This window comes from Aplidium turbinatum, chromosome 6 (assembly GCF_918807975.1).
Source record: "Aplidium turbinatum chromosome 6, kaAplTurb1.1, whole genome shotgun sequence".
In the NCBI taxonomy this organism is placed as follows: Eukaryota; Metazoa; Chordata; class Ascidiacea; order Aplousobranchia; family Polyclinidae; genus Aplidium; species Aplidium turbinatum.
In genome coordinates this window covers 17,424,197-17,496,285 of record NC_137477.1, presented here as the reverse complement: position 1 = coordinate 17,496,285, position 72,089 = coordinate 17,424,197, and the positions used below count along the sequence as shown (strand labels likewise).

At 38.6% G+C, this 72,089-nt stretch overlaps 2 protein-coding genes and 2 long non-coding RNA genes across 5 annotated transcripts; 2 read left to right on the top strand and 2 right to left on the bottom strand.

The window, feature by feature from the left end:
- The first annotated feature begins 5,484 nt into the window (after positions 1-5,484).
- On the top strand, positions 5,485-7,828 carry LOC145771587 (uncharacterized). Its single transcript, XR_014289246.1, has 3 exons — positions 5,485-5,547; positions 6,913-6,990; positions 7,597-7,828. It is a non-coding gene; the product is annotated as an uncharacterized LOC145771587 (long non-coding RNA).
- Positions 7,829-20,898: 13,070 nt separating this feature from the next.
- Positions 20,899-26,104, top strand: LOC145771647 (NXPE family member 3-like). 2 transcript variants are annotated; one of them, XM_082583374.1, is made up of 2 exons: positions 20,899-21,766; positions 25,255-26,104. In XM_082583374.1, exons 1-2 carry the CDS (start codon positions 20,940-20,942, stop codon positions 25,526-25,528), a joined length of 1,101 nt encoding a protein of 366 aa, XP_082439500.1. In that variant the 5' UTR covers positions 20,899-20,939; the 3' UTR covers positions 25,529-26,104. The 2 variants fall into 2 exon arrangements, with proteins under 2 accessions (XP_082439500.1, XP_082439498.1); XM_082583372.1 differs by having other exon boundaries at positions 24,541-26,104.
- On the bottom strand, positions 25,673-49,910 carry LOC145771648 (protein unc-119 homolog B-A-like). The gene is made up of 6 exons (XM_082583375.1): positions 49,890-49,910; positions 44,955-45,193; positions 38,388-38,498; positions 34,980-35,079; positions 31,674-31,846; positions 25,673-27,605 (listed from the first exon to the last, which is right to left on the bottom strand). The coding sequence occupies exons 2-6, from the start codon at positions 45,139-45,141 to the stop codon at positions 27,487-27,489; spliced, it is 690 nt and encodes a 229-aa protein (XP_082439501.1). The 5' UTR covers positions 45,142-45,193; positions 49,890-49,910; the 3' UTR covers positions 25,673-27,486.
- Positions 49,911-65,009: 15,099 nt separating this feature from the next.
- LOC145771498 (uncharacterized) lies at positions 65,010-66,730 on the bottom strand. The gene is made up of 4 exons (XR_014289239.1): positions 66,557-66,730; positions 65,756-65,941; positions 65,412-65,530; positions 65,010-65,119 (listed from the first exon to the last, which is right to left on the bottom strand). It is a non-coding gene; the product is annotated as an uncharacterized LOC145771498 (long non-coding RNA).
- Positions 66,731-72,089: the final 5,359 nt, after the last annotated feature.

Genomic DNA, 72,089 nt, shown 5'->3' with positions numbered 1-72,089 from the left:
CAAACCAAAATCTTGTGCTGCATTTCACTGCGCTGTTGCGAAAGCGACTCCGTTTAGATTCCGATTACATTCCGTTGTTCACAAAAAATATACGTCTTAGGAGACCAAAAATAAAAAAAAATCTCTAGCTTTGCTTAACAAGATATTTCGTTGCCGGTATATTATAGAAAAGTAAAAACATAGATGAAATGGTGTCATATGACACCATATAATGGTGTCATAGATGAAAAGGTGTCATATAATAATATAACAATAAGTCATAGAACAACTCTTCAAATTGAATCAGTTCTAATCATCTGAAGAATTGTGCTGGGTACAACATTTAGGTGATAAATTTGGAATGTTTGACTGTCCGTTCTCAAAGAATATCATTAAATTTCCTAGGAAGGAAGTTGTCTTTTGACAATTTGGTCTTATTTTCTTCGCTTTTATGGTTTGAAAATAAATCAGTGGTGTATATTTCTAATTTGCTTTCATCAGGGTGTGATTTGGATGTCCACGAAAAATGCAGAGAACTTTTACAAATACCTTGCATTGAGCTGGTGAGTTGCATTGAGTTGGCAATTTCATGACATTCCTGCAAATATCGTTTGTTTGCTGAACATATCGTAACATTATAAGATGGTATTTCGAGCTTTCCGATTTATCGCCAGGTTTCTTCATCTCGAACTTTGGAAGCAATGAAACGCCAAGTATTTTTTGTTTAGAGATATTTTAATTGCAGTTTTATAGTCAAATCTTGTCCAGTCTTTATTGTTATTTGCCCAAATTCTTGGTGGTCTGCCCCTTTCCTGTTTTCTATAAAATAGTGTAAGTTAAATAATTTCTTTCTTTTTGACCTCAACTACTACAGGCTGTACACAAAACACGTGGAGTTCTTTTTTACATATCAATTGCAAACGTTTTTTAAATATTGCTTAACATAATTGTGAAACGTAAAATGGGTCAAAGTAGAAGATTGAGCAAGAATAGAGTTCGTGATTACACTTGCAATACTGTACAAAAGAACCGCATACGAAAACTTTTCCCTGTCGTGGGAATGTGATTACGATAAAATGTAGGCTACTTGTAATTTCAAAGTAAAGAATGATAACACTGGTCAACAAAATGAGAAAAAAATTTTTTGGCAGGACATCTAAGAGTGTTTTCTGGGGTTTTCAAGGTCGCTGATTACGAATATGACATTGGTTTTGCCAGATTGACTCTAGTTTAGAAGATACCTATACCCCTAGATTAGCCCAAATTAGTGTATTTACCTGTATTTACCCCCTAAAAATCTCACCAAGAAGTACGTAAATCTTATCAATTTTGTTTGATATGGCATAATAATTAGTAACGAAAGCTAATTTAAAAATTACTGTAAAGTCCTACGTTCCGTCCTACAGTTTGCTCCTGTACCAATTGGACATTCTCCCAAGACGAAAGAGGAGTATGATGCCATCAAACTTGTCCTTGAAAAGCTTGACTACAATACCCATAAGTGGCTCATCTGTGTTGACATAAAAATGGTCAGTTTTCTAATTGGTCAACAAAGTGTAGCCTATATACCAAGTATCCTTGCTCCCAGTGTTTGTGGAACAGCAGGACGAGAACCCAGCACTGGCGCAAGAAAAACTGGCCAGAACGCACCAGTCTTCAAGTTGTGACAGCTAATGTAATGAATGAACCTTTAGTTCCCAAGGATAGAATTGTATTTCCTCCTCTGCACATTAAATTAGGGTTAATGAAGCAGTTCGTCAAAGCATTGGAGAGGAATTGCTTCAAGTACATTTGCAGTTATAATTTCCAGGACTCTCCGATGAAAAGCTTAAAGCTGGTGTCTTTGATGGACCTCAGATTTGAACGTGGGTGAAAGATTCGGATTTCACCAGTCACATGAACAGCAATGAACTCACTGCATGGAACTCCTTCAAGGATGTAGTACAAAACTTCTTGGGGAATCACAAAGCACCTAATTACAGAGAATTAGTTCGGAAGATGTTATCTGCAATTGGAAAACTTGGAGCTAACATGAGCATTAAAGTTCACTTCCTATTCAGCCACCTTGACAGATTTCCTGATAATCTTGGTGATTACAGTGAAGAGCGGGGGGAAAGGTTCCACCAAGACATCAAGACAATGGAAGAAAGATATCAGAGCAGATGGAATGAGCACATGATGGCAGACTATTGCTGGAACTTGTTGAGAAACTGCCCAAAAGTTTCTCACAAGCGAAAATCTTACAAGAGACATTTTTTCGGGGCAAATTTAGTTAATAGTTTTAATCTTATTGTATTTCATACCATTATTTTCAATTTACAATGAAAAAGATAATGTGATTCCTTTTATCTAAATTTTATATTATACAAGGTTGATTGACTGATTTAATGCAGCATTTTTTAGTGTTTTATGTACTTACACTACTTAGGGACAGTAACACTACTGCACGGTAGGGTAGGCTATACGATTGTGTATTTTGTGTATATGACATGGGTAACATCAAGTTTTCAAGTATGACAAATCTAATATAAAATCCTTAAAAATCTCGTGATGTTGCTGTATTTAAACTTAAAACTGTCTTTACTGTTCACAATTGACCATTAAATTGCATTTCTGAAATATCTAATATGGTTAAACTGTTTTTTTAATCTTGCGCATAAGGCTCAAATATGGGATTTTGGTCAAAATGACCCTATGCGATATCTCCAAAGCTAGAGCCAATTCGGGAAAACTAAGGCCATATTCGGAATCAGTGCCCTTCAAAACCCCCAAAAACACTCTAACTTTGTCTGCCAAAAAATTCGTGTTGACCAGTGTAATCATTTGTTTGTAGCCTACTTACCATACGATTACATAACATTTCAAAATATTGATCATCATTAGAAAATTTGAAGAAAAATGCAGCAAGGTTGCTATGCAATGATCTCAAATAGACTACGCCAATGGGACAAGCAATTATTACTCAATTTAGATCATGTGTGTTTTAAGTGACATATCAGCATTTTAATGAAGTATAAAGCGTACATGATATATAAGCAATAGGCTACGGTGATGTGATAAATGGTAAATAAAAAGCAAACATTGTTTGACTAATGTCAGTGTTAGGAATCTTATCGTTCATGATATCTGTTGCACTCAGAACATACTTTTGAAAAGGAAACGGGTCTGGTTACCAATTTTGATTGTTCAGATTTACGACAGACATCACTTTCGCAATAAAACCCACAAGCATGTGGTGCATTGTGACCATTGCCAGAAGATGATTGTTGGACTCGTCAACCAAGGGCTGCAATGCACAGGTAGGCTTAGTCAACTGAGCGGCTTATCTTTGAGGTAAGTCTAAAAACTATATTATGTAATGTTAAATGGAGAGATGTTGTCAGGAAAGTTCCTCAATGGCAATCTACACAATATTGCATTAACTAAGCGTTTCACTAATAAGCTGCAAAGCTTTTCATCTCATTCCAATTTCTAAAGAAGCCTTAAATTACATAGCACGACTAGACACAACCGTTGATTAATTACAAGACAAAATTATTTTGCTTATTTCTATTTGAAATTGCCTTCTCCTATTTTTTCCACAGTCGACTGCAAGAGTGAAGTAGGCTATCATAAAAATGTGTGCAGGTTTCATCAAACATAGAGACATAGCCTACCCGCAAATTAGGTGAATTCATTTTAATCGATGTTTTAGAATGTGGCGCCAATGTCCACAACAAATGTCAAGAAAAATTGGAAATAAGCTGCAAAAACGTGAAATGTCGTTTGCAGTCGCGAAGTTCGCCTTGTCGAAGTCAGAAAAGGTCAGTTATTTAGGCTCATCAGCTCTTGAATACCAATTCGATCTTACTCGCACTGAAAATGAAAACAATGTTTTGGAAATGTTTGCTGAACATGAGTTTTGCATCTGCAATACTTGTAAAATTTGTAGCCGATACACTAGGAACTAGGCAGTGATTAAAGTAAATTAACGTGAATGTGATTCTTTAACTATTCTAAGAATTTTTTCAGTGAAAAATACAGATAAAGTGTTTTAAATCAAAATATAGTTATTAATATCTGAATTCTTACTTATTACTTAGTTATTACTATCAAGAATTCAGATAGTAATAACTATATTTTGATTTAATTCGCTCTACTTTGCTTTTTTGCTTAGCATTGAGCACTTTTTGTAGTATTAATAGTTTTCATTGTTTTGATAAAGTGTTTTATGTTATTTTTTAAAAAAGATTTTTTCATTTTATTACTTTATCTATTTATCGTTTTAGTCTGTAGGAATGAAAATAAAGATGATGGAATTTACATTGTAGAAACACAAATACGATAAAATTTGGATTGCGCTAGACTTAATTGATTTGTAGCGTACATAGCTTTGTTTATCAAACCCAGGGGATATCTAAACAAGTCTGGTATTCCTGTTCAAACCATCGATTAAATCTATAGCAATGACAACACCACTGTTCAATACTTGCATTGTTAGCAGAATGTTTGACTTTGAAAATGGCAATTAAAAGTTGCTGATCACTGCTTTAGGAAGTCTTTGAAAGTGAAGAAGGGTTCTATACAGATCTGGGTTCTATACAGATCTATTGGGTTCTATACAGATCTATTGGGTTCTATACAGACCTGAGCTAGATGAAAAGCTTGTCTAAACTTGAAGATTCTTTTTGCAATTGAGCATTTTTCAACGAAGCAATGAAAACACGTGTTTTTTCTGGCTTACTAGTGCAAAGGAGCAGCGTAGAGCATCTCATGCGGGGTTGAAAACTAGAAAGTTAACAGAAAAATCTCTGCTCGCGAAACCGAAGAATCGAATTCTTTCTGCAAGAGAGAATGGATGTGCATCGGAGCCTGAAACTTATGGTTTGTTTATTCATTTCACTCCGCAGTAATTAAAGTAAAGTTTGTTGGCTTAGCTGTGAAAATGGTTTCATGGTTATACTGTACTTGACAATTAAGGAAAATTTTGTTTTGGATCTGAAAAAGTTTTTTTTGAAGCTTATCCTAGTTTTTGTTTCTTTAACCGAAAATATCTGTTTCTTTGAAAGAACACTAACTTTAAAGATCAATGCAGCAGAAAAATAAAAAAATATATACACAACATCAACGTTTTCAGGCATTTTATGGATTAACGATATCTGAATAAACAAGAAACTACTAATAAGATTCAGATTGAGAAGTTTAGTTTCATTTTCTTTTGATCAAACAAGTTTGAAATTGTTTGAAAAAAGCGTATTGGCTTGAAAAAAAGTAGGCTACCTGTAGCAGAAAACTAACCCATTTATAAACTATAAACACCCAACCACTAACATACCTAGCTAGCAGCTGATGAAAAGTTAGCTTATTCTTGTTAGGTTTATTTGACGTATGGAAATGTAAAGCCATGTCAAAAGTATACCGCATCTTAGCTGTCAACCTCTTCTTGTTGCAGATTCTGTTCCCTCGCATTACAGGTCTACATTTACTGTTACGCAATCATCATTACCACCAAGTCCAGTCCACAAGCGAAAACGCAAAGATTACAGGCGCCAGTCTTTTCATGCCTCACAATTAGCTTTGGAACAACAGGTCAGCTGCTGTCTACAGCACATAGTTTGGATAAAGTAACGCTTCTGATTGTATCTTCTGTACCAATTAAATCGTCAAAAATGATGTGTTTTTTTATTTTGTTTGTTACTTAGCAAGGCAAACATACGCTACGTTTTTATTTAATTAAGAGCCTACTATCTTCGTAACCTATTAGATTCAATTTAAATAAGGACCTTCTGTCTGATGATCCCAAGACAGGGTAAAACAAGCTGTAGATCAGTGGTTCCCAACCTGGGGGTCGCGATCCCCAAAGGGGTTGCAGAGCATTTTATAGGGGGTCGCGAAGCCGTTGCTCATGCAACAACAAAAGTGAATGTAAGTAGGACGAGGTACCGGTTCGCTAGCCATTTCATTCGGATTGCTTGTAGCACAACATTATTGCATCAGTATGCGTCCACTGTGATGTAATTAGTGTGACTGTAGGTCCTACAGTCACGTTTATTACATCACAGTGGACGCATACTGTGTAGAACTATTCGCTGTAAAAGTGTAAATTGAAACTCTATTAACGAAGTAGCCTTGCTTGTATATTAGACAACAGAGATCAGTCAAAACTCGAGATTGCTAAAAAATAGTTAAAGGGAGCATCGTTCTACGGAAAATGGTGTTGAGAAGCCACAGTGTGTTCTCTGCAACGTTTTTCTTACTTAGAATCATTGAAACCATCAAAACTGAAACGCCATTCATTTAGAAAGCAAATATGAAATAAATATAAATATGCATATGAAAACGAAGGAAAGAAATAGAAAGGATGTGGAAGACGACATGAGATTGGCTCTGTCTAGCCAGCAACATCGAATTTCACGATTAACTGCAGACCTACAAGGTCAACCATCGCATTGATTTGTCAATAAATGCAAGAAAAACAATTTTAGTGCTGCCTTTTGATGTCTTATTTGCTAATAGTATAGGCCTACTTGCATTTAGGAAAGAATATAAATGGGGGTCGCGGTATTTACGAAAAATTTTAAAGGGGGTCACCAAGACAAAAAGGTTGGGAACCACTGCTGTAGATGCTTCTAGCTGAATATGATATAATAAGGTACGGTACACCGATATTAAGTGCAAGTAATTAAGCATGATAATGTGGCTCCCAAAGTGTTGTTTCTATTTCGTTTCACAAACCTTTTCAAAATTTAAGTTATTTTGGCAGCCGATTGTAGCATCGAATAGACAGCGATAGACACGTGTTTCGCCCATGAGGCTGGGCTCATCAGTATCGCACCGTATTCTTGCCTTTTCAAAATATTATAAAAAAAAGAAATGCAACTAAGTTACAAAATCACTTTCATCAGGCTAGCATTCCTGATAGGTTAGGAAGCCTTATACATACAGTAATTGCAGGTTGATGAAGCAAAATTTACAATGGCAGAAAATGTTTCCAAAATGCTGGAAACATCTGAAAATTTGGAAAGACTACAGGTTTGACAGAAACTGAATTTTGCTTTATAAATATTTTCTTCACGGAGGGTTAGTGATAGCCTACATAAGAAAGCCTATTTGAATGTGTGTTCAACAAGGTTTGGCTTATGTACGTCCGACATTTTTTTTTATCAACAGGTCTCATCAGATATAATTCATGACCCTATACGGCCACCGGTTTAATGCTTGTTAAATTTGAAACACCCCAATGAACTTGACTGGAGGGCTTTGTAAACTACAAAGCACTTATCAGATGGAGTTTTTACAAAGTTTATTTGAAATCATTCTAAACTCTATTATTCATAAGAAATTTTATGTTAGGCAAAAACTGTTATCTAGAAACAAGTGCACCAGTTCAAGTAATAAACTATTGTCACACAAGGACATAGGCAGCCGAAAAGTATTTGGGAGTAGGCCTACACATGTGACGCCGGTCACGTATCCTACATCAGGCTAATACTGTACATGTTTTGAATTCAATAACTACTGTATTTGAAACGATTTCATCTGTTTACGCCCTTGAGGAATGCCAATGTAAATTCGAAAGTTACATAATTTTGCATACAATATCGTTTTATAAATTCATAAAAAAACTCCTTTTTCCAGGAAAAATCGCAAGAATTGGAAGAAAAATCACAAGAAATGAAAATTCTTGCAGGAGATATTAAAAAATCTGAACGCTGGAAAAAAAGACGGATTTGGATTGCAATCGGCATTGCAGTATTAATTGCATTAGTCATAATAATCATTATTGTTGTGGATATTGTTGCGAATCAATAACTTTCATGATAATGACAACAATATTGAATTAGTAAAAGATCCACACTTCCACAGTTGAAGGGCCTGGAGCAAAAACGAGATATGTCAAAAATAGCACTTTTGAGAAAATGAAGGTTAAAGTATATCGTTGTACCCTGCTCTTTTCTTGGCATTATACCAAATTTAATGGTTATGTGTCAGTCCCTAATGGTTGTTGAAGTGTGCCAGTACAATTTATTGTCGTTTAAAAACAAGTTGTGTGTCTTTATTTTGCGCAAGAAATAACATACCACCTTTTTGCACAACAATTTATTCACATGAAAGGAGATATGTCACACTCAAGAACAGAATTTCAAAAACTAAGTAAAGAGACAATCTATTTCTTGCTTAGACTGTTTTAAAAAATTTATTTAAGTTGTTTGGATCTTTACGGCCATCCTACTCTTCAAATTTTTCTGCATCACGTTGTACGAGACGCTGGTAAATTTCTCCGTAAAACCAGTGATGTTGGTGAGGAACAAAAGGCATTTGCTTCTGGATATCTTCAAACTTTTTACTGGAAGTTCCACGTGAGTAGTTTTGGTGCAACCTATAGGAATCAATGTTGAAATCAGCAATTTTTCTTTTATGCTTAATATCCAGAGATTTCCATTCTTCATCTTCAAAATCGTTTTTACAGCAAGTTGTGGTGAATTCCTTGATAAACATCACACTAACTTTCTGAATAGAGAATTCTTCCTTACAGGTATTCTTGCTCCTTTTAAGTATAGTCCAAGTTGTTCAGGCAGCAGTTTAAAGTCATAAAAACAGTTTGCCATGTCATAGACACGGAATTTTTTTGGATGTTTTGTGTTCCGCATGGTAGTTCTATAATGCTCTGGCAAGTACATGTGCTGATGTTTTCTTAGCTGTTTCTCAATGAGACCAAAGTCGCAGTCCATGTAGCTATGCCCAACAATCGGAAATTTATGAAAAACTTTTTTGAATCTCTCCGTTTGAACAAGAAAGTACCAGAAAGCCATCATAGGAGTTTTTGTTCTGACCTCCACAGGAATCCGACCAAGCTATTAGCGTGTCACCGTGTACCTCAGCTTCTAACATAAAAGCATGGAAAGATGAGATGATCTCGTTCGACCCTCTGCCTCCTTCATTTTCTACCCAAGAGTGCATGAATCCGTTTTCTTCCACATTACTCGAATCATCATTTTTTCGGATCAAATGAACTCCGAAGTTCCTATACATCCAACCAAAGTTGTCTCAAATAAAATGCAACAGATGTAGATATTTTTGGGAGAGACATTGCTTGTTGTAGGTCAAAACTTATAAAAACGATTCCGGGATTGGTTGTTGCTTCCTCTCTATCCTTTTTCATTTCTTCTGCTGCATTTTTCTCACGCACTTTGTGTTGTTCCAGATCTTTTCCATCAAAATTATCACAGGTGCTGCAGGTATCTGATTTTGGAGATCCGAAGCCCAGATTAAATTCTGTATTGAAAATATGCCTGTAATTTTCTTCTTTAACAAACATATGTCATCGTTTTCTTTCTTCGGTAACTTATCAAGGTATTCCTGGTACATCCTGGTTATGCTCAACTGAGGCGGTAAATATTTTAGAAATGGGTTTTGCATTCGACTGTAGTGTGATTCGTCAGTTGGAAATGATGCTATATGATTTTTAACATTATCCACTACTACTTTTGGCATCCTGCTGCTGTGCATAATAACTTTTTCAATAAAAGTCTGTGAGAAGTTGATGCCTTGCCTAAGAATCGATCTTTGAGGAGCACTTCAATCTAAATTTCTCACGGCAAAGCTGATCTTCACATACTTGCTTCAACTCCCCAGTATTGCTCCGCCTCTTTTTGATGTTTCTAATCCATGACAATGGGTTTCTTCACTTCTATCAAGAGCCTATAGCCTCACGTGCTGGAAAATGAGCTGCTTGCAACACTTCATTGAACACGAGATAGTGTTTCCAATAAAAAAAAATCATTTCGAAAATGCTTTGCTTGGATAAGCCAGGGTTTGCAGGTTATATGTTCAATTATTGCAAAAATTGCAAATAATTGCAAAAAAATTATGTGACATATTCCCTTTTTCCTTTGCCTATCTCCTTCATTTCTCAAAATACACATACGGCCTTTTTACACAAGACGCGCAACAGGCTCATGAACTTCCTGACGTGCTTAACTCAAATTTGGTAAAATTTGACATACCTCTCTTTTGCACTAGGCCCTTCAGTGGCAATTGGTCACACCTCCGCAAACCGAGAAAAAAAAGTATAGCAAAGTTTGGTCTATTTTTGAAAAGTTTTTTCACTTGCTTGCTCAATCTCATTTTATTGTGTTTACCGTGGTCATTGGGCACACATAATTTCAGTAATGGATTTAACAAGGCAGGAGTTTTTTACGTGTCCTTCAAAAACTAAGAAAATCATGCAATGAAAGTATTGCAAAGAAGGCCTAAACGTCTTGCTCACTTAACTAATTTAAAAAAAATTGAGTTATGAGAAGAAATGCCTTGTATAGCCTACTATAATGAAAAGGTGAGGAGCTAGTTCAGATAGATTTTCGAAATTTACTGAAAGATTGTACAATATTCAGCTTGTTAAATTTTCGATAACAAACAATTAAAATCTTTCTGTGAAACGGTAGTAAAGGGCAAAAATTTAAAACGGAGCCCAACTTTAATTTTTAATTAAACCTTGTCGGCTAACTGAAACTTCTAAAAAATTCTAGTTTTAATTTTGATAAATTTGGTCAAATAGACTACAAAGCATGTGTTTTGATCAAAAACTATTATCGAGTCTAAATATGAACAAAAGACCACCAAAACAAGACGAAAGTTGTCAATTATTTTTGGAGGGTAAGTTCCTCGACCCGTTAGGCTACCAAACTTTTTTGAAACCCTATAACTTTATACACTGTCCACTGTCCAGTGTCTATTATATCTTACAACTTTGCAGCGTTCTTACTTTCGTGTCCCCCAATTTTGTCCTACTGTACAGTAGATACACTCTGGATAGGCTACACTACTGTATAACATTAGTCTACCGGTAGCCTACTATAGTATTTTAGAATTAATACATTAGAAACAGGATTGTTCAAAACAAAACCATTTCCAAGTTTTGCAATACCGGTACTAAAAAAGTGTTTTGAATCGACTAAAATTAAAGTCATTTTAAATTTTGTTTTGCTTACAAATGTTCACTGAAAATAAACAAACGTTTTGTAGCCTACCGTACATATACCTCTGGTACATAAGTGATGAAGTCTACCAGTGCCGGTCTTTGAGGTGTGCGAACCGTGCGATCGCACAGGGCCCGCAAATTAGGGGGCCCGCAATCTACTCAGAAAATGCAGTATTTTTTGTCATTTCCAATGGAAAATGCAACAAATGAATTCAACGAAGGAATTAGCAACAAGAAAACATAGAAAAACAACCTATTTCGTCCCCTGAACATTTCGTACCCTGAAAAGATCGAGAAAAAAAACAACTTTTAGCCGAAATCGTTGATCGGAGTTGCCGCAAACATTTCAAAATTTCTCTCGATCTTTTCAGGGGACGAAATAGGTCAAAATTCGATTTTGTTGACAGCGGACAAACTTGTCCAGCCTGAGCAGCTATCTCGGCAGACAAATTAAGTCTCACGGCGGACTCACGAGATTTAACTTCGATCGTCATGCTTAATCACTTTATGTTGATAATTCTTCACTCTGAAAGGCCTTCATCAGACCAGACCATTGAAGAGTCAAACCGCCCTGTAGCTGCCCAATACATAACTGATTAACTTCCACAGAACGAGGTCGTGTGGTTTCTTGCGTCACAATGTTCTGGGCAGGAGTAGGAAAACTTCTGCACTAACGTTACTGTTTTCTGCTGTGCAAAGTTTCACTAGGCTTTTATCTTTAGGTTTATTTTTGTGTGTCATGTGAGCGAAAGTGATGGAGAGCAAGTACTGTAGGTTCATCGCATTCATTCTCACTTATAAAATTTTTCCTGGGCCTTTTTTTTCTTACTGTAATACCAAAACTTAGCCTACTCGTATAATTTAATTTTGTAACCAACCTTGCTTTATCAATATTACTCGGAGATCAAAGCCAGACATTGTGATATTACACTTGAACTAAATTGCGCTGATTAGTGTAGAATAGAAGGAGGCTAGGTAGGCTACTCCCATCCATTCTTAGCGAAGAATTAACCGTTATAATGCTGATTCCATGTCATCAAACGTTGAAGCAACCTAAAAATCTAAAGCTTTTCTGCTTAAATGGAAGCTAAGGGATAGAGTAACTTATTAACATTTTCTAGATGCGCCCTAGAATGTGCTGGAAATTATATTCTCTCAACAATTGTTCGTGCAATGCAATCACATCAGGGTTAAAAATGTTTAAGGATTCAACCTATTTCGTACCAGGGCTAGGGTACGAAATCGAGGTGCGAATTGTTCAGGGGACGAAATAGGTTGCATCCAGACTCAACAAAGAGACATAGCTTTATTTCCGAAAAATGCCAAAGAAAACATGATCTTATCCTTTTGCTATGCCACCAGACAGCACCATTTTACAGTAATATTCATACCTAAATTTTTGTTGAACATGCTCTCAGAATGCCCAAAATTCAAAGTAATTTTTCAAAATTTTCTGGGGGAGGCCCCCCAGACCCTCCGCCGTTAAGTGTAGCCTTCGGCAAACACACCGCCAGTCAAACTACCCCCCTTTCGGCTTCGCTCGCCGACAGTCAAACTATCCCCCTTTCAAAATACCTAGCTACGTTACTGAATTGGATCATTGTCATTGGGGCCCGCAAAGTATATTCTGCACAGGGCCCGAAATACCCTAAGACCGGTACTGAGTCTACAACTAATATTTGTTAATGCTGTGAAAGATCACAACTATTTCGAATCCTTTTCTTCAACTATCACAAAATAATTTATTATCAAAGGTCACATTGGCTACCAGATACTGAACTGATTATATGATGACATTTAAACCCTTTATCTTTGTGGAAATATAAAGACTGGAAATATATTAATATAGAGACTGTGAATGTACTGCAACACTGTCTTATCGATGTATAAACCTTTAGGTTTTGCCATCTTACCTTTTTGTTGGTGTCAAATTCGCATGTTTACTTTGCCATTCTTTACATGTTTGCGCCAGCAGCAAAAAATAAAATAAGAAATAAATTGAAACAAATGACGTATTTTTTCAAGGGATACATTTTTTCTTAAGATTTGCACAAAAAGACAGGAATTTACTTAAGTAGGCTATCATTACAGCAACAATTTGTTGTTTCTTACTCTTCATTTTTATTAAACATCAGTCTATTTGATTTCTATTGATCATCAGACATGATCAATTGATCATTGATCATCATGTCAATAACTTCCAGGAAAACTTAGAAACAGCTCTAAAAAAACAAGAAGCAACAAACACCAGTCAACCCAACTACACAGAGTCATAGAGGAACTTTACAATAACATAACAATCCCCTTACATGAAACTGCCTCGGCATACCAAGAAGAAAAAGTAATGAAGAAAAGTAAGTTATCTGAGAACACAATGCAGCTACTGAAAAAACGTAAAGCATGGAAAACCATGGACAATAATCGAAACAAAAGCAGAGATAAAACTAAACAAAAAGAACCAAAGAATGGACATTCGATCCCATAACATGAAAATGATTGATGAAACTATTAAACAAGGTAGAGGATTCAATTTTGCAAAGAAAAAACTAAGTCAAGGGAAAAGCCAAATAACAGCTATAAAAGAAGAAGACGGAAAAATCACGAACAATCAAGATCGAATTGTTGAAAGATCAAAAGAATTCTATGAAAAACTTTACAGCAGTAACAACAATCAGCAGAATCTCTCCAAAATACCAAAGCCAAAAATAGCAACGGACCACCAATAACTGTTTCTGAAGTGAAACATGCTATTGATGCTCTAAAAACACAAAAAGCTCCAGGACCAGACAACATCACTAATGATCTTCTAAAAGATACTGGAGAGACCATACTGAAAAGGCTAGCTAACCTCTTCACTGAATGCCTTCAGCAGGGAAAGACTCCGGCAGCCTGGAATACTGCTATCATGATCTTGCTTCACAAAAAAGGAGATCACAAAGATCTGAACAATTACCGACCAATCAGTCTACTTGGCAGTGTCTACAAACTTTTCAGCAAAATCCTTTCCTATAGGCTAGCTAATCAACTAATACTAGATGAATGTCAACCAAGAGAACAAGCTGGATTTAGAAACGGCTACTCCACCATAGATCATCTACAAACAATCAACCAAATAATCGAAAAAACAAATGAATAGGCTACAACTTGCCTCTCTGCCTTGCCTTTGTTGACAACAGTAAAGCGTTTGATTCAATACAGATCCCTGCAGTGCTACAAGCCATCAGAAACCAAGCAATTGACCAGACATATATCACTATCCTTCAACACATCTATCAAAATTGCTTTTCCTTCATCAGACTACACAGAGACTCAGCCAAATTTCAACTTAAATGAGGTGTTAGGCAAGGAGACACCATCTCTCCTAAGCTTTTCACAGCATGCTTAGAAGAAATTTTCAAAAAGTTAAACTGGGAAGAAAAAGGTATCAAAGTTGATGGCGAATACCAATCCAATCTCAGGTTTGCTGATGACATCATTTTGATATCTTCAACACCCAATGAACTCCAAACAATGTTGACTGAACTCGACGAGACGAGCAAAGAGGCCGGTCTCAAAATGAATTTGACTAAAACACAAGTTATGTTCAATCATCATGTCAAAGGAAACCAAAACACTACATTAGATGGAGCCAATCTCCAAAACGTAAACAAATACACATACCTTGGCCAAATAGTAACCACATCACCTGATAAAGAAAAATAAATTAAAAAAAGAGTTACACTTGGTTGGCAGGCATTTGGAAGAGCGAGCTCAATACTTAAAAGTAAATTACCGATCTCAATGAAAAGAAAAGTATATACGGTTGGTCACAACGGTAAACCATAATCTCTTCGTGGGAAAATTGTAACATAAGATTTCCGCATCCGTTCGTCTGTATGCAATCACCGAAAAGAAACACTCTTCTGAAAACGTCTATTCAAGAATTTTATTTCTGTAAAATTAGCCTCAAGGCTGTCGAAATTGGGACGCAACACCGTACACCACTAAAACTTGTTACTACAATACAAATTACTGAGATAAAAACGGAAATTTCGTCCAGGTGGCAAGCACTAAGCAAAACAGTTAAATATGCGACCAACCTTTCAAGCAACAATTTTAAAATGACGAGAATAGATTGCAATATTTCAAACGCACGTAGGCAGCTACTGTGACGTAATAATGATAAGCATTATGAAGCTATTCCAACACCTGTTGGCTTTGGCTTACACCATATCTCGTAATTCAAGATTTAACGATGACGTAATGTTTCAACAGGTGTGACCAGTGATGCAATCTTTGCTAATTTCTAGCAATAGTTCATTACGTCAGACGCCAAGATTCATTAGACCTGAACGGTTTTATGTGACGTTTGATTTAAAAATTGTCCGGAACAACGGTAATCAATGCATTCTCCCAACAATGACATACGGAGCAGAAACATGGAACTTAACGAAAACACCAACACTCAAACTACGCACTGTGCAAAGATCACATGAAAAAGTACTCTTAGGCATTACATGGAAAGACAGAAAACCAGCCAAATGGATACGACAACAAACACAAATCGAAGATATCATTCAAACAATAAAAAGTTTAAAGTGGAATTGGGCAAGACATATCATGCGAACAACTGACAACAGATGTACAAGAAGAGCTACTGACTGGATACCGCTTGACAATAAACGCAAAAGAGGGAAACAGAAAACAAGATGGCGAGACGAACTCTACCAATTCGACAAACACTGGACACAAACGTGCAAAGACAGATAAAATCATAAAGATATGGGAAAGGCCTTCGTCCTGCAGTGGAACATCAATGGCTGACAATGATGATGATGTTCATCATCAGACTCTAAGTTCATACCGGCAACTGGTAGCCTATATATTTTCCTATACGAGGAATGAAACAAAAGCATCTCAATTCTCAGGTAAAACAGCGGAACTGGCAACTCTGGAAAAAGTCAACTTGCTGCATGGTTATGGTTGTAACCGTTTTTTATGGTTATGACATATACTATATAGCCTTCGAAATTGATTGGTTTGCACTTTTTGCTGACTTGGCAGTTTTTTTTAGGTTTCTTAGGCAGTAATTTTTTTAAAGTCTGGCAACCTTCCTGTAGGGTGAGCATGTAATGGAGTGGAGCCGGAGTTTGCATGATTTTTTCAGTCTGCCCCGTTAGCTCAGTGGTTACGCGCCCGGCTCAAGATCACGCGGCGCAACCGCGCAAGCTCGACTCTCGGGGTGTGCGCTTGAGCAACGCATTTTCAGGGCTGCTCTCCATTCAGCGACACCTAGTGAATGGAATAATTCCCCGGCAACAATCGGAAAACTTCACTCTGCCAATCTCGGTAACCGGCCTTGCGTCAAGAGCCTCTACAAGTATGCGAAACTACCAGGAATAACCAATCAAGGCTTTGTCAGTCCGAGGATAAAGATTCAAAACCAACCAACCCAACCATTTTTAGAAAATGGAATGAATTCGGAGTTTCAATTTTCACAAAATTTCGGAGGGGATTCGGAGTTTAGCAACTTTGCATTTTAGTTTAATCAAACAAGTCCCGAATAGTTCTGTTTGTAGTTAGCCTACGGCAGAAAGTTGACAAAGATTTTTGCACCCGATATTTCGTGTTATACGCATTGGCTAAGACAGTAGGCCTATCAAGTTTAATCAGAATTAGATTTTAGAGTGAAGTGGATTCGGAATATGAAAATGATGAGATTCTCGGAGTCGTATTGGAGTCTGGTTTCATGGAGTCGGAGTCTCAAAAATCACACTCCACTCAATGTACTGTTAGGCAGGGCTTTCCAGTGTTGCCAACCGTGCAGTTTTTCCGCAAGCTTTTTTTTCGTGTTAGCCTATTTTTTGGAGTTTGTGAGTTGCTTGTTTTTCTTTGCCAGTCTATGTTTTGTAAACTTGTTTCTGATCGTATTGGTTCAAATGGTTTTAATTGTAGTTGCTAAATTTTGGGCTTGTTTTTGTGTTGATTTGTCTGTTTTGGGCTTGTTTATTAGATTTTTTTGCTTGTTTTTAAAAAATATCCTGGCATCACTGGGATTTAAACTTGTGACGAAATTTTCTTATTTAAGGAAATCTAACTTCAAAATTGATAAAAGAGGAAATTTATCTGGAAATGAACAAAAATGAGGAAATGGTCAAAAATGAGGAAATCAGAGAATTTGCAACTAAATTCTTCTGGTCATGTAGGTTAGCTAATAAAATACAAAATTTCAATAGCCTACTTAGAAGTACGGTAATTAGCCTATATTCGGCCTAGCCTACTTGTAAAAAAAAAATTCATATTTCACATTTCTCAAACTTTACCGAAAAATCTTTTACAGGTTTTCCAATGCAAGCTTGACTGCCTGTCAGCTTTAAGACTAATTTGTTGCTTGGTTCGCTTGAGATTTTGGCTTGTAGATTATTATGCAAAGATCAGTGAACACCAACAAAAACATCAATAAAATGGACTAGTGGAGTAATAAGGAAGGCTATGGCTATAGCATTCCAGCTTGTAGGGTTAGTCAGGCCCGGATTTAGGGGGGGCAGAGGGGGCAGTTGCCCCGGGCCCCCCGACTTTTGAAGGGCCCCCCTATGTAGTTAAAATGTGATTTTGTGTTATTTTTTTTCCTTTTGGCCTTTAAACTTAAAGTTTCTGCAAAATGCTGTGCAGTACTGGACTGATGCTACTGTAGACGTAGAGATCGTTTTTCGCGCCGTAGGCTTGAAAAAAATTTTTGTATGGGCCCCCCCCCCCGATCTAAATGTGCCCCGGGCCCCCCATCAGCTAAATCCGGCCCTGGGGTTAGTAGCTGTTTTAGTTCAAAGTTGGATGATATTTGCTCTATAATTACCCCAACCGCAATGCATGAATTCAATTCAACTTTTCTTACAGTATCTATCGTCTACGGTAGGCTACGTGTAGCGTATAATAACAGCTATAGAATTATATTTCATCTTCCGAGACGTATAAGTATAAGCTCTGTGATGGTAACTAACAAAATTACGACGTTTCATGCTCTCCTTCGTAAAAGTATATATCATTATCAATTTACTGATCGCTGCTTTAACACATCGAATACCGGTACGTGGATTTAGCATTTGACAGGGATGGAGGAACCATTTTAAAAGTAGGTGGGCCCAGAAGCGCAGCAGTTAAAGTCAATCCAACTTCTGGGGGGGCGAAGCCCCCCAGGCCCCCCATAACATTGTTGCTTTCCTAATATTTGAAATCGTTTACACCAGGAGTCGGCAACCTACGGCATGCTTAGCAAAGTCATCCGGTCCGCCGCTCCTTTGCAAGTTATAATAATATGTGGTTTATTGGTTTATTACAGTATAATCGAATGGAAGAACAAGTACTTTTCATTAATCATTTTAGTAGGCCCACGTCTTTGATTTGCAGCGTTTGTGTTTGTATAAACAAAGAACTCAACATAATGCGCCATTATGATACAAAACATAATTATTTTTTCCAAGTTAGTGAGTCAAACAAGGAACGGCAAAGTTGATCTACTCAAAAATAGCTTTAAAGCAGTAAATTTCTCTGTTACAAAGGAAAGGAAAACCAATGAATCAGAAAATTCTTTTGCTTGCTACAAGGTAGCACAATCAATAGCAAAACACAAGAAATCGTAGCCTATAGTGATGGAGAATTTGGGAAAGGTGTAAGATGGATGTTATTGAAAACATATGTCCAGAGAAAAAAAAAACTAGCCTACTTTTCAGATATAGGCCTAAGTGTTTCAACAAGAACCGCAACTCGACGAAAAGAAGAGATATCAGAAAACGTAACATCTAGCAAAAAGTTATTGTATATCTACAGTTCTTCGCAAGGGCAATAGATGAGAGCACAGACACGACAGATAAGCCTACAGCTGAGCTTGCAGTATTTGTGCGTGCAGTAGGCTAAACAAAGATTTTGATGTTTAAGAATTTTTTCAGCTGATTCCCGTCAAGGATATTACTAGCCGATATTCTAAAGACATTAGGCTACGTCAACGCCTTAAAACCATGCCTTTGAATCTATCAAAACTGGTAGGCCTATTGATAGGCTACGGCCCGCCAAGAACATGTACAGTTTGGCTTTGGCCCGCTGTTAGAAAAAGGTTGCCGACCCCTGGTTTACACATTGCGTTTTCATAATTGCCTTTCGTGCCAACAGGCAAAATTTTCCATTTTTGGGCCGGATTTGGTCAAAAAATTTACAAAATTGTTGAATTGCTCTATAGCGCTGTACAAAATGTGGCGATGTACACACAAATAATCAGGCAACAATACACACACAGTTATAATACCACCTGGGAGTAATAATATGCAGCATTATACAGTACGTGCATATGTAATGATATCACTGTTCTAACCATAAAGAGCATAGAGAATAATTATATTGATGGATAGATTGCTCCACCAGTCACACGCAACCGCACCCACACGTGCTGGCCATCCATAGTGAGCTCTACAAAAACGTTTGAAGATTGGTTTTCATCATTGAGCTATCAAAGATTAATCAAACTGCTGTGTATCAAAGGAGTGAAGACCTTTTTTTGGAACTCCCTCTCTGATTTGCCGTTTTCGCTACCTTTTCGAAGAAATTTAACTTTCAAAAGTGGGTGGGCCAGGCCCACCCAGAAAATAAAGTAGGTGGGCCCAGGCCCACGTGGTTCCTCCATCCCTGGCATTTGATGAATTCCGAGTGTTATTATCAATCTGCTTTCTTCCAGCATCGTGATCGTGCTCTCCAGCCTGAAACTTGTGGTTAATATTTGTGTAGTACCGATAGCTGCTACTCGTTCTCTGTGTGGTGTTGTATTTCGTTTTCTTTGTGTGTTTGTATCCTATGGACCAATTCTACTTCTGTCTGAAACAAAATCCAAATAAATAAATTAATATTTGCCAGCATAAAGTCAACAAAAACTTGACTGCAATGCTAGAAAATCTCATGCAAAGCTTGAGGAGAGGGGCGATTTCAATAAAACACAGTGATGTGTAGGTCTACATTCATCCGAACTTGCAAATACACCGTGAAAAAAGCTACCTTTCTATGTTTTAGGGGAGGGGCAATCGCCCCTTCCCCCCATTCTGGATCTGTCGTAGTATCACTCTGTCAGCAACATCCTTTTCTTTCACTCGTACTACTTCAAAGTCTTCTGCCATAAAGTCTTTTCATCTTCTGTTTGGCCTTCCTCGCTTTCGTCTCCCAACTTTCACTCGTTTCTTCCACATAATCTTTATCTTTCCGTACAACTTACCGTAACAACTCAAGAGTCAAGACGTGTCTTTCACAGCTCTCCGATTTGCATTTGTTTTCAGATAAATTCATTTCTTATTTGGACCTGCTTTGTCAACTCCTAACACTATTAGCAGCATTTTAATTTCAACCCCTTGCTGTTTTTCTTCTTCAAGCCTACCGTCACCCCATACAATATAGCCTACTATCGTTTTATAGGAGTATTTTCTTCAGCTTTTCTGGCACCTCACAAGCACTCGTGATTCCTATTATTTTCTTCCATGCTCAATAATTGCTCATCCGCCTAGCATCTTGTCCCATCTCTGTCACTTGTTTCGTTCTCATTGACTGTTAAAGAAAATTTATTTATACTTAGAGGCGGTAATCGGTATGAATCCATTCTGGTAAATATTTCCCCGCCAAATAGTTTTATTTTTTTACGAGGAGAACACTTACAAAAATATTGCATCCGGGAAAATATTTATCAGAGAGATTTTTTTCCGGAAAATATTTATCACCATGTTTTTTTCGATAAAAATTTATTAAAACGAGATTCCTTGGAGAATTATGGCACTTTGAAAAGTATCTCCACGTTTTACCTCTTCAAAGAAAAATTCCTCAGTTTCAGTAGGCTAATAGACAGAAAAAAATGCATTAAGTTATAGAATAAAAAAGCGAAATATTAGCCTATACTAACCTCGGAAATACTTAAAATCTTCTATAAATTGGTCTTACAATTATTTACAGGGTGTTTGACAAAATACGTAGGTTAAGCCTAAGCCTAGACTTCTACATGAAATTTTCTAGTCAGGTTACGAAGTCAAGCTGTATTATATATGTCTTGTTGGGGCTAGTATTTATTTTTTGCATATATGCAAGTTATCGCCATGGATTGTCGACGAAAGTGTCCTATCGCAGAACAAAAAACAAAGTGCCGCTGAAACTGCTGAAGTATGACGGTCCGCTGTCAGCTCTTAATTCTAAGTCCGCTTTTTATGGGATGATCCATAGAGACACATACGGATTGCCTTTAAATGCATGGGAAAAATGGACTCCAAGCAATATAAATGAAAGGTGGAAGATTTTCTTTCCAGAACTGGCTAATCCATTGAGATTTGTCAAGTTCGACAAGCCAGAAGAGGAGTGGAAAATTTTGTTTCCTAAATTGACAAAAGCTTTAAAAATGTATAAAAAGCTTAACCCGATGAAAAACCCTCTCTTTTTTACAAAATCGTTGTTGGTGAATCGAAATCGTTTTAAGTTACCATACAGAGTTGGAGAAGAATTTTTCTCAGTTATTTACTCACTAGACAAAAACGGGCAGAAAAAAAGATTTGGCGGAGATTACTTTCGAGCTCGAATAGTTAAGACCACTAGTAGCTTGAAGTCTTACCCAGATGGCATACCCTGTCGTGTTACCGATAACGAGGATGGCTCTTATACGATTCGAGCACCCCTGTTTTTCGAAGGAAGATTCAAGTTGGATTTGACGCTTGTGATGTCGCTTGAAGCAATAGAAAAGTCACTATCAGCTGCAAAAGCTCGATCATCTTTTGACCATTCATACCTTGCACAATTTGAAAATGGAGAATCAACAGCTTGTGACATTCACCAAGAAAAGTGAGTTGGATTATTTTAATACAATAAATCATAGTAACTTCCGCAAAGGCGAAACCAGCCAAAAATTTTATTCCGCACAACCTGCTTTCGTCATCTTTGCTTTATGACTGTGCACTAGCCAGGTAGCCTAAAATTCGACAGAAAACGTTAAATTGGCCTAATTTTATATACTATTACTGTGTCCAACGGCCAGCAAATCATTCAGACATTTAATTTCCTCAGATATCATTGAAGTGCTGCACCATTAAATACATTTTTTCCTGTTTGTTCTGAATTGTCGGAATTTTATACAATAGCATAGGCTACCTGTCCGAATTCTTCTCAGATTTAATACCTGGCAACCTTGGTGTTGTGTGTGATTTGCACTCACACACAGTGCTGTGTTAAGGGGAGGGCCAAAGGGGGCCCGGCCCCCGGGCCCACCATCTCAGGGGGCCCACAAAGACTTGCGTTTCAGTAAAGTTTTTTGAGCTGCTAAAGTTCACTGCGTGGACTTATCCATTAAAAAGATGATTTAGGTCTTATTAAACTAAAACATCTCAAATTTGAGCCCTTACTACACTGAAACATCTCTAAAAACACCATTACTATCTTAACAGAAAGTTAAAATGCGATAACGTTAGTAACATGATCTGCAGAAATGTATTTAACATATAACAGGTGGGATGCAATTGAATATGTGAATTCAAGAAGGGCCCAATTGCCACAAAGTGTTTTTTCACAATCGTTTTAATTATTTTGGTCATTTACTTTTGTGTTGAAACTTCGATAATGATTATATTCTTAAACATAGGCTACTGGTAAAAGGCATATCATTTAGAAGATATTGAAAAAAATTGGAAAGCACAAATAGTGTAATGAAAAAAAACTGGAGGGCCCTTTTGAATTCACACATTAAATTTCTTTTTATTGAGATAAATCGGAATGCACAAAAAGTGAAATGAAAAAAATGGAGTTGGGCTCTTTGTGAATCCACATAGGCCATTCAATTTATTTTCATCAATAAAAGTTTTTTGTCTTAGAAAATTGTTCGGTGTAGCCAAAATAGCATTTCTGATAGTTTAATTACCGTATCATTTCATTTTCAACATTTATATACAATACCGTAATTATAAATATCCTTGACTCGTGATGGCACGAGCAGGAAAAACCTGTCCGCTGCCGCATTGCAATGTCTTCTCGTGCACTGCAACGCAAAACATCTCAAAATGTCACACTGTCCTTGTAGCCTACCACAAAAAATAAGAGTGCACTTGCGCAAGGGCACATCAAATGCAAGGGACTCTATTAAATGAAAGCAAATTTTGGAAAAAATTTAGGGCCTATTTAGGCAATTGAGTAACTTGCAGCACTTATTATCCACCTTTTATAGCTCATCTGAGTTGCCTTTTATCGAATGCTGGGTAGGCCTACTTCTAGCAGAAACGTTCTTCTGTAAGCTATTTACTTTTTTCTGAATATTACGGTAGCACATGAAATTGCTCTTATCTTCAAATACCTTATAGGCCTGGCATATCCCATGTTAATCGGATACTTCACTCTGTCAATCTCGGTCATAGCCGTACGAGACCAAACCATTTTGGGGGGGCAAAACGTAAATTTGCCCAAATCTGCACGCTTTTATAGAAATTGCCCAAATGTAATGTAGGCTATGCGGTGCATGATAACAGTAAAAAACTAACATAACAAGATCCCCAGCAGTGGCATAGCCAGGAATTTTGAAATGGGGGAGAGTTTTTGACGCTTATGGCGACACCCAGCGGCCGGGGCTCAGGGGGGCCTCCCCAGAAAATTTTGAAAACTTACTGTGAATTTGGTGCATTGTGAGAGTATTTTCAACAAAAATGTGGGTATGAATATTCTTGCAAAATGGTGCTGTCCGGTGGCATAGCAAAAGAACAAGATCATGTTTTCTTTGGCATTTTTCGGAAATAAAGCTACAAGTCTCTTGTAAATGGGAAAAATTAATGAATTTGTTCATTTTGGGGAAACTGCCTCACGCTAATTTGGGCAGTTGCATAAACAGACTAATCAGTTTCATCAGATAATTTCATGTTTTCAGCAGCCCAAATCAACACGATGCATCTGTGAAAATTAATAAAATTAGCTATATAGCAAATTTTGTGTTTTGATTTGGGCAGTTTCACAAAAGTATTAGAGACATATTTTGGTGGCTGCCCAAATTGGAATGATGCAGTTGGTTAAATGCATTTCGTACTACAGTTTGATCATCATGCAATACAATACATCAATACGGGTGGGCCAAATGAAAATTTTGCGGCACATTTCTTGTGCAAATAAGAGGCTGTACTTAGTTTGATAGGTAAAAGATATTAATTTATAGTTTTTCTTAATTCATGCAATTTTGTCGCTTTTCATATAGCAATTTTTGCCCTAATAATTGCAAGATTTTGCCCAAATTCGCGACGTTTTGAAACAACAGGGGGGGCGGCTGCCCCCCTGGCTCGTACGGCTATGATCTCGGTGACCGGGCCTGCGTCAGTGATTTAAAGCCTCTACAAGAATGCGAAACTGCCAGGCCACATTCCCACATAAGTGCAGTGAAAGAATAGCCTACACAACACTATAGGTCTGCTTGACGATAGAGGGCCCAAAATTATTCTGGCCCCGGGGCCCACAAAAGGTTTAACACAGCACTGCTCACACAAGAGCTTTTCCGTGTAGTTTTAACATCTTGTTGGTTTGTGGCAGGGTATGTTTGATTTCTTTACTTAGAATAGGTTTGCAGTAATGACCCTTCATTTCCTTTTCAGAATGTTTGCTCAATGTGATTACAGCAATCCACGAAACCGTGAACCCTGGTTCTGCTCAAAACCTATTTTTGGTATCTGCTTTCCCATTGTGAACATTGCTTACAATGGTGATGGACCGACTGACTTTACAAAGTTCACGTCCATTTGCAATGACACTTGCTGCCAAGTTTCAATTATTGTGAAACCACAAATTAATGTTCTAGCGAGTCACTCGAGCAACAAAACTGTGGAAAACATTCGTAGCAAATTACCGAAATGCAAGCAAACGTTTGAGTCTTTTAATAGAACTTACGGCATTAGTGGCTTTTTTCAAAACCGCCGATGGATGTCGCTACAGTGTAAAAACTCCTTAACGTCTATAAGAAAAATCACCAAGTGCTTGAAAAACAAAACAATTTATTTCCTTGGCGATTCAACCATTCGTTATTTTTTCTACCTCATCGTAGACAAGCTGTGGCTCTATGTGGAAGGGCCAAACAACAACCAAATCTGGCAGCAGCCTAAAATTGCATATGATAACACGTTTCAAAGAAACAATATCACAATGTATTTCAGAGCACATGGCCCTCCTCTAAAAAACAGCGGACCTCCTTACACTCGTCCATACATTAGCGATTCGATTCGCGATATTCTGGTAGGAGGAAAAGATGTCTTTGTAATTTTTACGATTGGACTGCATTTGCTCACGTATGAACCAGCGGTATATATTCACAGGCTCGACGGAATCAAGAGTGCCATCCTGAAGCACCACCAGCAATTCCCAGAAACAAAAATAATTGTTAAAGGGTTTTCAATCGTGGAGTACAAGTTTGAATGGTATTTGCTGCGATACAATACGATTTTAAAAGACGTATTTAAAAACATGAGAAACGTTGTGTTTTTGGACTTATGGGACTTCACCACTGTTTGGCCTCAGCGTCACTTTCATCCTTTACCGATCGACATCAATGAGCAAGCTTTGCTCATGTTGAGCTTTTTGTGTAACTAGCTGGATGCTTTGAAACAGTTCTGTAGCGAACTAGATTGACGCTGAATTTTTCAAGACGTTGGTTTGTGATAACCGGATTCAGCCTCAAATCGACTTATTTCCCTTGGTTGTTACTACAAAAAAATAATCGAAGTCGACCCAAAGTTGATTTCCGCCGTGTAATAACAGTAACAACACGTATACATGCACCAATGAGACGGATAGCACCGCCATAACAAGCTTCCACAACAAATACGACTATTGTGATGCACACACACAAATCACTGCAGAGGTTGGCATCGTGACTTGTTACTGAGAGGTGCGGCCAGCTAGCTCTATAGCCAAATGTACTGACGCAGCGTCTCCAAGACCAGTGTATAACTGTATATGTGACCACCACCTGTCTTGAAACAGCCACAGATGATGCCAAGAAGGAACTGTAGCCTACAGACAATGTCTACTATTTTGTAAGACAATAAAAATATTTAGAATAAAAATTTGGCATAATTGTATGTACAAAGGTTGCAAAGATAGGATGTTCAACACGTGGACAATGTTCGTTCGACGCCCACACAGGACTTTGATTGTCAGGGCTAATCTGAGTACAAAAAAAAAATATATATATAGAAAAAAAATATAGATTGTGTTAATTAGCTTAAGTGGTGTAATCGATTTTTCAATTCACTTTTCATCAATATTCCAGCCCACAGAGCATGAAATTATCTCATCATGTGATGACGCGCATTGGCAATGATCACTCAAGTGACCTAAAAATATTTTTTACATCTCAGAAAGAGACAAAGAGTAATACAATCCTCAGTGGAGCTAAATCTTAAACGTTTACTACGCAAAGGGTGATCAAATTAACTGCGTCAAATACACGAGACTTTCAAAAAAACTATACACTTTTCTTACTAAAAAATTGAAATAAAAATTATGTAAGCTACAGTTTTGGTCGCTGAGAACAAAATATTTTGGCCCTGCGAAAACAGAAAGATATATGAGCTGAATATGATACAAGTTCATAAGTTATTCGGGTGATTAGAGAACCAAGACAAAAGAATAAAGATATCTCATACGTTCATGTTTGAAGCCTTGCTCACAAGTTTGAAAGCAACTTTAAGTTGTGTGGGCTTATAATTATTTAGTTAAAGTGCATTCCAACTACCTAGAGCCAGAATAGTCTAATGTGACAGGCGTTGTGGGATTGTTACATAACAATTGATTCACAATCATTTCTCTATTCAAACAAGGAATAAATTTTAGAGCTTTCGCTTGGTGGCGCTCATAATTACAGCTTTAGCATCATTGCAAAATCAGAAAATAGCTCCCGTTTTACTGGAGCAGGGTGCAAAAACATCGAAGCTATACTAAAACACGGTAAAAGGCGTTGGTCAAGACCAACCAAGCTTTCAAAATGGCGCGCCTCTGACGTATGTCGCACCTGCATAAGATAGCGAAACCTTGTGGTCAACTACGTCGCCAATGTCTAAAGTTTACCAACAAAGGAGAGTTTTTTTTCGGAAATGCATTTCATAAACGAACAACAACAAAGAAGCTAGCCTCTGCATGCCAATGTGAACGTATACAGCACGATGCTTGTGTTGTTTGAACGTCATAAAACGATAAAGAATCATGAGCCCATTACACGTGACAACGTACAATCTGTTAGAGAAAGTGCGCGACGGAGTCTTCTGATGGCGGCATCGATCCATGCGTAAAAGTCGCATAATAATCATAGGTCGGACCACTCATTTTCCTGTAAGCGGGCAGAAGGGTAATGACTTCCAATTTCATCCCAGGGTTCCTTTCATATCAACAATCAAGTCATAGGCGGCCACTAATAGCATGCACGGAAATGCAGGTTTGTGCTTGAAAATATAACAAATACAAAACGATAAACGGGATTTGATTATTTATGAAAGCTGACATCGAAAGATAATGTTTATTGATCCCCGGTGCGGTCTTTGGGACTAAATTTATTGATTGCTGTCGCCCCTGTAGGAGTAATCCGCCTTGTTGTGCATGATGAGCTTCCCGTTGACAAAGTAGAAGCTATCCGACTTTGTATCAAATGGATGCTCCACCATCTCACGCACTGCGAAAGAAAAGCTGCGATAAGTCAAATGTCACGTGTGGTTACGCTTCATAAAATAAGATACCGCAGAGCTCACACAGCAAATGTTCGTAAGGAAAAATCAAACTAAATCTATGAAACGGATACAATCAATGGGTGAGCACTTAGAAGTTTCTTTTTCTAGCCAATTTTTAAGAGAATAAACCAAACCTACTACCAGTGAATTCTGGGGTTTTTTTTGCCAAGACTTTTCGGTCATTTGTCCGAAATGACTTGAAAAAATTCGGTCAATTTTATTTATTTCGGTAATTTTTGGTCATATATAGTCAATTGACTATATATTTTTTTGGACATTTTGACCAAATTGACTATATTTTTTTTCGGACATTTTGCTAAAAAATCGGTCAATGACCGATAAATCACCGAAAAAAAAACCTAGCCAGTGAACATAGAGCTGGCCGAGTGTCAAAAAAAACATGAAAGCGAAATGATAGGTAGCAAGTGAGGTATATAAGTATAAGCAGAAATCGTATAAACGAGAGCGATGTGGTACATCAGGGTTCACAGCTTGAACAACGACTTTGTATATCACATACGTCCAGATTTACCTATTTGATTTAACAGAATAATATAATTGGAAGAAGAAGCAAACAGCTGATGCGACAACAAAGACTTTTCCAAACAAGCTTCAACAAGGAATGGCGTAAACAGTGGTTTTATCAAAGTCAATCAAGGAATTTCTTTTATTGAAATAAGGAACAAAGCGAGCATGTGTATCTGCCAAAACACACAATGCCCGACAATCAGCAAACAAAGCCCCTTTGTCCGACAATAACAGCCGTCTTTTCCTCGTTCGCGTGGCATTGCTCCACATCAAGTCATAGTTGGCAGCCAGATGGATTTGCCAACAGCTCCAACCCTAAAGGATGATTTGATACGAGTCTGCTACTATTCGGTGAGTCCGATTCGGTGAGTTCCTAACCTCTAACCGTAAAACGGTAATGATAATTAGGCTACGGTACCCGATAATTTAATGTCTATGTATATCTGACACACATCAGGGTCAATAATCAGAAAAGTGCCATTAAAGATCACATTTTCTCGTGTACAGTATGCAAAAACAACGTTTCTATAAAACAATTTGAGATTATGTCCAGAGGCAGGTCTGAGTATCAAACTAAAATCTTAGAAGCCCTGTTCATAAAACGCAACAATCCACCTTTGAACAGACAATTGTTTGCTTGTGGCTCATCCTTCTTGCTCTCTGTATTTTAAAATTAGTTTTTTCGCACCTTGCCTTTCTACCACATCATGTGATCTGTTCAACACCTTTTGATGCAGTTACCTATGATTCTGGCAGAGCCTATATCGTTGAGTTTGAGTTAAGTCAGAAGTACTGTGCAGTTTTTTTTTTCATGTTTATAGTTATAATAACCATTGTATTTTATTCAGATGTAGTAAAAGTTGTATATATATGTTATTCCTGAAGAGGACATCGTCTGATGTCGAAAACGTTCGATATTTAATTGTTGCGTAGTTTTGTGTTTTTTGTAAATATAATAATCTTTAATATGTTAAACTTGATAACGTTGCTCGGCTTCGTATGCCTATGGTTCAACAAGACAAACTCTCTACCGAAGCTGTATCATTTTTAGGAAGACAATAATATTCAAATTAGCACCGTAGGTCTAAATCAAAATCCGGTTGTTGAAATAGCTTAAATCCAAATCTGATCGCTGACCTCAAATCCGGTCGGATTCAAATCCAAGTCTATGTATTGTATATCTGACACACACCGGGGTCATTTATCAGCTCCACGTTAAAGGACATGTATGTTTTCTTTCTGATACAAGCAACAACCATATGTCTCATGTTGCATGATACACGACATTTCATATTTCCTTCAATGACTGTGAATGCTACGGTAGCTTGCAGTAAGCAAGCACGGATGGAGATGAACTTCGCTTTAGCGTCTTACAAGACGACGCCTGTTGTGGCTAACTTATGTCATACATTTAACATACAATTAACGTTCACGTTTTCTTCAGAAACCAGTCTTTTTATTGATGGATTTACTTCGGATCTATTGATGTAAAACAACATAGCAACATTTCAGTCCGCATTAAACAATGCAATTACCTTTCTGAAACACACAGGCGCGTGTCTCGTCCGGTGTCCAACCGATATCCTTTTGAACGTCAGACAAACGCTTCAGGTAGTCTAAAGTTAAAGCTGAGTAATCGGCATTTTGAATCAAGCCCGCCCGGATAGTTCAGTTGGTTAGCGCGTGACTTCTAGAACGAAGAAGCTTCAAGATCTGAGCACTCTGCCAATCTCGGCGACCGGGCCGCGAAACATTTTTTCCCACGAGATTTCTGTCTCATTTACATATTTTGGTAAAAGTTTGTATTAAAACCCTGTGAATGCAGCATTATCTCGATGTCACGGTTGGTTCAGTGGCTTCATCGTCTGCCCAGTGATCGTGAGGACGAGGGTTCGACACCCGTCAAAGTTAAACTTTTTTTTTCTTTAAATTAATTTTTGCGGTGCACAAGAGCTTTTAAAAAAAAGTAGGGTTAGGGAAAGCTTATATTTTATTATCATTGGCAAATAGTTATTTCGCAATCTGAATCAACCAATCTCTCAAACCACTTGTCGGAAAATCTTACTTTTAGAGTGACTAGAACCAATGATACAGAAATCTCGTGGGAAAAAAAATTTCGCGACCGGGCCTGCGTCAGTAATTCAAAGCCTCTACAAGCATGCGAAACTGCCCGGATTAAGCTCTGCAAAAAGCTTTCCCAGTCCGAGGATAAAGATTCAATCAATCAACCTACACAGTACACAGGCTACAATATTGCGTATTCTTGTTATAAGATCATGGGAGTATGCTACAGTACCTGCGGTCCTCCAACCGACTGGCTTCTTGCCCATACCACCAAAGTATGTAATGTCTTTAAATTACTAAAGCAGATTAGTTTTAATAACAAGCTACTTGGCACAAGGCTTTGATCGCTTTACAATCATTGGCTTTTTGCAATTTGTTGTTGTTATTAAAACACACTAAAGTGCACGTAGCTAAATCTGCTGACGAGAATACATGATTCAGCGCTTTTCAATAGTTGAAAAAAATTCCGAAAACTGAACAATTATTTATGGTAATGTAATGAAATTTTACGTAAATTTAACATAAAATGGAACCAACTAAGCAAATTTTTGTTGTTGTTTAAAAGGAATCTGCTTTAACAACTTTAAAATAAGAGATGATTAGCAAGTCGGGTGGAGGGCTACAGTTATCATGGCACACAAGATCGCATAACAAGTATAAGCTACATAAACTGTGTGGATTCAAAGTGCCGATTACGCAACTATAACTGATGATGATGATGGACTTCTTAATCCAGGATCATGACTTGCGCGTGATTTTGTTTTAAGTGAGGGAGGGCTGCGCAGGACTCCAACCTCACTCTCAGGTTTCAGGGTCCAATGGCAAGACATGGTCGAGACGATTGGGTGAAGCATGAGATGCAGCAGGATGACCATAACGTCTACGTGTCACGTCATGCTCTTGGGCACGTCCTGCAACTGTGATACTGGATGGTGCCTTCCTGTCCGTTGAGCTATATCCAGTGATGAGCTTCTTCCGCACAGTTTGCCACACATCCAGGTTTGAATAAGGTGACAAGCCGGAGTGGTGTTATTTGACCCATAGCTGGGGCCCTGACAGGTGCTACTGCTACGGGCCAGAGCAGACCTGGGAGTAATGGAAAACTAAGGGGTAACTCCATATTCCCCATAACTCCAGAGTTTCCCACACTGAAGCCTTTCCCACCGGTTGCAGTTTTAACGTCATGCCCAGGACGAATGCAACTATAACTACAGCCTACCTGAAGCGTTTGTCTGACGTTCAAAAGGACGTCGGTTCCACACGTGTCGAGGGAAGCGCCGGTGTGTTGGTAAGAAACCTAATTAAGTTTTAATGCGAACACGACTGTTACTTTTCTTCTTTCAGTCATTGGTCTACTCAATCAAAATCTTTAACCACACAAACATCCTGTTCTTTTTTATCCTGTTTTGGTCTTCACTGACCTGTTGAAGCGCCAAGCTGTGGCATCTCGTAGATATGCTCACAAGTGTTCTTGCTGTCGGGGATGCAGAATCCGAAATCAAAATCAAAACTTTTCAGCAACTGGTCACGAAAGTAGTGACGTTCAATCATGCGGAACCGCTCCACAGGTTTGTTTCCAACGACGAATTCAACTCTGCAAAAAGTGAACAATGGTTGAGGTCGCAATGTATACATCTTATTTCTACATGCAACTGTTCAGTGAATTTATTTAGTGCATCCCACGAACAACGTGACTCTATTACCATGGTAAGAAGGAATAAAAGCGGAAGATAACTGTTTCGACTACAGCAATACCATGCTATTCTAACTGCATGGATTTTGTAAAGAACAGTACTTGAAGTGTCATGTTGTAACAACTTTAAAAAGTAAAGTTTATGCAACTTTTCGATTGTGTTATAAATATATACTGTATATACTCGATACAGTTCGTGACGTTTGCGAATTTGGTTTTAATAAAATAAGAACTAAATTCCATTTTAATGAGATACTGTGAATACGTAAAGCCCTGGAATCAAACTGAAGACAATTTACTGTGATACTGCCTGCCTGCAACAAGACTTCAACAATCGGAAACTTCACTCTGTCAATCTCGGTGACCGGGCCTGCGTCAGTGATTCAAAGCCTTTACAAGTATGCGAAACTGCCAGGATTAAGCTCTGCAAGAAGCTTTCCCAGTCCGAGGATAAAGATTCAATCAATCAATCATTTCTTTCAATTAAATCTATCATTATTATATGCATTCAATTCATTTAAAAATCGTTGATAAACAAGAGAATTTGTTTTATAAAAAGTTTAGCAACGAGCTTTCATCTTGGCTTCACGCAACCAAATTTGCAACTAACCATTAATAGTATATACCATAAGTGGTATTAATACCAAGCTCAAAGTGCTCAATGCCAAGCGTGATAATAGTGATTCAATTTACTTAATCATGAATGTATAGATGTGTGTATTGTACAGATCAGAATATGCAAAAAGCCAACCAAAAAATAGAAGCTTACTTCAAGTTACTTGCATAGTAAAGTTACTTACCAATACCACAATATATATATACTGTATATTAGGGCGGTACACAACAACTGGGCGAGACAAACTGGGCGATACCCACTTGGGCGAGACCAGGTGGGCGACGGACCAAGTGGGCGACGAGTTAATAAATTATATATGTCACCACCGTTCCGAACGGCTAAACTTTCGCTGCCGTCGCCCACTTAGTCCGTCGCCTACTTGGCTCGTCGCCCACTTAACTCGTCGCCCACCTGGTCTCGCCCAAGTGGGTATCGCCCAGTTTGTCTTGCCCAGTTGTCGTGTACCGCCCTAATATACGGGTCTGCTACTATTCGGTGAGTCTGATTCGGTGAGTTCCTAACCTCTAACCCCTAACCCTAACCCCAAACCTCTAACCCTAAAACGGCAATGATAATTAGGCTACAGTACCCGATAATTAAAAAAAAAATTTGAAAAAATCCCCCGTTAAGAGATCGGACTCACCGAATCGGACTCACCGAATCGGACTCACCGAAACGGGCCATTCCGATAATTTATCTAGTTGCTTTGCGGCGTCACGGTTTATCGTGAAGCAGAGAAACCCCTCAGAAAAGAGACAAACGAAAGGCCAAGGAGTGGTTGGAGTCATCGAAGCTTGTCAGTCGTTATAAAGTCATATTTTCTGTCTTAGATCATAAAATATCACTTTTAATTTTTACTTTAAAATGCAATGATTGATTTGTGTTTCACAAAGCATTGGAAGAAACATTTTCATTATCCTTTGTCTAGTAATGGCGGCTTGCTGTTTGATGTTAATTTGCATTGTGACATCATCTTGACACATTATTTTGCAATTTGCCGCGTCACGGTTTATCGGAACTAATGGGTCATTCCATATTAAAACAGCCAATATGAAGATATCTTGTATATTATAAACACTTGCGGTAGGTCATCATATTTCGTACCGAAGTATTTTTCTGACTTGTTTGTAAGCGCAGGGCTTCCCAAACTCTTTTGCTCGCGACCCCTTTTAATCTCCTAAAATGTTTCTCGTCGCCCACTTGACTCGTCGCCCACCTGGTCTCGCCCAAGTGGGTATCGCCCAGTTTGTCTCGCCCACTTGCCGTGTACCGATATTAGGGTGGGTCGAAATATGAACTTTTTCTCCGACTTCATTGTTGCAAACTTTCTTTCAATTGCGAATAGTCATAAAATGACATTCCTGAAAGTTTGAGCTTGATCGGACATCATCTTCATTCCAAAAAATTGCGATCATATAACTTAGAAATGAAGCATGTAGGGATTGTAGGACAATCAGTTTTATCGCTATTTGCAAATTACAGTTTAATGACGTCATTGCTGACTTCATCATTTTTTCGGAGTCAGTACACAATGAATACCTTTATAAATCGCGATTTTTGGAAATGAAGACAATGCCCGATTAAGCTCAAACTTGTAGGAATGTCGTTTTATGACTATTCGCAAGCAGTGGCGTAGCCAGAAAAAAAAAATTAGGGGCGGGGGCCAAATATTTGATGAATTGAAGAGAACGACAAAGTTTTTGATTTAAGCCATCGCCACCTGATGTGCAGTGGCGTATGCTGGTGGGTTGAGCAAGGGAAGCAATAAAAGTGGTGGTGGGCAAAATTTTTGCAAAATTACACTCAAATAATGGATTATAGCGCTTTCTGGAAACACTTTCAGGGCAATATTTGCATGAAATTGATTAGCAGTAACAGCTATTAACTTATTAAAGGTAGCTGTTACACATGAACGGGCAAAAAGTGCGGCTAAAATTAGAGAACACAAAAAACTCAGCTACACAAAAACCCAACAGAGTAAGCGATTCTGAAATTGCTTCCACAGATTAGTTAAAAGAAGCGTAAATCGAGTAATTTTTGCGCAATTTACGAATTGCAAAATTTATTGGTGGTTTTCTGTGTGTCTAAAACAAGTCCTGGGGGGTATTAATAGCCAGATATCTTGGAAAACGATATAAATTTATACAAATTATTCATATTATATTATCAACAAAGGGTTCAACTTCGGAATCCAAACTTTGAAAATTTGGGGGGGCCATGGCCCTTTTCCCCCCCCCCCTGGCTACGCCTACGTTCGCAAAGTTTGCAGCAATGAAATCCGACAAAAAGTTCAAATTTCGACCCACCCTACTGTATATCATACGTATCTTAGAACGAATTATTATGACATCAAAGATTCAACAAGTGCAGTGTGCAGTTGCACGGATGGACATCATTCATACACAAAAGTAATCTTACGTGGCTCCGATCACTTTGAGCTTTAAAAACTGTGGAGTGAAGAAATAGCGAACATAGCGGCCAGCATTAGGATCCGAGGTGTCAACCGTGGTGGGGGTGTCTGAAATGTTTAGAAGCATTTACAATTTACATGAAGGACTTCGTTCATCCTGTTCGTTTAAATATTCCCAACAAAACAAAGCAGGCAAAAAAACTACTGTAACGTTTTTGTTCTTACGGCCCTACACATATAAAATATACCATTATACCTAACGACCTACACCAAAGAGATTGATAAATATTTCTTTATACAGGGAATTAGACAATTGTCGCAAAATAGAAATGATACCGTACATCATGTTATTAAAAATATGATGCAGCATGCACCGCATATGATACATGCAATTTATCAATTTCAGAACAGACGACGCATCAACATCGTAATGAAGTAAATATATATAATATATATATTAGGGTGTTTTTAGCATAATACGCAAAATTCTAACCATTGTTAATATTAATGTACAGGGTGGTGTTCATTTCCTTTCAGTAAAAAAATCCTTTTGGCAAATTTTTGTTGAAATCCGTCGACATTTACTACTTGCGCAAGGAAGCTAAAGTTTAGGTTGTTTAGCCTATAATTTAGCAGCGGAATATAAGCAATTACCGGTACTTGTAGGCTACGTCACTTCACAGAACAAATAAAGCATTGTTACGTCACAATTGCAACACCTCGTAAAACTACAAAAATTACACTGTCAAGTCTGTTGTGCTGTTGCATTTATTTCAGTTTGCTTTTGCCTATTTGGAGTCGAGCACGAATTCCAACACGCCATCAAAACCATGTGATTAATCAGGTGAAAAAATTACACCAGAAATGGCAAAACTTGAAAAAATCTATCAATCGTAAGAGTGCGCTTGAGTTAATCAAACGGACAGACTTTAAGAAATCATTGGATCACCTATTCGATATAGCACACAGTAATGCTTTGGAAATGAGCAACATAGAAGAAGATCGCCAGTTCCTTCTTGCCCAGAGAGAAGAGGGACGCCTAGGTTCCATGGTTGGCGTTGATATGGTTCTATGCAGGAGAGACGAGCGAGTGAGGAATAGAGCATTAAAGGAGAGAGAGCGAGTTGAGGCGGAAGCAGTTCGTGTTGCCGAATCTACTAATTTAACCATACTGGAATCCAATGGTTCAGAAATGTATACTCAGCAAGAAGATAATCTCGACAAGTCTGGAGATGGGCGTCATCCATTAGCTGGTGGATCGACGTGCTCCGAACAGCCTGGGTCCAGTGCTGCAAGCTGTCTGTCGAAATTCCGACGAGGTAAAATTGCTGTAGTAACCCCCGAGATAGCAGCAGCATTGGACAGGACCAATTCTACCTCGAGGAAGGCCGTTCATATTTTAAATGCACTGGCGGTGTCCAAGCAATTGCTCCATCCAACCCGTGATCTGATGATTAGCCCAAGTTCAATTCACAAAGCTCGCCAGATCTATCGCCAAAAGCTGTCGGACGAAATTAGGGAGGCTTTTGACCCTTGCACCCCACTGACCATACATTGGGATGGGAAGATTATGGGTGATTATGAGCAATACAATCACATCAAAGTAGACCGTTTGCCAATTTTAGTGTCTGGCAAAGACGTTACCAAACTTCTGGCTGTACCAAAACTAGAATCGGGAAATCAATCGTCGAAGCTGAAACAGTGGTCTCCGAAATATATAGTTGGGGCATAGCGGATCTTGTACGTGCAATGTGTTTCGACACAACCAGTGTCAATACTGGCTGGCAGAACGGAGTTTGTGTTTTGATCGAAGCTTCTCTCAAGAAACAATTCTTGAATTTAGCCTGTCAACATCACATTATTATTAGATTCTGGACCGCTACACGGCTGACTGACACAATGTATTGCCCCCCCCCCCCCTAATAAGCTTTCTAAATACGCCACTGCTTCTGATCATCTCGGTTATGGGTGAAACACGGTGTAAAGGTTGTTAGAGGAATAGTTGCTTTGTTGCTATATTTGCTTTGTTATCCTATAAACGTGCCTGAAATGCGTGCATATTAAAAGCACTGAATAAAGCTGGTTATTTGGTTGCGTGTTGTAAAGTTGCTTGTTTTATTGATTTTGCGAATTTTTCAACCTCTTTGCGCAAGTTGTAAATGTTGAAATAATTTCTTGAAATTTGAAAGACATTGTTTTCTTACCAATTGTAACAACCTGGTGCCCTGTACAAATCAAACTTACGATATGAGAAAATTAAAAACACCCTAATATATATATAATATATATTTGTTTTTAGCAAACTTTCTCTTAAGGTCATTAATTAATTATTTGTAAATTTTTCAAGTACAATGCAGATTTGTAAATGCGGTTTACTGCCGCATTGTCCGGAGTTTAAACAACACCAGAACATAAAAAAGGATGGCCTCTTTTAAAAATAGAGTTGATTGCTTTGCGTTATGAATATTTGATGTTGTTTAAAACAATAGCATGTGCCAACTTCAGCCGCACATGTATACGGGTCTGCTACTATTCGGTGAGTTCCTTGTTCGGTGAGAGCCTTTTTCGGAGAGTTCCCTATTCGGTGATTTTTTGAACTTTTTTTTTGAAAATTATCGGGTAGGGTACCGTACTACTGTAGCCTAATTATCATTGCTGCTTTTACATCGTGTTAACGTCGCTAAACGTGGAAATAAGACCCTAACTCCTACTCCTAAATTGGCAATGATAATTAAGCTACGGCACCCAATAATTTAAAAAAAAATTCAAAAAATCACCGAATAGGGAACTCTCCGAAAAAGGCTCTCGCAGAATAGGGAACTCACCAAATCGGACTCACCGAAACGGGCCATTTCGCCTGTATACAGCTAACCACATAAAAGAACAAAATCGGTGAACATTCAATGTTGAATCATTTGCTAGTCTGATAAAACAGCCAAAAATTCAGTATCAAACTCAAGACTTTTAGCTACAGTGTAACAGCAAGTCATTTTCTAAAGCACATTGTCATGAACAAGTTTCCAGTACGTTTCCATAGCCGAATATAGGGAAGAGTTAACGGTAAACACATGGACAAAAACAAGCGCTTGAAGTTGCTAATAGTAGCTCCACGAATTTGTTGAGAATTTATTGTATCATTGACACAATAATAATCTGATATCCAGTAAATGAATTCAATAAAAGCAAATCTCAAACCACCAATTGCAGTACGTCAGCTTACATACTGTGTCAGAGACACACAAAGCAGTTACATAAAAAAATATAAAAAACTATGAAAACTATACTTCTGAAGCTACTTTCTCAGTTTTTTAAAAACAAACTTTCTATAGGTTATGTAATATTTCATTATAATATATCATATATATACTTTTAAACTTCATATTTGACAGCTCAATGCGTTTCCATAGCTCACAAACCTGTGGGTGGCTTGGCAATCTCAAATAAAACGGTTTCTGTGTCCATATCACGAATACGAAATCTTGTAAAATCTATTCCGTATGTGTTGTCATCTATTGAGCATAAGTAACCTGTAATAAAATCCCACTATTAGTATTACAAAATGCAACACATGCCAGATAAAGAGGGGGATATGAGCTGATGCATTCTGTGGCTTGTGTTGGTTGGTGCACAAAAAATTTTGTTCTTCATTTCTGTTTTATTCTTAAACTCTGTTTGTCAAATGTTTACGTTTACCTATGCTGCAGACTGCGCAAATACTTCAACTGGTAATGAACACTACCTTTTTGTGTGATTTAAAAAGCAAAATTGATACATTTCTTGAAGCTTGAAATTCAAAAGCACTTATTTTGTGTCCTGTTCTTCAAGGATGGTTCCATTTGCATAACTTAGCAAATTTTCATCACTTTAACTACCGTATTAATCGTATTATATATTATGGTAACAGTCATAGTGATTGTAAAAATCATAGACCAGCGTTACTTAACTAGCCGACCACTGTCCGAATCCTATTCTTCTGGGTGTTGATGGTGGACTTCGAGATTCATGGCCTCTTTAAACATATTTCTATAGCTAGAGGAAGCAGTTTTTGCATTGATTATCCTAGTAGTTGGGGGCTTTGTCTCCCAGACCCCTCCAATACTTTGTCAAAAATCCAAGTTGAGTTACATTTTACATAAAAAACATGGTTCGGTACTGATACTGATAGTTTAACTTTCATGGTTGCGTGTGAAATAACTTTTGTGGACCACTAAAAATATTTAACTTGTAAAACTGGATTTTTGTTAACATTAGTTGAGAGAGCAAGTCTTTTAGGCGCAGACAGTTAGGCGCCGGTCAAATAGGCACGCACACTGTGGCGCCCGTTCATTTAGGTGCTATTGCTGGTAAAGTTCAGTTTCAATTCAGTTTAATAGCCTACAGTCTTACTGCTCATATGTTGTTGTTGCTGTTTATGACTAGCCAGTGAGAATGAAAACAATAGGCCTAATTGACGTGTTTTTGCAATCCAACAATACTGTAGCTAAAATGAAACATCTACAGCAGTGGTTTTCAACCAGGGGTCTACAAAGCATTTTTAGGGGGTCCTTAAATTTTTTTAAATTTTTAAGTATGATTGATAAATTATTTGTATATATATTAGGCTACAGTGATTCTCAAACTGTATGCCGCTACGCCTTGGTGCGGCGTTTCAAATTTCAAAGGGCGTTGCATAAGGTTCGGTTTATTAACTAGGGTCATGCGGGGTCAAACGGGACGCTTTTTCAGTTTTTTGAATGCCACATAAAACCTATGATGAAATTTAAAAAAAAAATATTTACCACAGAGCATTACACCTTTCAGCAATGAAATAAGACATTTTTCAGAAAAATTGAAAACTTGCAAAAACACAAAAAAATGTGATAAGCTGAGGTAGGTGTGGCCCATTTGACCCCATCAGCTGTGGGGTCAAATGGGCCACAACTTCTATACGTCTAAATAGTAAGGAAAGAACTTTATTTTTGCTATTTTATCACAGACCTGTTGGGTGGCATGTACTTTGTTCAAGTGATGCTCAACAATTTTAGCAATAAAGGCGTTTTACGCCCTTTTCAGATAAAGGTAGAACACATAATTTGCACTGCTTTTTTTCGCAACTAAAATTGAACAATACGAATAAGGAAACATTTTACAAATGTTCAATTTTAAACGGGCAGTCATAAACAGAGTAGAAGGGGCCAAGTCAAACAGCAGGGTCTATAGTTGACAATTGAAATAGGATATTATACAATAGGGTGATTCATAAATTAGGGAAAAGTTAAAAGTTTGAAATTCAAATCAGGCACCCTCTCGCATCGTGTCAATACCTGAAAAAATAATCCTGTCAAAATTTTGGGGCAACTGAAAACATTTTTAAGGTTGCTACCTACTTTGAAAGCTTTACGGAATACACTAATAGCATCACGGGATTACATGATAGGAATATAATGACAAAATTACTCAAAATTAATTAGTTCAGTGTTGACAGATGTCCAGAATGTTACCGTATTAGTTATAGTTATTGCATCAGTGTAGACAATATATCTAATAATAATAATAGGCCTGTTTACCTAAAAAATACCATATAAATTAAGTAGAATTAAAAAAGTTATGCAAGTGAGTTATAACTTGTCAAAAAACCAATGTGGCCCATTTGACCCCATTTTATTTAAACAGAAAAATTACAAAAAGTAAAAAAGTGGGACTATTAATATTTTCAACATACTAATTCAGCATTCTGGGCTGTATGCTGTTCAGTAAATTTTCATTCCAGCTTAATTAGTTTTTGTGGTATGGCAAAGTTTTTTTGGTAAATTTTCAAATTTTAATATTTTCACATTTTTTGGCCACTTTTTGCATCATCTGAAGTATATTTTCCAAATGTAGATCTGTGTTTGTTTTACATGATGCAAATCTATGGGAAAGCAGCTTTAAAATGAGCTATTAACTTCCGATTTTAGAAAAGAATAAGTAGGAAAAAAAATGTGATAAGTAAACAGAGTAACAGAATGGCCCGTTTGACCCCGCGTCCCATTTGACCCCGCTTGACCCTACTTTGTCACATAAAAGAATTAAATCTTTTTATAAGGGTATGTATGCTTAACTTCATTCTTTTGAGGCAGCAGGTTGTTGATCAATGCTTCATTCAGAAATGGAAACGTCAGTTAGCAGTCTATGGGAAAATTTCTTATTAACTTATTAAAACCGGTGCGGCCTAACTTATCTTACATCACCAACAGCTCAAGTAGGTGCCATGATTCTACCACCTGATCAAAACTTTATATAGAACCTGACATCAAGATTCGTCCAATCATCTGAAGTACAAACAGGCCAGCTGCCAAACTGTCACACCTAGTCTGCACCCTACTCAACCCCTTATTGAAAGACGTCCCGCACACCTTGCAAACAGTCCATAAAGAACTAATCAAACAACTCAGAGACATGCCACAAGACACCATGAGAAATTTAACTTCCCCTTCAGCCTGGATGTGACATTGTGACAGTAATGTAAACTTCCATCCCTCCTAAAGAAGCAGTCAACAATGTGATCCAAAAACTGTTGACAGGAAAAAAACACAGCACTGCAGCCTGTTCCACCTGAAGAAATCGGTGTATTTTCTAGATTATCCCTCAGAACAATGCCTTCACCGCCCTTCATGTTCAAAGAGAAGTTCTATAGCCAGGGTTGCCATCGACACAGACCAGTCCTCGAAATTAGCGGCGGCACACGGCAATTGCCGTGGTAAATGCCGCCGCAAACGTCATAATGGCCATTCTGCTACGGCAATAAAAATGCCGTCGCAAAATGAGCATTTAATTAAGACAAAAATTGTTCAAAATTTCTTCCTGTTTGATTTACTAGCAGCGGGAGTTTAATCATCAGAAACATCGCACCAAGACCTAACCTCGGACTATTTTACTTGCTGTGAACACTCACACAGTCTTCTAAATTAGCATATTTTTACTTCGCAAAAACGTTGACGAGGCCAAACGGCAAAAGTTGAAAATGCCTCGGCAATTGCTGTGAACGTTTATTACGAAACAATTGTACCAAAACATGTAAAACGAGAAGAGAAAAAATAATCGAATAGTCTATCACGACCGCACTGTTTGATTTGTTGTGATGTAATAATACCAAAAGTAGCGATATAGCGAGCAACGCGATACACACGCTGTTACGGTAATTCACGTTAAATAACTCATTGGAGGGAGAAAAGTAAGTTAATTTTGGGTTGATGCAACGTTCGAGCCAGTACAAATCCGGCGGGTTATATCGCATAACAACAATGCCCAATTAGAAATTTACGTTTGTTTTACATTAATTCGACATCTAGTGACGTTGAATTATCATGAAATAACGTTAATTACTCAATCAGGTAGGCTACCGGTAACAAATTAATAGCTCCCTGCGAGAAGATTGCCTCGATTTATACAGTAAACTAAGATAATTTCGGCACAAATAGAATACTGCAAGCAACACAAAATTTGTCGGATAAAGAACTAGTTAGAATCGAAATCATCGGATGCTGTATCGGGGGATGAGGTTGTCGTCACTGGAATACTTGAAGACGCAAAACTGCCCGTTCATGAACGCGCGATGCCATATGATCGGAAGCATTACTTTTCTTTACTGCCGAAGAACCATTTATCCAATGTTGTACCACTTTTTATATTCGCAACGACACTGGTAAAAAATTAGCATTCGATGAAAGAATAACTTTTGTGAAACAATCAAGCCAGTATTAGCCGTTTAATTAAAGCATACGGCAATTGCCGCCGCAATCCAAGGTTTGTTGATTTGGCGACGGCAATGTTTTTGCCGTCCTAGATGGAAGCTAATTTCGAGGGCTGCAGACCCCAAAATAAGGACAAGCTAAAAATTAAGTTTTCATACGAAATGAAACAAACATTTTTAAACAAATCTTTGCACTTATATTTAAGAGCTATGATATATCAAAGGCAACGATCTGTTCAAGTAACTCCTTGTTCATTGAAAATACTTTCTGCATCTCATGGCAGCTCAAATCTAGGCTTACCTTTACATGTAGCGGAGATTTAACTGTCATTTCATTAAGTCTGTTTCTTTTCTTGGTTCACTGAGCCGAAACAAGAGAGAACAGAGACGATGACGCTAACCAGTTTGAGCAACAGAAAAAAAAACGTTTCTAGTAAAGATCTTCAACCACTTGTCTTCAGGTTCATCCTTGCGGAACACAACATCTGGAATCTTCTTGAGCAGAGCAATGACAGGCGGGAAGTCGGCTGCATAGCCGAGTGGTGAAAACACTGGAACGGCAATCGAGAGGGCGCCGGTTCGACACCGCTCAAGAGCATGCGGCTGTGTCTGTGGCAGGACACTTTAAGGCATGCCTGAAGGTGGACACGAAGATTAGCTTCCTTGCCTTCCTGTCCACTTAATCTAAATCTTCAACCACCGGGTGAAAGCCTGGATACGACAAACAAAAACAGGCGGGACATCATCGAAGAACTCATGCTTCATTACCATTGGCGGATCAATTTGTTTCACTAACCCTTAACTTTCTAATACTCAATTGTTTGATCTCTTAGCAGGGTCCAGTTGATGTGTGTTGGAATGTTGGATGCTTATCAAAGTGATAACACTCATTGATATATTCTCCAAAAAAAAATAGAAGATTTGTCATTGTTAAAAATATGACAAAATAAGAACTCAAGTGAAAAACAAGGACATTTCTTAGAAATAAGAACAATTAATTTTTCTAAGATATCGCCCTTTAAAATAACGACAAATTTTAGAAATAAGGACGGCATGGCAACACTGTCTATAGCCGAGTTAACGGTCTACCAATGGGAAACGCTGCATCTGGAATCCTCACCACCTTCATTATGGACACACTTGAAAAGCAGACACTGCGGAACCAGACAAACCTCACATTCGACAAACGATACATTGACGACATATTCTTGCTGACAGCCAACAACAGAAAATAAAGATCAACAGAAATGGTACAATCCACCGGGTCTGCTACTATTCGGCGATTCCGATTCGGTGAGATCCTAACCTCTAACTCCTATCCCTAAAACGGCAATGATAATTAGGCTACGATACTCAATAATTTAAAAAAAAAATGAAAAAAATCACCGAATAGGGATTGGACTCACCGAATCGGACTCACCGAAACGGGCCATTCCGCAATCCACCACAAGTTCTATGAAAAAAAAGCAAAGGCAAAACTACTCCCACCTGACTCCGCCCTACTCACAAATACCGAAAAGACCATACTCCTAAATCAAATACAAAGAAAACAACAGACAGCATTCAAGGCCTGCCCCGATAGCTCAGTTAGTTAGCGCGTGACTTCAGAAACGAAGAAGCTTCAAAATCAAGCGGTGCTGGTTCGACTTTCAGGGTGTGCACTTGAGCAACGCATGTTAAGGACTGGTCTCCATTCAGCGGCATCTAATGGATGGAATAATTTCCCGGCAACAAGACTTCAACAATCGAAAACTTCCCTTTGTCAAACTCGTTGACTGGGCCTGCGTCAGTGATTCAAAGCCTCTACATGTCTGCAAGTATGCAAAACTGCCAAGATTAAGCTCTGCAAGAAGCTTTCCCAATCTGAGGATAAAGATTCAATGAATTAATCAATCAAGACAGCAACCTCAAGCCAAACAAAAGAGCCGCAACAACTCACTAACTTCAAAATCATTCATCATAGCACATGACTTGGGAACTGTATTGTTATTCCGAAAGCTAGCGTAATTCGCTATTACCACAGCAAACTCGCAGAATCAGGCTAAAACAGGTCATTGATATCTACATTGTGGTATAAGATAATGTTCATCATGATATTTTATATGAGACTTAGATACATTTTACGTAATTTCAAAGAATTAGACTACCTACTATTCAAAAGCTGGAAAAACATATTGCAGCATTAAATACCGTAACGTTTGTGATAGATAAAACATGTGTACAAATTTTGTAGGCTACAAAATTTAAAATCAAAGTGAGAAATTCTATATACCTTCTGTGGCATGTGATAATCTGAGAACATCTTCAGGAGTAATTGTAGACTTTTTTAGTAATTCTGCTTCAGTTAAAGGGTTTTTAACTGTGTCTTTTGACTTGCGTTTGGATCTGTTGAGAAGACCACTTGTTCCTTTCTTTTTATCAGTGTTTGTGTTACTCATTGTCTTAGGTACACTAGCCATATGTTGCAATTATAACAATTCACAATCAATAAAGACTCTGCAGCAAAACTTACTGAAAGTATAACATAAAGCAGAGTTTCAAAATGAAATATTGTATTGAGGCATATTGAGGTATTATTATTGGTCGTATTATAGTCGTATTGAGGCACAAGCAGCCTTCAAAGGGGGGTCTGCAAGGGTCTGCTACTATTCGGTGAGTCCGATTCGGTGAGTCCGATTCGGTGAGTCCGATTCGGTGAGTTCCTAACTTCTAACCCCTAACCTTAACCCCTAACCCTAAAACGGCAATGATAAATAGGCTACGGTACCCAATAATTTAAAAAAAAAATTGAAAAAATCCCCCGTTAAGGGATCGGACTCACCGAATCGGACCAACCGAATCGGACTCACCGAAACGGGCCATTCTGGGTCTGCTACTATTCGGTGAGTCCGATTTGGTGAGTCCGATTCGGTGAGTTCCTAACCTCTAACCCCTAACCCTAAAACGGCAATGATAATTAGGCTACGGTACCCGATAATTTAAAAAAAAAAATGAAAAAATCCCTCGTACTAAGGGATTTTTTATGTCTTTTCAAATGTGAATAATAAAGTTGGAGTTTTTTTAATTTGCTGGAATTTGAGAATTTCTCTGGGTAATTTTCCGTTTGTGGCCATGCTAACAATAGCCTACTAGCCTACATAATTTTTCATTCAGGCACGTTTTAAACCTTTCAAGGTTTTGCCACCTTTTCCCGTTCATTAACGTGCAGGTAGGTCTATATCGATTTTTGTAGTTAGTATCTTTTTCGTCCCTGACGCGTTAATGACAAAAAATAAAATGATTGATTGATGTGACCGTGTTTGCCGAACAAAGCATTACATTTTTGTTCTCAACAAGTTGATTATATATATACACATAGGCGTCGATTTTTTCTTAGAACAGAGGAATTCTGGGTGGGCAAGAGTTTTCAAACAGATTTCATTGAATGTGTATGTTCACAAATTCGCAATGGTTAGTCTTTCTCACAAAGACTATGCAGCAATTAAGCTTTAATAGGTTTGATGTTTGCTTTCTTGCGCCTTGCGATCTTATGAGCGCTGCTAAACTAAACAAACTTCTTGTATGTTTTCCTTTGCGACCTAAAAAGCGCGTGACGCATGACCTGTTATCTTTAAAGTGGCACCTTCGGATTTACCACAAAATGTTCGGACAGGTGACTGCTGACTGTTCCGTTGGTCTGCGGCAGATAACCGATTGTATTCCGAGGCCCACAAACAGCAGCTACAGTAACAAGTACCATCAGGGTTAACCGCATCAACTGGAATTCGGAAAAAAGCTTCCTTTGCAACACACGACCTTCCCGAGCCGGAAGCTGATCCGGCATCATGCTAACGTCAAATGGAGCAGGTAGAGATCCATGGCTCATGCTGTCTTCTACAACTACCGGTGCATTGCCTTAGACATTGACTTCACAACTGGCCATCCTTGAAGCACTGCTTTCTTCATTAATGTCATTTCTACGTTCATTCGTGCTGGACGTGGCTTCTTCAGCGTTATCATTTCGACGCCTTTTGGAAGCTGGTTTTAGTGTTGGGCGATATATCAAATTTTCGATACGACATCTTTTCAATATCGATATTTATTTCAATTTTGTTCAATATTTTAACAATTACAGCCCTAACTCGTAACTGTAAACCCCTATAAAAACGTTGCCAAGGCCAAACGGCAAAAGTTGAAATTGCCTTGGCAGTTGCTGTGAACGTTAATTACGAAAAAAATTGTACCAAAACATGTAAAACGAGAAGCGAAAACTATACATACTAGAGTAGTCTATCACGACCGCACTGTTTGATTTGTTGTGATGTAATAATACCATCATCATTAAGTTCCTTCCTCTCGTCGAGGGATGAAGGCAATGAGATGCCAAGTTTCTCTGTTGTGAGATTTTTTTACTGCAGTTTTGTAATGAAGTCCTGACCAGTCTTCAATATCATTAGTCCAAATTCTTGGTGTTCTGCCCCTATTTCGTTTGCCGTTCATTTTTACTTCTAGTAGTTGTCTTTGAATAGAATTATTGCAAATGTGGCCAAAATATTTCAATTTTCTTGATTTAAATGTTTGTAGAATTTCCATGTTGGTTTGTATTCTGGATAGTACATCTTTTCTAATAATATCAAAAGTAGCGATAAAGCGAGCAACGCGATACGCACGCTGTTACGGTAATTCACGTTAAATAACTCACGGAGGAGAAAAGTTAATTTTGGGTTGATTCAACGTTTGAGTCAGCACAAATCGATTCAATTTTCCCAGCGGGTTATATTGCGTAACAACAATGCTCGATAAGAAATTTACGTTTGTTTTACATTAATTCGACATCTAGCGATGTTGAATTATCATAAAATAACATTAGTTGCTCAACCAGGTACCGGTAACAAATTAATAGCTCCCTGCGAGAAGATTGCCTCGATTTACGTATCCACTAACATCCACTAACTAATTTCGGCACAATTGGATACTGCGAGCAACACAAAGTCTGTTTGATAAAGAACTAGCTGTCAGAATCGGAATCATCAATCAGATGCTGTATCGGAGGATGAGGTTGTCGCGTCATCACTGAAATTGGACACATCAAGAAGCTCATCGCTTGGCTGGAAATCTACACTGTCTTCGCCGTTTGCAATGAAGCATCCACGTTTTGCTGCTTTCGTGCTTTGGATACCCATCCACACGCCTCTTTCGCAGAGCTCCATCAGGGTGTTGACTAAGGATCAAATCTATGGCTGTGGCATAACGACTGGGAGGAATGTGTAACGCTAACCTTACAAGCGCTCGTGTGGCCTCGGCATTTTTATTGCCGACGCTAATGCGCCATTCATGCATCTGCGTCGGCAATCACCTCGGCAATTGCCGGCACTAATTTCAAAAACTGAGAAACTCTTTTCTTAATTAGAACAAAAATATCGAAAAGTATCGAAATATCGAGTATTTTTTTAAAATATCGTATCGTTTTGTTTTTTTCAATATCGCCGAACACTAGCTGGTTTTAAAAATCCGCGAATAGATGTTTGACTTTGCTTCATGTTTAACTTTTCAATAATGAAATGACAACATCGCGCGGTGCCACAATTTATACTCAGCAACAAGTTTGTGACGAAAGATTTGTAAAAAGCGATTGTTTCAGTACGTCTTTAGTTTGTATACGTTATTTTATTTTAATGTTTATTATGATGTCATATTCATATTCCCTTACGCTGACCCGGAGCTGAAGTTTGATTGCGACGTAACGAAAGTGAGACCATTCGGAAAAAAGATCAAACGTGGCTTTTTCTCACCAGGAATTGCCAGCGTGTGGCAGTTGCCGTAGCAACGACAATGCAGTGAGTAGGCCTACCGCCTTTTTTTCAACGCAATGTTGTTGCGGAATTGCTTTGTTCTGTCGGATACCTAGCGAGAGACATAGCGTAAAACAAGAAGTTGCGCGGCAGTTAGTGGGATAATTCAGCGTTTAACAAAAGCGGAAATAATTGTAACAAACACTTCATAAGTGTCATGAAAACAGGGTGGGCGAAACATATTTTGCCCACCCTCGTTTCACGGCCGGGTGGGCGCCGCCCACCCGGCCCACCCTATTTCGACGCCTATGTATATATTATACAATGCTTCTTTTAAAAAAAAATGGTAATGGTATGTAAATGTAATGCAACTCAAATTAAAAATTGACTACAAAAATGCGCTTCGGGTCAAAATTTAGTTAAAAAAACAAAGAACGCTTCCGGGTAGTATCGAACTCAGTCCCTCTAGAATAGGAGCCGGCGACGTATCACACGCGCCACGTAACGAGATGAATAAAATAGTCGGATTTAGAACTTATATACGCGCTTCTCGTCTTTTGCTTTGAAAGAGAAAAAGAAAAAAAGTGACTTCATAATGACGGTCAAATAGTGTTTCAGATTCAAAGACCGGCGCCGGTCAAATAGCCACTGCCTTAAAAAAACTCTAACTATATTACTCACATTTGAAGACATAAAAAATAGGGCTGTAGGCAACTCAAATAAAAATTGACTAAAAAAAATGCACTTAGGGTCAAAATTTAGTTAAAAAAAATAATAAAATAAAGGAACGCTTCCGGGTAGTATCGAACTCATTCCTCTGGAATAGCAACCGGGTAGTATCGAAACCCTCTGGAATAGCAACCTGAGAAATATCATATGCGCCACGGATCGAGTTGAATAAAGTTGTCGAATTTAGAACTTATACCGTATAGGCGCTTCTCATCTTTTGCTTTGAAAGAAAAAAAGAAAAAAAAGTGCCTATATAGTGACGTCATGACCCGTTAAATAGTGTTTCAGATTCAAAGACCGGCGCCAGTCAAATAGCCACTGCCATTGATTAACCACTAATGTTGATCACAAAACACTGTTAACAAATGTTCTATATTTTTTGCTGAGACTTTATTTGATGGTAACCTCTACTACCGCATATGCCAATTTCTTTAATTAAACTGATTCCTTGCGAGATTTTGGAAATCTAGGTACCGGTAGTACGGTAGGTATTAGCTGTCTCCAAATTTGAATTTTTTTAAATCGGATTGTCCGAATAGTAGCCGACTGAATCAGTCATGTCGATTACTGTACGTCCAGGCAATTTACCCATAACTCTGGCTGAATAACTTCTAAAACTGAAAAAACTACCCATCAGATGTCTGCATTGATGCTATTATTGAGTCAAACCATCGGTTCCAATGGTTTAAACAAATAACATACCGTACCAACGTAGTAGCCGAAGTCAACGAAGTATCTTTGAGAAGAATGTGAGGATTTGGAATGTCATTAAAAATGAGTTACCGGACATTGTAGTAAAATCTCGATGAAGGCTCCATTCCCACTCAAATCAGAGACATCCATAACTCCCATCAAAGTTTGAAATTCGATTTCTGCTTGACTCATGGACATGCACCACCGATGATCTCAAACAAGGGTGAAACTCGAGTAGCCTATGGCAGTAGCGTAGCCAGGAATTTTGAAAGGGGGGGGTTTTGACCACCCAACGGCGGGGGGTCTGAGGGGCCTCCCCCAGAAAATTTTGAAAAATTACTTTGAATTTGGTGCATTCTGAGAGCATTTTCAACAAAAATGTGGGTACGAATATTCCTGTAAAATGGTGTTGTCCGGTAGCATAGCCAAAGGATAAGATCATGTTTTCTTCGGCATTTTTTGGAAAAAAAGCTAAGTCACTGTGTTTTTTTGTTGCTAATTCCTGGCTCAGATGTTTGAATGTTTGGTATTGGCAAAACTCGCTCTTTTAATGCAATTTTGTTTAAAATTAGGCAATTTTTTTTAGACTGAAAGCATCATTCTCAATATCGTGACGTCACACGCGTGCCAAAGGGGGGGGTTGTAACCCCCAAAACCCCCCCCTTGGCTACGCCACTGGCCTATGGTGTCTTTCATTTGCGCTCGATCTGGGTTTTAATGAGACTTCATCATGTTTCGGTGCTCCTGTAGAATCCGCTTTTCTGTCAATATGACGTCACCAAACAGGCGCAACTATTATTGGGAAGGTGAAAAAAGGAACGTGAAAAGTGGCGGAATGGATATAGTTTTTTTGACAATTTTAGTATGTTTTTACAATAAAAACATTAGCCTACACCCAGTGTTGGGCGCGATAACTCATTTTTCAGTTAAGCGATAACGATAAACGAAAAATGCCTAAAGCGATAACGATAAACGAAAAATCAAAAAAAAGTTAAGCGATAACGATAAACGATAAATTATCGCCGATAATGTCCGATAACGATAATTTTTTTTTCTCGATTAGCGCTGCTCCATCCCATGCAGCACGAACTGTTTTCATCAACATGACGAAAAATCGAACATAATATACTGTAAAGGGACAAAACTTTTTGTAAGCTATGCTTGAATAGAATCGCAACAGCGGCAGTAGGTATCAATCTTCAACCTCTTGATCCAGAATCAGGAACCGCCGTGCTTATAATTATACCTTCAGATACCAGTTGGATGCTTTTATCAATTGAGTTACACTGCCGCTTACGTGCAGTAAGCAAAATAATTAAATCAAATGAAAATATCATAAAAAATTTTAAACTTTGTATTTTGCTTTCTGCTTAAAGGGCTGTTTACAGCAAAGTCAGCAATAAGTGAAAAAATTCCAAAAAACGCAAAATGCTTGAAAATTTATCAGTAATCTTAAGCGTTATTGGTAGTAAAAATATGCATACTGTGAAATCCATCAAGCTTGTCAAATTAGTCGTGTTTGTTCAAGAACAATAACATAATTATCGTAATTTACTGATAATTTCAGATACATTTTTCTGTTTTCTTTGTGAACACCATCAAGCAATGGCAGAACGCTGAGTTGTTGAAATAAGAATTACAATATAGGCACTGTATTAAAAACAGAGAGAGACTGTTCACCAGGCATTTTATAATAAAAGTAATTTGCGTTCTTCTGGTGACTATTTACTAGGTTACCTCCTGATGTTAAAGATGATAACTAGCTTTTTTATTTCCGACGTTTCGTCAGTCAGCACGACTGACTTTATCAAGGTGGCTAAAACAGGTTAACACAACCTGTTCAGCAACGATGGCACAACACAAAAACGTACTGATAAAATGAATAAAGTAAGCAGCAAGAATCAGAATTAAAACACGCAACAAGATACCTAGAGGTTAAACTGAATGCAGTGAATGCCTAAAACCAGTAGGCTGCTTTCCAACAGCGTAAATTTATCTATCTGATGTGACTATGATGATGACTTTTCAATGTTTCTTGACGGTGGCCCAATAGATAGATAAATTTACGCTGTTGGAAAGCAGCCTACTGGTTTTAGGCATTCACTGCATTCAGTTTAACCTCTAGGTATCTTGTTGCGTGTTTTAATTCTGATTCTTGCTGCTTACTTTATTCATTTTATCAGTACGTTTTTGTGTTGTGCCATCGTTGCTGAACAGGTTGTGTTAACCTGTTTTAGCCACCTTGATAAAGTCAGTCGTGCTGACTGACGAAACGTCGGAAATAAAAAAGCTAGTTATCATCTTTAACATCAGGAGGTAACCTAGTAAATAGTCACCAGAAGAACGCAAATTACTTTTATTATAGGCACTGTATTATTAGTGGGAATAAAAATATTTGATTGAGCGTTGGCTATGTCGCATAGGTAAATCATCGTCGTATATTCAGGCTTACGCCCGGTGGTTGAAGATTTAGATTAGGTGGATGGGAAGGCAAGGAAGCCAATCTTCATGTCCACCTTCAGGCATGCCTTTAAGTGTCCTGCCCTTTCGATTGCCGTTCCAGCGCTCTCACCACTCAGCTATGCAGCATAGGTAAATGAGAAAGGTGGTCACAGCGGTAAACCAAAATCTCTTTGTGGGAAAATTGTAACATAAGATTCCCGAATCCGTTTGTCTGCATGTAATGACCGAAAAAGAAACACTCCTTTGAAACGTCTATTCAAAATTGTATTTCTGTAAAATTAGCCACCTGGCTGTCGAAAATGGAATGCAACGCCGTACACCACTAAAACTTGTCACTACAGAACAGATTACTTGGATAAAAGACCGAAATTTTCGTCCAGCTGACAAGCACTAAGCAAACCAGTTAAACATGCGACCAACCTCTTCAAGCAACAATTTTAAAATGAATGACCAGAATAGATATCAATATCTCAAACTCACGTACGCAGTACTGTGACGTAATAGTGAAAGACATTGTCACGCAATTCAAACAGGTGTTCAAAGGTGATGATGCAATATTTCATGTTTAAACAGGTTTGACACAAGTCTTACGAACGATGGTGCAATTTTGGCTCATTTTTAGGAAAAATTCCATGACATAAGATTCAGTAGACCTGAACGGTTTTATATGACGTTTGATTAGGTGAACAATTGTCTGGAACAAAAGGTTATACTGTATTTAGCATAATTTTACCACGCAACTCGATACGCAACTGTGTGCTCATGAGCGCTGTCGAACCGGCGCCCTTTCGATAGCCGTTCCAGCGCTGTCACCACTCGTCTATGCAGAATAGGTAAATGAGAAAGGTTATATTGTATTTAGCATAATTTTACCACGCAACTCGAACTCGATGCGCCTATTGTCATGCAAAAACTACTACAAGATGCAAAAAGTGTGATGTCAGTCTGCATGTCAAATGCTTCAAGCATTATCATATTCTGCAATGACTTGTTTCAGTGATGGTGGCGCTAAAGACCATGTTTCCGATGTAAAAGCGGCCTCGTATTGCGACACTTTCATAAACCACTTTCATGCTGGCAAATATATATTTGCTTTTCATCAAATATAGTTACTAGTCTCTAAAACCCTTACAGCCTGTTTTACCCTAAAAGGGAGATCATCAGAAGGTCCTTATTCTACACAGAAATATAATTCTATTTGAATAAGGACCTTCTGGTGATCCCCCTTTTAGGGTAAAACAGGCTGTAGCCCAAGGGTTTTAGAGACTGGTAGCCTAACTAGCCTATATTTGATGTAATTATATCGCTCTGCGTGGGTTTTTGTTTGGCATTGAGCACTTTTTGTAGTATTAATAGCATTCATTGTTTTATATTCGCTTTTCGCAATTAATCGTTTTTGATGGGGGGCGGTAAAATTTTGCCAGTTCATGAAGGAGGCGTTTGGCCAAAAAAGTTGAGAAACACTGGTGTAGATATATGATCGTGCTTCCCAACGATGGCAAAATTGTTAAAATCCGAGCAGAAACGAAAAAACTACAGCAAGTTTAGTGGAAGCACTTTTTACTGATCACAGCAAACAAGAGGTGGCTTATACTGAATAATATAATCGATTCGCCTTTACAATGCATTGGAAGCAGGGCCTATGAAAGGGTACAGCGTACCCTTGAGGGCCCAGGCCTGTGTTTGTTGGGGGGCCCGAAATTGTAGTTTTATAGTTTACGCCAAGGATACCTAAACAAACCGGGATGCGAAACTCCTTTTGACCGCTTAACAACAGTAGGGCTAACGCCAAACGGCGATGCAGCTGTTTTTAAGCGTATATCTGATGCAGAACTTTCTGCAGTTTCTGTTTAAAACATTCTAGAAACACTAATACTGGCATTACATACGTAGACTGGAAGCAATATTGGTTGACTACATTTTCTTTTACACCATCAAACTATTACAAACACAATAATTCAAAAGTCAAATAAGGATGAAAAATCACTTCTTAGAAAATTAAAAACACATAATAACAAATCGAATATGAAAACCTAGAGGTTTAAGCGGCAGTTTTGTTGGAGCTGGCACTCGTAACTTTTCGAAGCTTTCTAGCCATCATTGCTGATGCTTCATGTTTTGGTGCGTAGAGCCGTTTGAGTTCGTTTTTGGCAAAACAGTTACAAACTACCTCCAAAATTACAATGTTATCCTACGCAGTTATGGCGTAGCATAGCACAAAAATGGGAAGACTCGTGTGCACATTTTTCAACGCTGCTATATGCAGAGCGCTGATTAGCAACTGACATCATTTTGGATTTGGCCAAGTTACAGTTCCTAAAACTGCAATGAGTAGTCTTACCAGTACAGAGTCTTACCAGCCCACTACCTGCTTCGGTATTGAATTTGTGCTGGTCAAGTAGGCTACTATAACTAGCTTGTTCTACCTACCCATTAATTTGCGACTAAAAATGTCATGAAGTTTCCTTTTTACATAACGTAATAAAAACGTGTAAAGACACCTACAAAATCACATAATCTAACTTATATCCTTGGTCACAGCGGTAAACCATAATCTCTTCTTGGGAAAATTTTAACATAAAGTTCCCTAATCCGTTCGTCTGTATGCAATGACCGAAGAAACACACACTTGAACTTCTTTTCAAACAGTGTATTCCTGTAAAATTAGCCCGAGGCTACCGAAAACGAGGGGGTGCAACGCCTACACCACTTAAACTGTCACTACACAACAGATTACTTGGATAAAAGACGGAACTTTTGTCCAGCTAGCAAGCACTAAGCCAACAGTTAAAAGTGCGGCCAACTTTCAAACAATCATTTTACGAATGACCAGAATAGATATCAATATCTCAAATTCACGTATGCAGTACTGTGACGCAATAATGAAAGACAATTATGAAGTCATTCCAACAGGTGTTTAAAGCTGATGTAATATTTCCTGTTTAAACAGGCCCAAACAGGTCCAAACAGGTCTTATGAACGATGGTGCAATTTCGGCACATTTTCTAGCAACTTCCATGACGTAATATTCAGTAGACTTGAACGGTTTTATATGACGTTTGATTTGTACAGAGATTGGCCGTAACATAGCGGCCCCTAGTTATGACAGTCTAACATGGCATAACTAAAAAAGAATTGAAGGACAATCGTGAGCCAATGAATAAAACACACGATACACAAATTGGTACCATAGGTACACGCTAAATGACGCTATATACAATAGTTGCGCTAATAACCGACTGTTCCGGGCTCAGACAAGGGTCGGCCACCGCAGACAAAACCAGGCTCAAACCCTAACACTTAGGTGTTCTTTACGGGGGCGAGGCACGAAATATCCCTCAACACGTAGTCTACTTTCACTTTCCCCGTACTCTCATCATAGTTGCAGACGGCAACTTTGGCTCTACGAACCACAGGCTTCCCTTTCCTAATTTGTGGAACTACCTCATGCACCCTCCCAAGTTGATACTTCCCACGTTTACCAATGTCTTGGAGAGAACCTACCACTACAAGTTGACCAGGCTCCAAATTCTCGGCCATTTTTAGCCATTTTTTCCGGCCCTGAAGACCTGGCAAGTAAAAATCGATCCATTTATTCCAAAACTGCTGAGAAAGTGACAAATTGAACCGATCATCCCTTCTTAATTGGTCACGATCATGTGGTTGCCCAACAGCACAGTATGGGTCTAAGTATGGGGTCAAAAGTGAGGCAGGGGTGATGACAGTAAAATCCCTAGGGTCGTCACTCAAAGGTACCAAAGGGCGTTCGCTCACGATCCGAACGGCACTGCCTGTGTACGTAAGCAGTTCAATAAAATTGGGCTTACGAATTGAAGAGTCCAAAATGTGAAAAAAGTATTTGGTCACATCAGCCATGAAACCAAATCTTTCAAGCCGAAATCTAGCCAAGACATCTGCCAGAGGGTTTAACAAGTCAGACAAGTCAGGGCAAGAAAACATTACATCATTAACACAAGTTCCTCGAAATTCAGACTTGCCATCGTAAACAATGCGCTTTTTTAATTGTGACGTCACAAAGTATGGTAAATACCATTCAAATCCCTTGACATTTCCTGCTTCACCCGCACGCTCAATATAGCCATTAGATTTAAGATCTTTCATGGTGTCAGTAAGGAAATCACGAAGTTCAGGTTGTTTTAAAGCTTTCTTTCTTAAAGCAGCAGCTCTATCTCACGCCAACACAAAATTGTTAGGTAGATCAATATCTTCCTTCAACGGAACAGGTATCTCAAATCGACCATCTTTCAACTCAATATTCGGTTCGACAAGTTCTCTAGCCAAAATATCATTGCGAGACAATTCACAGGTTTCATTTTACAAAGTCAAATCCTGAATGACTTTATTCAGGTCTGCTATTTCCATATCGCGAGACTCAATTTTACGCTGAAAGCCAGAGATGACATCCGACTCTGAAGACGTCTGCACTCTGCACACTTTAGCAACGCTTTCAACTAAGGGTGACTTACCACCACAAGCCAACCAACCGAGAGGAGTGAGCAAAGCATGCGGTTCACTACGATTGTCACCAACACGCTCTTCTTTTGCACACATCAAATAAGCGTTGTCATTGCCAATCAGTACATCTACAGTACTACAATCATTCAAATGAAACATATTCACGTCATGAAAATGACGGAAACCACTTAAATCTTGTTTATGAGGTAAAGTTTTAACATCGTCAGCCCAAGCTGGGTTAACCACCGAGGTTATATCACAAAACAGTTTATCAGTCTCTAACGACTGGATGTTGAGTTTAACAAGGTCAGCACAAGTAGGTTTCTGACCAGCCAGAGTATCCATTTTAAACGACGCTTTATCATACGGTTTAAGACCAAGTTCGCACACCAAATCACTCGAAACAAAGGTCAACTGCGAACCAGGATGATGCTGACAATACACCAACTTCGATTTGCCAGTCATTGGATTCAAAACACGAGCAGCAGTAACGCGGTTAAAGGCTGCTTTAACATTTCCAATCTTAACATTACGCACAGGAACTCTGGCACCAGCCTCATCTTTACCGACCGAATCCAGAGAATCACGTGACGTCACATAAAAATCATGCAGAAGAAAATAGTGTTTCCTATCGTTGGTAGGTCCACACTTACGACAGTTATTTGCATGATTACAGTTGGTCACAGCGGTAAACCATAATTTCTTCGTGGGAAAATTGTAACGTAAGATTCCCAAATCCGTTCGTCTGCATGCAATGACCCAAAAATAAACACACTTTCGAAACGTCTATTCAAACAGTGTATTCCAGTAAAATTAGCCCGAGGCTATCGAAAATAGGTGTAACGCCTACACCTCTAAAACTGTCACTACACAACAGATTACTTGGATAAAAGACGGAACCTTTGTCCAGCTAGCAAGCACTAAGCCAACAGTTAAATGTGCGGCCAACTTTCAAACAATCATTTTACGAATGACCAGAATAGATATCAATATCTCAAATTCACGTATGCAGTAACTGTGACGCAATAAATGAAAGACAATTATGAAGTCATTCCAACAGGTGTTTAAGCTGATGTAATATTTCCTGTTTAAACAGGCCCAAACAGGTCTTATGAACGATGGTGCAATTTTGGCACATGCTTTAGGAATTTCCATGACGTAATATTCAGTAGACTTGAACGGTTTTATATGACGTTTGATTTGTACAGAGATTGGCCGTAACAACAGTCTCTAACCATATGCTGGCGCAAACAATTCAAGCATTTGCCAGCTTTCACAATGACATCTCTCCGATCTTTAGGTGTCAAGCGCAAAAATTCTTTACAATTAGACAAAAAATGATATTCAACTTGACCACGTGACGAACAACAAAAACATGCCGGTAGGTCTTTACGTCTAGCCTCACCACCGCGCGGTGCGCCAACAGCAGTCGAGTACTGCGAACTTCCTGACATGACAATATCATGGGGTTTTACAGACGTCTGCCTAACCGGACATGAAGGCAATTTTCCTTTGCCAAACTTTTTAAAATGCTGCGACTCACCAGAATCGCCCATTAGCGTAATGCTAAAATCAGTCGACTTGCGCGTTTCCTCCCGTACTACAAAATCAAACAAACTCTGAAAAGTAGGTTCCTCAGTGCTACCATACTGATCACCTAAAAAGTCAAGATAACGCTGCTTAGCGTCAAACGGGAGTCGTTTAGCCAAATCCAAAACAAAACGTCGTTCTAATTTATCACGCTGACCATAAGCTTTCGCGTAAAGCAAACACTGCGACAATTCATCTTTAAACTCTTTCAAATCACTGGAAGAGATAGAAGTCAATTTGCTACCATAGCGATACTTTCTAATTTCTGGTTCTGCGAAAAGACCTCCACGAACTCCAAAACGTTGGGACAAGCGAGATAACGACATTTCTATCCTGTCTTCCTCTGACAAGCCAGGAGTGTCGGAAACCAAATTAGCAATCGTTTGTGCAGCTGTTCTAACACAAGCTGCTTGCAACAAAGTCAAACGAGTTCCCTTAAAGGGCGAAGCTGCCATCAAGGCCATAACACGATTTTTAAAGAAGACAAATGGCATATTATTACCATCGTAACCAATCAAGGCCGCCTTATCGAAGAACGTCCTACTATTTTGGTATTCAAAAAAGCAATCCTGCTGTTGAGAACTCGATTTAGCGGGAGAAGACAAGCTATATCCCTTAATGGGCTGAGTGGGCTCAGTCACATGCACAGCCCGATCACGATCCTTACATACGTTAAAATCAGGAGACACGATACGCCTCTCACAACCACCTAAATTACGTGTAGCTGGGCGATCAGCAACTAGCGGCGCAGAAAACTTTGAAGGGGGCAAAGCATTACTGCTAATGGCGGCCCCGTGACCTGTACGCTCTGGGGGAGGAGTTCGGTTGTAATTTGCAGACCTTGGCTCTACAGCCTTCGGAAGACCCTTAGCCGCGGCCCCGAGACCTCCTGAAACAGCTGGAAAACATGTGGATTGTACAGGTCCACTTAGAGATTGAACAGGCGTCTGGAAAAGGTTAGGTAAATTAAACTGCGATTGATGTTCACTTCTGGAATGCCTAGAAGAGCCCTTCCTAGAGCTACGCCGGGAGCCCAACTCAGAACGATATTCAGCTAAAGCTACCTCCTTACGTTGTTCAGCCCTCAACTGTGCGTCTTTGAGTGCGAACTCAGCAGCTCTCGCTTCGGCTTTCGCGGCAGCCTCAGCAGCTCTAGCTTCGGCCTCAACTCGTATGGTCTCAGCTCTCGCTATGGCCTCAGCAGCTCTTGCTTCGGCCTCGGCTTGGATCTGGAGCTCCTCTCGTCTTAGCTGTAGGTTAATTTGTGCAACTATCCGTGACGAGCTCTCAGACATCCTAGTGCTTACATTTGAGGCGCTATCCTCAGGATGTATGTCAGCATCTAACCTATCTGAGAAATCACTTTCTTTTTGTTCGAAGTTATTTTTTAACGAGTTAAATTCGGGATCTACCCTATCACGAAGTTCTGCCAAGATTGCAGAGTTAACAATTTTACTCAAAAGAGCATGGAAATGCCGTAATTCCTCTTCTAAAGTAGATAAGTTAGATCTAAAAATTAACAGTTCCTGCTTATCACTCAAAGAACCTAGGGCCACAGAAAGTTTCCCAATTTGAGTCAAAATATCCCGTCTAAGATGCCGGGCCTCTCGAACTGACTTAGCCTCATCGTTAATGGGTCCCTCCCCAGAATGGCCAGCCCGACCGCAAAGAACATCATCAGGCTTAAACTCAGTCGAGTCGACGGCGGTCGAGTCCCTGTCACCACCGAGTGTAGACATATTAAATGTTAGGGCTAAATTTAACAATTAAAAAATTAAGTTACACAAACACACAAAATTACAGTAGTTATAAAAAACTTAACTGCAAAGACCGTAAAAAATACAAAAAAGAATTTAAATGCACGATACCGTAGCTGCACGAGTATGAAGTCCAAACGTCCACAAAACTTGCTTGGATTCTTCCACTTGAATCTTCAAGCACAGATGGATTGCCTTTAATCTTCTTTCTTGCCAATGAATGTCAAAGTTATTTTGCTTCTGTACCAAACTGAGAAGAAATGTCTTTACTTTTTAGCTTAAAGTTCTTCAGTTGCCTACCGAGAAGAAATGTCTTTAATTTTCTTTGCTTCTTTAGACTACCAACCAATAAGATCTTCTTTTATTATTTCTTTGCTTCTAAGTGCTTCTTGGCCTACCAACTAACTAACTTCGTCTTTTATTTTTTATGGTCACAGCGGTAAACCATAATCTCTTCTTGGGAAAATTTTAACATAAAGTTCCCTAATCCGTTCGTCTGTATATAATGACCGAAGAAACACACACTTGAACTTCTTTTCAAACAGTGTATTCCTGTAAAATTAGCCCGAGGCTACCGAAAACGAGGGGGTGCAACGCCTACACCACTTAAACTGTCACTACACAACAGATTACTTGGATAAAAGACGGAACTTTTGTCCAGCTAGCAAGCACTAAGCCAACAGTTAAAAGTGCGGCCAACTTTCAAACAATCATTTTACGAATGACCAGAATAGATAGCAATATCTCAAATTCACGTATGCAGTACTGTGACGCAATAATGAAAGACAATTATGAAGTCATTCCAACAGGTGTTTAAAGCTGATGTAATATTTCCTGTTTAAACAGGCCCAAACAGGTCCAAACAGGTCTTATGAACGATGGTGCAATTTCGGCACATTTTCTAGCAACTTCCATGACGTAATATTCAGTAGACTTGAACGGTTTTATATGACGTTTGATTTGTACAGAGATTGGCCGTAACAATCCTAAAAAATGCGGAGGAGCGTGGTTGACACCAATCCACTTGAGTGGAGAATTCTTTCTGTTTATACCGTCTTTGGGAGGTAGTTTTACCTAACACAGATTGCAAATTGCCCAAATGAACGAAAGAACTTCAACACGTTTAATATACGTGGAAAACACGTGTTACTTTTCAACAGATGGAAACGTGCAATAGACGTGGAAACAACATATAATCAACATACAAAAAATTCCGGTAAAACATCCTTCTGCTGGGGTAAACATTTTTTCTCTTTTGTATGCCCTCTTCTGGGTGTGATTTTACCTTATATACCTTAAAAATTAGTCAAATAATCATAGGATTTTGAACACAGGTAATATACGTGGAAAACACGTGTTACCTTTGCAAGAGTTATATTCACAAAATAATCCCTGATAAAACTTCTAGAATCATATTTACACACTAGTCATACTAAATGATAGCTAAAATATGTCTCTAAAAAATGTTTTTTAAACAAGTGAATTTTTGTTGGTGTACACAAACTCCTTAATAACACCTGAATTCTACCTAAGATACCATACTACCTAAAATCAACCAAAAATCAACGTGTATTATACGTAGCTTTCTAGCTGGGTAATCTGTTGTAGCTTTTAATTTATTCTTGTGATTTTCCAGTACAGCAGTGAATAGGAACAACGAAACGTGAACTGCTGTCTAGCACCTGCTTACTGTTGACAAAATCACATGTCACCGCGACGTGCACACTCCACGACATGAAGATAGCCCTACTGTTGTTACGATCAAAGCGGATAATCCGTTAGTTTCGCATCCCGGTTTTTTTAGGTATCCCTGGTTTACGCGCAAAAATGTTTGGTTAAAACCATTTTAAACGACTGATTTCAAGCATAAAAGTTGTTATTCTTTAGTCCTGGGGGGCCCGTAATCTAGCAAAAGGGCCCAGAAAGGTAGCCTAATCGGATGGATGGATGGATGGTCATTTTATATTTGTTTGGATGCGAAACGCCGAAACACACATAAAACAAAAACTGACAGTGTGCATCCAATGAGAGAGTGCGAAAGACCGTAGCCCTGAAGGCGTAGGAGGTCGTCGAGTCTGCACTCTCTCATTCAAATAGTTACACAAAAGAAAGTAGATTGCGTTGATAATATTGTTGCAAATTGACACAAAAAAGAAGAAGGAAGGAAGAACAGAAAAAACAAAACAAATACAGATACTACAAACAATAATAACAATTAACATAGTCAGGTAGTGGATGTCGTTTTTATAGCTCTTGATTATTGAAGAAGTGTATTTTGCACATTTTACTGAAATATTTGAAGCCTTTGTTCATGTTTTTTTTCATATTTTGAGGTAAATTGTCCCATACCTTGATTCCCATGCATTTTAAACTTTTTTGAAATAATTGGATATTTGCCAGTTTAGTATAAAGTGAATTGGAACTTGAACGTCGGGTGTTATACGAATGAATAGATGATACATGTGTAAAGAAAGTTTTGAAGTTTTCCGGTAGTTTATTATTATAAAATTTGTACATAAATTTGCTTATTTCTAGTTTATAAGTAGAATTAACAGTTAGTATTTTATTTTCTTGATAGAGTGGCAGTAATTTAGTTTTCATTTCAAATGCTCCTGTAACGATTTTAATTATCTTATTTTGTCTAACCTGAATTCTATTCAAGTATTTTGTGGGTGCGCATCCCCAGTTGATAATTCCATATTGTAGGTGCGAGTGTACAATGCTATAATAAATATTGATTAGAACTTTTCTAGTAGTGAATTTTCTAAGTTTGCTGAGTACGCCTGAAGAAGAGGATAGTTTTTTGGAGAGGCTATCAATGTGTTTTATTCCAGTTGAGTTTGTTATCTATTGTGATTCCTAAGTAGCGCGTGTGGTCAACTTCTTTAATTATTGTATCATTTAATTTTATTTGCATATCGGAGAGTGTAGTCTTTTTATTGTTAAAGAGTATGTAGTTAGTTTTACTCAAGTTGAGTGTCAACTGATTGTTATCAAGCCAAGTGTAGAGTTTACATAATTCTTTATTCATTATCGGTTGGAGGTTGCTGGTAGTTTTTTGAGCCAAATGAACGTTGGCAAAATCGAGTGCCTTTCGAGGAAATCAGGGGCCCAAAGTGGTAATTTAATGCTTTACATGCAAAAATGTTCTGCTAAAAGCACCCTAAATTAAATCATAAGAGTTAGTTATTCTCCTGTCCTGGGAGGGGGGAAGGGCATAGTGTAGCAAAAGCAGGTTTGAGAAAAACCCAGGAAAAAAGCCCGTGTGTTTTTTTTAAGTTATTTGACAGAGGTTGTGTCACGCTTATTTCACTTCATTATGAATTTTGGAGTTAGAGCAGAAGCCGGAGAATACTTTCGGAGCAGAACCGGAGCCGGAGTCAAAAAAAGTGACTTCTCTAGTTCACCTCTGCTAGTGCTGGGCATGTGGTGAATGCAAAAGTTAATGAAGAAAGGTTAGGATTGGTCAGATGATTAACTTGATTATGTTTTAACAAGATGATATGTTTGAGCCTTGGTAGAGAGCTTGGCTTTGTACCAGATACATATAACACTCAGTAACGTTAATGGGTTTAACATTAAACACACAAAAAAAAAACATGAAAAAACTACTAAATCCAACGTTTTTTTCATGACATACCGGTAGTGTCCTCTTCAGAAATAATTATAAGCTACATCTAAAAGAAATAAAAAAATGAATTTAAAAATTTTACATTAAAGATTTACAATAAGCGACACCTCTCAACAGCAGTACAGCACCATTAATAACTGACACACGAATTCAATGCAGGATACAGAAATTGCCGAGGGTCAGATCACATGATATGCACAACACAAAATAATAGTTTTATTGCAGCCTGATACTATTATTGCGCACAGATGTCCAATTCTGCAGTAAAATGTTGTGTGGTGTGCAATACGCCTACCCAGTAAACATTGATTGTTGGGGCAACATTGGCAAGAAGTTGGCCGCAACATTGGCAAGATGCAGACGCCAACGTTGGCAAGATGTTTTATGCACCATTTGGATGCATCTGGCCAGCGTTGGCGTCTGCATCTTGCCACCGTTGGCTTCTGCATCTTGCCACCGTTGGCTTCTGCATCTTGCCAACATTGGATTATGCATCTTGCCAACGCTGGCTACTGCATCTTGCCAGCATTGGCTTTTGCATCTTGCCAACGTTGGCAAAATGTTTTATGCACCATTTGGATGCATCTGGCCAGCGTTGGCGTCTGCATCTTGCCAACGCTGGCTTCTGCATCTTGCCAACCTTGGCTTCTGCATCTTGCCAACATTGGCTTCTGCATCTTGCCAACGTTGGCAAAATGTTTTATGCACCATTTGGATGCATCTGGCCAGCGTTGGCGTCTGCATCTTGCCACCGTTGGCGTCTGCATCTAGCCAACGTCGACTTTTGCACCTAGCCAACGTTGGCTTCTGTATCTTGCCAACATTGGCAAAATGTTTTATGCACCATTGTGCTTCATCTTGCCAACGTTGGCATCTGTATCTGGCCAACGTTGGCAAGATGGCTTGTGCACCATTTTGCTTCATCTGACGCCTAAAATCTGGTTGACTTTTATGCACCATGACGCTGCTTCATCTGACCTATTGACTATTGTGATGCCCGCGCTTTGACCAAGGTTGGCCATGCGAAGCAAGTTGGTGCATAAAACATCTGAACAGCATTGGCATTTACATTTGCCAAACGTCTCTGTACCTAAACCTCGCTCATCGCCAAAAGTTTATTGTTGAACCTAGCTAATCCTTGGGCGAAAGAACAGCAGCAACACGGATTTATAAGCAACACTGCTCCCTTTGTGACAAAGCAAAGTAACAGCCGAGCTTCGTATATTTTCACATTTATTAGAAACAAGCCACATCAAATCGTATTGACAGATGGATATTCATTGCACATCAGCAGCTTTTTCTTGCGTATCTTTATCATTCTGAATTCCTGCGAATGAAACAAAAATATTTAATTCAAGAGGGCTGTTTGGCAACAGTGTAGGATTTTGATCAGTTGTCGTCCAGGATAATGCGAAGTTAATTGACAATCTGCAATATCAATGTAATATCCATGGTAATATCCCTTTCTCCAACGTGCGTGACAAAAAACTTATCATTCGATTCTGCGCCACGCAGAGCGATAATCAAGTTCCAATACATTCTAATTGTGTGTACAGATAGTTATTCAACAACTAAAGCAACACATTCGCAGTTGTCTTTCAAACATACAACAAGCTCACCAAAAGTTAGTTTTTGCCGTTTTCGGCCACCTTGCCTGTCCTTCCAATTTCGAAATCACTCTGAAACTCTTCATCAATTTGCTGCACGGCAGCAGCTTTGTCGTGCGCCATCACCATGTCTAATCATGAAAGTAAAAAAAGAAGTGTTAAATCAGTATATAAATGCCGACATAGCCTACTAACCACCATGTTCGTTGTTCACATCAATGCGAGTACACCACTAAAACATTTTCATACATTACTCAATACTCTTCACAATTACATCATACATTAATCAAAAGAGCAAAATGGCATAGTTATGACATAATCATTTAGTCGTAGTAGAAACATTTATCCGTACTCACCAAGAACAACTTTTTTCAGATTCTTTTTTAAACAATCAAACTAGTGCTTAGACTTCACGATGTTGTTTTTTCATTCTTAGTTCTCGACATGACTTGAACTGTGTTGTGTTCGATAATAATAGTTGGAATAAGTCCACTGATACAATCGCTTGCATTTTTGCCAACAACTTGACTTAAATTTGCCACCTGCAAAATGTAAATCGAATGTAATGACAGGGGTTTCATCCATCATATTAAAAAGCTTCAGCACTTGTTACAGAAATTTTCGACTGTTACAAATGACAGCCAACGTTTAAAGTTTTATTTGGGATTCCAGTCGTCTGTTGTGTTGCGTATGTAGGTCGCAGTGTAGGCTACTGTAGGCTATGTTGTCGCAATGGGCGCAAAATAAAACATGTTATTATTATTCAGTTGACGGCAATGAAAGCTACATTTGCAAATACTCTACAACCATCACAGACCTATCCACACGACATAAAAATACAAACACATTCAAGCAGTCAGGCAAACACTGCCGGAGCAGCAAAATCAAAGATTGAGCAAAACCCTACACAATACATGTTGTGGGACATCACAAGCTCTGCTACTTTGCTGATATTTTCTTAGCACTCATCTAGGAGCACTGGCACTAAATTTGTCACGAGAATAATTCATATGAAAGTTTTCCATTGGTCATTGAGTTTTATAACTTTCTCTAAATTGAGTTTTATAACTTTCTTTAAATTGTGTAAACGTAGCCTAGTGACAAAAACGACTTTACACAATTATTTCAGGTTCAATGAATAAAAGATATTCACTTACCAGGTTTTCATAAACATTGTCGTAAGTCATTCGTATAGTTTCATTTTGATCATTTCTAAAACTTCTTTCGGCTCATTTCTAATTGATCATTTCTAAAACTAATATCTCAATTGGATTCGATTTTTTATATTTTCGATGCAAGAAGCGAAAATTCCTCTTAGCGCTGTTCACATAAGCATTGTGCTTTTGGTTCTCCACGTAATTGTGTATGAACCGCCATGCTTGAACAGTCTAAGTGAATCGAGTGACGTCATAATCCCTTTAGCAAAGGATTAAGTCATGGCCTTTGTCTTCCTTCATCAAAACAAACCAAGTTCTTCTGCTAAATTGCATCTCCTCACGTTGATATAACACATCGCCGCATTCTAAAGTTTGTTGTCTATTTCACTTCAACGCGTCATATTGCCCAGTCAAAGTTTAAGTAGTGACGTCATAATGAAGTTTTCACAACAATTATTGTGCCTGCAGTGTTGTTCTATGCACAGCGGAGGAGAAAAAACGATTCGCCGGACCGTTGAAAGTAAAAGTAGCGATCGTTTTGTGAAATCTCGCTTCAAGATATTGAGGAGAGATTTCGACGCAATTAACATGACTGCTCCTGAAGCTGGGAATTGCCCACCAGTAGCGGTGTCAGGGGAGTTCAGGGGGTACTTTTGAACTCGGGCCCTGGATAATGTTAGGAGCCCGTAACTTCTTCAAGGTGTCCGAAAAAACAAATAAACTACCTCGTATATTTAGATGTAGTGCGTTATTCTTAAAACTGTTTAGAGTCCCAAAGATCTCATTGGTACCGGGCCCAAATTATCTTCTCACTGGCCTGGTCTGTAGCAAATGATGGTGTACATTTGCATAAATTGAAAGAAAACTTTAGAATAGTTGTTCAATTGGCACAACGTTGGCAACATTTCTAACCGATGTTTGCTCACACAAACACATTTTTAAACAAAACCGCATAAAAAAGGTTTGTAGGCTATTGATATTTTTAAAAATGGAAATAAGTAATAAAAGCATTGGCTACTCTTCTGACCAACGCTGGTCTTAAATATTCATAGTATACTTGTACGGTATCAGAAAATAGTAACAGCATTGATAGCCTATTATTAAAATTTTAAATTGTAGCAAAATGATGGCATAGCCTACATTTGCATAATTTGAAAGAAAACACCAAAATTGTTATGAATTGGCACAACGTTGGCAATGCTTCTGACCGATGTTAGCCAATCACACAACTGTGTTTAGAAGCAATACCACATGAAAAGAGGTTTGTGTTAGTATTTTTCAAGTTTAAAACAAATAAACCTGAAATAAAATCTTTGAGACCTTTTTGAACACTTAATAAGAAGTATTGAAATTGTTGGCGTATTGTTGGCAATGTTGGACGAAATTGCCGACCTCGTGCCCTCACATCCAGCATATAGCCAACATTGCAATTGTTTATTTTGTGGAAACGTGTAGGCTAATGGAAACTTTAAACTGTTTCGGAATCAAGCACGTTATCGCGTTCGCGTTTTGTTGCTCCAACCTTTTTCTAGACCTCTGCTCAGTTTGGCATAAACAAACTGAAATGAAACTACTTTGTTGGCAAAGCATTGGCTACTCTTCTGGCCAACGCTGGTCTTAAATATTCATAATATACTCGTACCCAGTCGTACGGTATCAGAAAATAATAACAGCATTGATAGCCTATTATTAAAATTTTAAATTGTAGCAAAATGATGGCATACATTTGCATAATTTGAAAGAAAACACCGATATTGTTATGAATTGGCACAACGTTGGCAATGCTTCTGACCGATGTTAGCCAATCACACAACTGTGTTTAGAAGCAATACCACATGAAAAAAGGTTTGTGTTAGTATTTTTCAAGTTTAAAACAAATAAACCTGAAATAAAATCTTTGAGACCTTTTTGAACGCTTAATAAGAAGTATTGAAACTGTTGGCATATTGTTGGCAATGTCGGACGAAATTGCCGACCTTGTGCCCTCACATCCAGCATATAGCCAACGTTGCAATTGTTTATTTTGTGGAAACGTGTAGCGGTGTAGGCTAATGGAAACTTTAAACTATTTCGGAATCAAGCACGTTATCGCGTTCGCGTTTTGTTGCTCCAACCTTTTTCTAGACCTCTGCTCAGTTTGGCATAAACAAACTGAAATGAAACTGCTTTGTTGGCAAAGCATTGGCTACTCTTCTGGCCAACGCTGGTCTTAAATATTCATAATATACTCGTACGGTATCAGAAAATAATAACAGCATTGATAGCCTATTATTAAAATTTTAAATTGTAGCAAAATGATGGCATACATTTGCATAATTTGCAAGAAAACACCGAAATTGTTATGAATTGGCACAACGTTGGCAATGCTTCTGACCGATGTTAGCCAATCACACAACTGTTCCCGACAATTTTCACCAAATCAAACGTCATATAAAAACCGTTCAAGTCTACTGAATATTACGTCATGGAAATTCCTAAAGCATGTGCCAAAATTGCACCATCGTTCATAAGACCTGTTTGGGCCTGTTTAAACAGGAAATATTACATCAGCTTAAACACCTGTTGGAATGACTTCATAATTGTCTTTCATTTATTGCGTCACAGTTACTGCATACGTGAATTTGAGATATTGATATCTATTCTGGTCATTCGTAAAATGATTGTTTGAAAGTTGGCCGCACATTTAACTGTTGGCTTAGTGCTTGCTAGCTGGACAAAGGTTCCGTCTTTTATCCAATTAATCTGTATTGTAGTGACAGTTTTTTTTAGAGGTGTAGGCGTTACACCTATTTTCGATAGCCTCGGGCTAATTTTACTGGAATACACTGTTTGAATAGACGTTTCGAAAGTGTGTTTATTTTTGGGTCATTGCATGCAGACGAACGGATTTGGGAATCTTACGTTACAATTTTCCCACGAAGAGATTATGGTTTACCGCTGTGACCATAAAAAATAAAAGACGAGTTCTTGTCAGTTGGTAGGCCAAGAAGCACTAGAAGCATAAAAAAATAAAAGACGTTTTTGTTAGCTGGTAGGCCAAGAAGCACTTAGAAGCACAAAAAAATAAAAGACGATTCTCTGTCTAGTGTTTGGCACAGAAGCACTTAGAAGCAAAGAAATAATAAAAGAAGATCTTATTGGTTGGTAGTCTAAAGAAGCAAAGAAAATTAAAGACATTTCTTCTCGGTAGGCAACTGAAGAACTTTAAGCTAAAAAGTAAAGACATTTCTTCTCAGTTTGGTACAGAAGAAAAATAACTTTGACATTTATTGGCAAGAAAGAAGATTAAAGGCAATCCATCTGTGCTTGAAGATTCAAGTGGAAGAATCCAAGCAAGTTTTGTGGACGTTTGGACTTCACATACTCGTACAGCTACGGTATCGTGCATTTAAATTCTTTTTTGTATTTTTACGGTCTTTGCAGTTAAGTTTTTTATAACTACTGTAATTTTGTGTGTTTGTGTAACTTAATTTTTTAATTGTTAAATTTAGCCCTAACATTTAATATGTCTACACTCGGTGGCGACAGGGACTCGACCGCCGTCGACTCGACTGAGTTTAAGCCTGATGATGTTCTTTGCGGTCGGGCAGGCCATTCTGGGGAGGGACCCATTAACGATGAGGCTAAGTCAGTTCGAGAGGCCCGGCATCTTAGACGGGATATTTTGACTCAAATTGGGAAACTTTCTGTAGCCCTAGGTTCTTTGAGTGATAAGCAGGAACTGTTAATTTTTAGATCTAACTTATCTACTTTAGAAGAGGAATTAAGGCATTTCCATGCTCTTTTGAGTAAAATTGTTAACTCTGCAATCTTGGCAGAACTTCGTGATAGGGTAGATCCCGAATTTAACTCGTTAAAAAATAACTTCGAACAAAAAGAAAGTGATTTCTCAGATAGGTTAGATGCTGACATACATCCTGAGGATAGCGCCTCAAATGTAAGCACTAGGATGTCTGAGAGCTCGTCACGGATAGTTGCACAAATTAACTTACAGTTAAGACGAGAGGAGCTCCAGATCCAAGCTGAGGCCGAAGCAAGAGCTGCTGAGGCCATCGCAAGAGCTGAAGCCATACGAGCTGAGGCTGCCGCAAGAGCTGAGGCCATACGAGCTGAGGCCATACGAGCTGAGGCTGCCGCACGAGCAGAGGCTGCCGCAAGAGCTGAGGCCATACGAGCTGAGGCCATACGAGCTGAGGCCATACGAGCTGAGGCTGCCGCGAGAGCTGAGGCCGACGCGAGAGCTGCTGAGGCCGAAGCGAGAGCTGCTGAGGCCGCCGCGAGAGCCGAAGCTAGAGCTGCTGAGTTCGCACTCAAAGATGCTCAGTTGAGGGCCGAACAACGTAAAGAGGTAGTTTTAGCCGAATATCGTTCTGAGTTGGGCTCCCGGCGTAGCTCTAGGAAGGGCTCTTCTAGGCATTCCAGAAGTGAACATCAATCACAGTTTAATTTACCTAACCTTTTCCACACGCCTGTTCAATCCGTAAGTGGACCTGTACAATCCACATGTTTTCCAGCTGTTTCAGGAGGTCTCGGGGCCGCGGCTAAGGATCTTCCGAAGGCTGTAGAGCCAAGGTCTGCAAATTACAACCGAACTCCTCCCCCAGAGCGTACAGGTCACGGGGCCGCCATTAGCAGTAATGCTTTGCCCCCTTCACAGTTTTCAGCGCCGCTAGTTTTTGATCGCCCAGCTACACGTAATTTGGGTGGTTGTGAGAGGCGTATCGTGTCTCCTGATTTTAACGTATGTGAGGATCGTGATCGGGCTGTGCATGTGACTGAGCCCACTCAGCCCATTAAGGGATATAGCTTGTCTTCTCCCGCTAAATCGAGTTCTCAACAGCAGGATTGCTTTTTTGAATACCAAAATAGTAGGACGTTCTTCGATAAGGCGGCCTTGATTGGTTACGATGGTAATAATATGCCATTTGTCTTCTTTAAAAATCGTGTTATGGCCTTGATGGCAGCTTCGCCCTTTAAGGGAACTCGTTTGACTTTGTTGCAAGCAGCTTGTGTTAGAACAGCTGCACAAACGATTGCTAATTTGGTTTCTGACACTCCTGGCTTGTCAGAGGAAGACAGGATAGAAATGTCGTTAGCTCGCTTGTCCCAACGTTTTGGAGTTCGTGGAGGTCTTTTCGCAGAACCAGAAATTAGAAAGTATCGCTATGGTAGCAAATTGACTTCTATCTCTTCCAGTGATTTGAAAGAGTTTAAAGATGAATTGTCGCAGTGTTTGCTTTACGCGAAAGCTTATGGTCAGCGTGATAAATTAGAAGGACGTTTTGTTTTGGATTTGGCTAAGCGACTCCCGTTTGACGCTAAGCAGCGTTATCTTGACTTTTTAGGTGATCAGTATGGTAGCACTGAGGAACCTACCTTTCAGAGTTTGTTTGATTTTGTAGTACGGGAGGAAACGCGCAAGTCGACTGATTTTAGCATTATGCTAATGGGCGATTCTGGTGAGTCGCAGCATTTTAAAAAGTTTGGCAAAGGAAAATTGCCTTCATGTCCGGTTAGGCAGACGTCGGTAAAA

Excerpts from the sequence above, each read along its gene's own strand:
- LOC145771647 (XM_082583372.1), top strand. The coding sequence starts at position 20,940 with ATGAAATTTTCTAGTCAGGTTACGAAGTCAAGCTGTATTATATATGTC. Across the intron at positions 21,767-24,540 it reads TGTGACATTCACCAAGAAAA|AATGTTTGCTCAATGTGATT; the intron begins GTGAGTTGGATT and ends TTTCCTTTTCAG.
- LOC145771648 (XM_082583375.1), bottom strand. The coding sequence starts at position 45,141 with ATGGCTAGTGTACCTAAGACAATGAGTAACACAAACACTGATAAAAAG. Across the intron at positions 35,080-38,387 it reads GATTGCCAAGCCACCCACAG|ACACCCCCACCACGGTTGAC; the intron begins GTTTGTGAGCTA and ends TAAACATTTCAG. Across the intron at positions 27,606-31,673 it reads ACAGCTTGGCGCTTCAACAG|TGCGTGAGATGGTGGAGCAT; the intron begins GTCAGTGAAGAC and ends TTTCTTTCGCAG.